Source organism: Pelophylax lessonae (assembly GCF_965119305.1).
Source record: "Pelophylax lessonae genome assembly, chromosome: 12".
Classification (NCBI taxonomy): domain Eukaryota; kingdom Metazoa; phylum Chordata; class Amphibia; order Anura; family Ranidae; genus Pelophylax; species Pelophylax lessonae.
Window position 1 is genome coordinate 132972006 of NC_138779.1, and position 72089 is coordinate 133044094.

At 45.9% G+C, this 72089-nt stretch overlaps 1 protein-coding gene across 1 annotated transcript; it reads left to right on the forward strand.

Annotated features, from left to right (window-relative positions):
• Positions 1-13278: 13278 nt before the first annotated feature.
• On the forward strand, positions 13279-57338 carry LOC309568128 (myelin protein zero-like protein 2). The gene is made up of 6 exons (XM_082273731.1): positions 13279-13423; positions 38227-38381; positions 51800-52010; positions 52110-52251; positions 52390-52465; positions 56752-57338. Exons 1-5 carry the CDS (start codon positions 13369-13371, stop codon positions 52439-52441), a joined length of 615 nt encoding a protein of 204 aa, XP_082129857.1. The 5' UTR covers positions 13279-13368; the 3' UTR covers positions 52442-52465; positions 56752-57338.
• The last annotated feature ends 14751 nt before the right edge of the window (positions 57339-72089 follow it).

Genomic DNA, 72089 nt, shown 5'->3' on the forward strand with positions numbered 1-72089 from the left:
CCCCATTAATTTAGAGCCCCCCTACATCAGAGAGCCCCCCTCACATCAGCGACCCACCTCACATCAGAGACCCCCACACAGAGCCCCCCTCACATCAGAGACCCCCCACACAAAGCCCCCCTCACATCAGAGACCCCCCTCACATCAGAGACCCCCTCACATCAGAGACCCACCTCACATCAGAGACCCCCACACAAAGCCCCCCTGACATCAGAGACCCCCACACAGAGCCCCCCTCACAGAGACCCCCCACATCAGTGACCCCACACACAGAGCCCCCTTACATCAGAGACCCCCCACACAAATCCCCCCTCACATCAGAGACCCCCCACACATCAGAGACCCCCCCACACAAAGCCCCCCTCACATCAGAGACCCCCCCACACAAAACCCCCCTCACATCAGAGACCCCCCACACAGAGCCCCCTTTCATCAGAGACCCCCCACACAAAGCCCCCCTTACATCAGAGACCCCCCCCCACACACATCAGAGACCCCCCACACAAAGCCCCCCTAACATCAGAGATCCCCCCACACATCAGAGACCCCCCACACAAAGCTCCCCTAACATCAGAGACCCCCTACACACACACAAAGCCCCCCTCATAACCGAGTCCCCCCCACACAGAGTCCCCCTCACATCAGAGACCACCCCACACAAATCCCCCCTCACATCAGAGACCCCCACACAAAGCCCCCTTACATCAGAGAACCCCCACATAGAGCCCCCCTTACATCAGCGACCCCCCACACCAAGCCCCCCTGACATCAGAAACCCCCACACAAAGCCCCCCTCACATCAGAGACCCCACACATCAGAGACCCCCCACACAAAGCCCCCCTTACATCAGAGACTGCCCACACAAAGCCCCCCTAACATTAGAGAACCCCCACACAAAGCTCCCCTTACATCAGAGACCCCCCCACACAGAGCCCCCCTTACATCATAGACCCCCCACACAAAGCCCCCCTAACATCAGAGACCCCCTACACACACACACACAAAGCCTCCCTTACATCAGAGACCCCCCACACAAAGCCCCCCTTACATCAGAGAGCCCCCTTACATCACAGAACCCCACACAAAGCCCCCTTACATCAGAGCCCCCCACAACAGAGAGCCCCCCTTACATCACAGAACCCCCACACAAAGCCCCCTTACATCAGAGCCCCCCCCCCACACAGAGCCCCCCACATCAGAGAGCCCCCCTTACATCACAGACCCCCACAAAAAGCCCCCTTACATCACAGACCCCCCACATCACAGACCCCCCCACAAAAAGCCCCCTTACATCAGAGCCCCCCCCCCACACAGAGCCCCCACATCAGAGACAGCCCCCCACATCAGAGACCTCACTTACCTCAGGCTGTCTGCACTCTGCAGCTTTTTTTTTTTCTTTAAACTTCCCGCCCACACATCCCCGGGGAGTGTGGGCGGGGTAGGAGGAGAAGGAAAAGGGTGGGGCGAGGAGGAGCTGACGATCCCTGCAGGGAGGAGGGAATCTGTCACCGTGGTGGATCGGAGGCTGAGCTGTGTGTAATACACAGCTCGCCTCAGGCTCAGACTGTCAGCAGCAGTAGGTGAGGTGACCGAGGCACAGCGGGAGGTAAGCGGCGGCCGTGGCCTGTGTTAACCCTGTCCAGGCCGCGGTCGCCGCTTACCTCCCGCTGTGCCTGATCTTCTGCGTGCTGTGATGGCCGCACGGCGCCCTTGTTGCCCATGGCGCCCTGTGCGGCCACACGGCTCGCACACCCCTAAGGCCGGCCCTGCATCAAATGCAGCCTACCAGTGCCCACCAAATGCAGCCTACCAGTGCCCACCAAATGCAGCCTACCAGTGCCCACCAAATGCAGCCTACCAGTGCCCACCAAATGGAGCCTTATCAGTGACCACCAAATGCAGCCTACCAATGCCCACCAAATGCAGCTTTATCAGTGCCCACCAAATGCAGCCTACCAGTGCCCACCAAATGCAGCCTACCAGTGCCCACCAAATGCAGCCTTATCAGTGCCCATCAAATGCAGCCTACCAGTGCCCACCAAATGAAGCCTACCAGTGCCCACCAAATGCAGCTTACCAGAGCCCACCAAATGCAGCCACCCAATGCCCACCAAATGCAGCCTACCAATGCCTACCAATGCCCACCAAATGCAGCTTACTAGAGCCCACCAAATGCAGCCTACCAGTGCCCACCAAATGCAGCCTTATCAGTGCCCACCAAATGCAGCCTTATCAGTGCCCACCAAATGCAGCCTCATCAGTGCCCACCAAATGCAGCCTATCAGTGCCCACCAAATGCAGCCTTATTAGTGACCATCAAATGCAGCCTTATCAGTGCCCACCAAATGCAGCCTAATCAGTGCCCACCAAATGCAGCCTACCAGTGCCCACCAAATGCAGTCTTTTCAGTTTTTAGCCTTCTATAGGGTCACCCTCAGCTATATCTTCCACATCCTTGGCCCAATCCTGAACGGATTCAGGGGGGCGGCTCAGGAGAGGGGGATCTACCCGCTTCTTTCCTCCATGTGGTGCTGCAATCATGTCAGCAATCCTACACTCTAGGCTGGCTAATGCAGATGCCAAATCATCCTTGGTAACATAGGCTGTGGCAGTAGTACACGGAGTAGCTACTATGCTTGACAACCGTTATGGCTCAGATCCAGCAGAAGTGAACATGCAGACGCTTATGCGCTAGGGTGAACACACCAAACAAATGGGGGGGGGGGGGGAGAGCAGTTTAGCCTGAATCTTGTTTGTCACAGCTGAAACCTTTCAGGCAATCAGCTCAGGGTAAGAAACAGTGTAACAATATGCTTTAAACATACTGTAAACATACTTTGCATAAACCTGCTACAATTTAATTACAAGCAGAAATACACTTGGCATAAGTCTCTATAATCTTATTAAAGGGAACAGTGCATAAAATATTTACAATTTTGCCATTTTTAACCATTTAAGGTTTTAGTTTGCTGTGTAAATATTTAAAATGGACTCACCAGTCCTGCCGCAGGACACTGCTATAAGCAAGAATCCAATCTTCACCCTTCACGGTGAGCATGGTCTTAAAGACCTTCAAGCACTGGGTCCCCAATATAAAAGAGGGGCCATGGCCTTGGACCTGTAGAGCACCCTGCACGGAGCGCCTTTGGGGTTTGGTATTCCAAGGGTCCGGATCCCAGGGTCCAGTGCTTAAAAAGGACATCGTAATGGGTAAAACCTTGTATTTGCTTCCCGAGGCTTGGGTACCATCTTTTTAGTCCATTGACTGTTTTAGATGGATCCGATAGCTAACCCCTTAGATCCAGTGATCTTTGTTTGGGGTATGATAGCATAATCTTCTTTCTTCTTCTTTGAAACATAACAAAACATGTGGAGCACCTCTCCACAGCGACCTTCACCTTTTAGAGACTGGTGAAAAAACGGAGGTACTTCCTGTGTGGGAGGGGTTATATAGGGGGTCATCAATTCTGATTGGTTGCCAGTGTCCTTCACCTATAGGTGGCTATATAACCCATACCGTATGTTATGATTTATGGCTCTTTGTCCTGTGATGTACGAAAAGAAAGCTTTTTTCTGTACGTATTAGTGATTATCTGTGACAATGCTCTTTTCCCCCCTGCTTCCCCCACTCTCCCTTTCCCATGCCCTCATACTGACACCCCCCCCCCCTTTTTTTTTGCCTTCCTCCCCTTTTCTAATTTTCCTCTGTTAAATGCTAGGTGAAAACCTGAGTCTTCAATGGAGCTTATGTGTGACAAATCTGGGGATTCTAGTTGGAAATTGTGCATCTATGGACTCTCCTTCTCTAGTAATCTTATATGTTGTGGGATATTATTGCAATACATGTCTCTTTGAGACTGATTTGTATATGTTTTACAAGTTTCCTTCTTTGATAATTTGCTGTGCAATACCTTTTTTTACTGATTGTACTGTTTATTGCTTTTCTTTACAATAAAATCTCTCTGTTAATAAAAAAATGACCCATGCCGCCCAACATTCGACCCGTGTGTACCATTCTTTATCCCAAAAGGAACAAGACTATTTGCTGTAACTTCACACCCCATCCCCCCCCCCGCCTGACAATGCTACTGTCTGCCATACCCCCTATGCTCCTTCATCCAGAGTGGGGCTACTCTATTACAGGAGGTTTGTTACTGGCCAGATCACCAGGTGAAAAAGCTTAAAGTTTAAATAAAGGCAAAACTTTTTGTTTTGTTTTGGATAGAGTAGAGAAGGATTAGAGCACCTGTCAGGGTTTATTGCTGTCTGTGCCTCCATTAGGGAGATTCATGCCTCGTACACACGTGCAGATCGTCGGCCGAACGATCGGCCATCTTTTGTCCCCGGGCTGTCGTGTCTGTTGAAAAGTGCAAAAGACTGCACAAGAATTTTGTCGGCCAACAACAGCCGACTGCAGAAGTGATGTCATGTGATGGTTAACTTTCCTTGTGTTTTTTCTTTTCTGAGCATGCCCAGTCTTGCAAATCTGCTGTCTGTCAGCCGAATTCTGTATTGACTGGCGAACAATCGGCCGCTCTGGTTGGTATACAAAAATTTTAATGCTTGCACGACAGATTCTTTTCGGCCGAAAGTGCGCTGTCGGCTGTCGGAAGCATCATACTAACAAGCCGAAAATCGGGCCGATTGGTCGTCGGCCGAATCTTTTCGGCCGACAATCTGCACATGTCTACGAGGCATTACTCTCTATATTTGTCCTGTTTACCATTATCATTAAAAGTGAAAGTAAAGAAAACCCCACATTTTAGGTTGTCCCCAGCAAAGTAATAGATGGGAAATCTTCCAATGAGAACACTAGTTCTAGGGGGCCTCATGAAATACCTTAATTTGCAGGGATTTCTTCTCACTTCCTGTTTGGTTATGAGACAGGAAGTGAGGAGAAATCTCCACAATGGGACACAGATGGTGAAAAAAATCTGACAGTGTTATAATAGGGTTGCCACCTCATCCCTTTAAACCAGGACACACATTAATTACACCGGTTCTGTGGCTGATTAAGGTGGTAATTAAACCCACTTAGTGCCTTATGGGTGTAGCAAGTTTTCCAGGCATTGAGCCTGATGTGGGTCTGCCATTGTCACCGGTTACCTCTATAGCCCATGTGAGCTGTGGCCCTGGGATGTGGTTTTAGCTGCGGATTCGCTGCAGGATCACTTTTATGGGCAGCGGGAGAGGTGCACCCCCCTCCTGCCGCTTCCCGGAGCCGTTGGTAGAGGGGAAAATTATCCGGTCCTTTCCCCTGCTAGGCAGGAAGTCGAATGAGGGCAAGCTGGTCCCCATTTAACTCTATGGCCTTGGCCGCGGCTTCTTCCCACCGGCCTCAAAGGGCCCATTTTTCATTTAAAAAAAAGGAAATTTTTTTTTTTGCTTTTTAGTGTAGATGTGAGATCTGAGGTCTTTTCGACCCCAGATCTCACGTTAAAGAGGACCTGACCTGCTTATTTCTATCACAAGGGATGTTTACATTCCTTGTAATAGGAATAAAAGTGATCAAAACATTTTTTTTAAAGAAACAGTGTAAAAATAAAGGTAAAGTAATAAAAAACATTTTTAAAGTGCCCCGTCCCTGAGCTCGCGCGCTGAAGTGAACGCATATGCAAGTTGCGCCCACATATGTACATGGTGTTCAAACCACACATGTGAGATATTTACGCAATCGTTAGAGAGAGAGCAATAATTCTAGCCCTAGACCTCTTCTGTAACTCTAAACTAGTAACCTGTAGCAATTTTTAAAATGTCACCAATGGAGGTTTTTAAGTATCAATGTTTGTCGCCATTCCACGAGCGTGCGCAATTTTGAAGCATGACATGTTGGGCATCTATTTACTCGGCATAACATTATCCTACACATTATAGAAAAAAATTGGGCTAACTTTACTGTTTACTTATTGTCTAATTCAAAAATGTGTATTTTTTTCCCAAAAAATTGCGTTTCTAAGACCACTGCGCAAATACAGTGTGACAAAGTATTGTAACGATCTCCATTTTATTCTCTAGGGTCTCTGCTAAAAAAAAAAATATATATATATATATATATATATATATATAAAAGTATTTTTCTAGCAAAAAATACAGATTTTAACTTGTGAACAACAAGTGTCAGAAAAAGGCCTGGTCCTTAAAGTGAAGTTCCACCCAAAAGAGGAACTTCCGATCATTTGTTTCCCTCCCCCACATTTGGCACCTTTCAGGGGGGAGGTGGGAACGGGTACCTGTTTTTAACAGGTACCCTTCCCCACTTCCGGGATATGGCGCTGTGGCACCGTCCCTCGGATGTTTGTCCCTTTCCTCCATCCCCCGTGCTGAGCCAATAGGAATGCGCAGCGCACTTCTCGTATGCGCAGTAGGGACCCGCCTGTGAAGCCGCAAGGCTTCACTGCCGGGTTCCCTTACCCGCAATGGCGGTAGGCAGCACCCGACAGTATGTGTAGCTGCTGACTTTTATCCACTTGCCGTCTGCCCACTGTATATTTACTGCGGCAGTCAGCACCTCCTGGGCAAAGCGACGTAGTACTACCAGGCACCCCCGCTCAATTACGGGCATCCCCGCGCAAGTGACCGGCGGCTCCGATGTCCGCCGGCCACTAGCAATCTCCTGCTGGAGAGGGAGAAAGGCAGGCGGCTGATGTAAACAAAGCCGCCTGTCATTCTCCCTGGTGTAACTGCAGAGACTATACGATCCTGCTATGTAGGATCATATGTCTCTGTGGTTACATCACAAGCCATGCCCCTTTAGTTAGAATCACGCCCCTAGGGACACACTTAACCCCTTGAGCACTAATAAAGTTAACCCCTTCCCTGCCAGTGTCATTTTTACAGTAACAGTGCATATTTATAGCACTGATTACTGTAGTAATGTCACTGGTCCCCCCAAAAGTGTCAAAAATGTTAGTCAGGGGTCCGATCTGTCCGCCTCAGTGTCGCAGTCCCGCAAAAAAAAAAAAACGCAGATCGCCGCCATTACTAGTTAAAAAAAAAAATAAAAAATTACATAAATCTTACCCTTAGTTAGTAAACGCAATAACTTTTGCGCAAACCAATCAAAATACGCTTATTGCTATTTATTTTACCAAAAATATGTAGCAGAAAGCAAACTGGCCTAAAATGTTAAAAAATTTAGATTTTTACATTTTTTGGGGGGGATTTCATATAAAAAATGTGAAAAATATTGCTATTTTTTTTAAAATTGACGCTCTTTTTTTGTTTATAGCGCAAAAAATAAAAATCATCGCACAGGTGATCAAATACCACCAAAAGAAAGCCCTGTTTGTGGGGAAAAAAAGGACGTCAATCTCATTTGGGTACAGCGTCGCACGACCGCGCAATTGTCAGTTAAAGCCACGCAGTGCCGCTCCGCAAAATAGGCCCTGGTCTTTGAGCAGCCAAATCCTCTGGGGCTTAAGTGGTTAATTTTTGGAGGGGGGGGTGGAACTCCGCGGAACTCCGCTTTAAGTGGTTTAGCCCCGGTTCATACTTCTGCGTGTGCGGGGTTCGCATGTAATGTCGGAGCGCACTGCTGTTTGTATGGCTAAATTCGCATCGCACCCGCAGCAAACACGCACAGGAGGCATTTTTGCTGCCGCATCAGGATCGGATCGCACAGCGGTTCAAACTTGTGCGATCCGATCCTGTGCGAACTGCACGATCGCACTGCGATATGCGATCAAACTGGGGGTGTCATTAAGATTACATTGACACCCCCAGCGTATCGCATATGGCAGTGTGAACTGCCGGGGGTGCGTGTGCGATGCGGGAACAGGCTGCAGAATTCGCAGCCTTCCCGCATCGCATAAATGTGAACCGAGCCTAAGAAAAGAAATCTGATGCAGCCATCACATCTAATGATTGGTAAGCGTCAAATATATTACATTTTTGTTTTCAGCTTTAATACCGCTTTACATTTAGGCATTATAATAAGGGTTAAATATGGGATATGGATAGGGTTAAATGGTTAGATCAGGTTCCAGTTTTACAGGATCAGTGTTACAGGTTAGTTTTCAGATCTAAGTTAGATAATAGGAGGTTCATGGTGAGGGTTCTATGTTTGAAGAAGTGTTAAAAACACATTCAGATTTCGGTAAAGGAAGTCATTAGTATTGTTGGATCAGCATTGTTTTTATAACTGTTTTACAAATATGTAAGCTTTAGAGCTCCACCTACTGGCTGGAAAAATAAATGTAAATATATTGATCTTCAATATTACAAAAAGGCAAACATACCAAACATAATAAAGAAAATATATACAAAATCGCTACAGATTTTGTTGTCCAGTTTCTCCTTTGGAGGGTAGGTTAGAGAGATCCTGTTTCCAGAGCAAGCATTAGGGCTCAATTTCACAAGCACTTGCTCTCTGAAAAATGATATGTGGTGAGTTGCTCTTCAGAGGGCATTTGACAGGCAAAGAAGAGCCATTGGGGTTGATTTACTAAAACTGTAGAGTGTAAAATCTGGTGAAACTGTGCATGGCAGCCAATCAACTTCTAACTTCAGTTTGTTTGGTTAAGCTTTGACAATAAAACCTGAAAGTTCATTGGTTTCTATGCAGAGTTACACCAGATTTTGAACTCACCAGTTTTAGTAAATCAACCCGCATTGTATTGCCTTTTCACCACCTGTTTTATCCCCTAAAAACCTGCACCACCCTGGTTGTGGTGAAGCCCTATTCAGCAAAGCACAACAATGGAGATCATTTTTGCCACTCCACATTGCAAATCATTGCAGCATTTGTGAACACTTCCATCAGCTGCCTTTGCATCTAAAGGGGAGCAGTAAAAACACAGCGCAACAAGGCCTTATATTTTTATTTGTAAATTTAACAGTGTTCTGTTTGTTCATGATTGCCTCCTTTGGGCAATTTTTTTTATTAACCCACTGCAGAATTAAAGTGGTTGAAAACTGCAGCGGTTGTAAAGGAAACACCTGCAAGGCAATGACATAATGTGCTGGCATGCATCGGATACTAGCACATTATGAAATACTCACCTTGGAACAAAGCCCTCTAGCACTGTACTGTCAGCTGAGAGGGCTGACATGTTCCCCTGGTCTTTCTTCCGCGTTCGTGCGCTTCGGCTATGTGATTGGCCGGATCCGCAATGACGTCACACCCATGCATGCGTGCGGGAGCCCCTGGTTCTGACATGAAGCTCTAAAGATATGACGAACCTTCAGAGCGCATGCGCCGGTGACATAACTGGATCCATCCAAGGTAAATATCTCCTGCACGTTTATGAGATATTAATTTTACCTACAGGTAAGCATTTATTATAGGCTTACCTGTAGCTAAAAATGACCAAGCGGGGTTTACAACCGCTTTAAGCTGGCCATATACTAATAGATTTTGTCCATTCATCCTGCAGCCTGAATAAAACAAATCGATCAGATTCCACCATCCTCACTATACAGTGTGGATGGACAAATCTCTCCTACTAGCTATTGTATTCTACCAGATGCTTCAGCGGCTGTCAGAATACCCAAACAGTGACTACATCTGATTGGATCCAGATGCTGTTTGACAGACAATTTTCCATCAGGCTCCTTTGACAAAAGTCAATAGTTCTACTTTTACTGAGTTGAGTGATGCCAATATGGACCAATTACTGCAGACATTCGAGCCATGTATGGTAGCCTTTCTAAGCAGGGGAACATATACACTATATTGTCCATATAATTGGGACGCCTGCCTTTACATGCACAGGAACATTATTGGCATCCCAGTCCGTAGGGTTCAATATTGAGTTGGCCCACCCTTTGCAGCTATAACAGCTTTAACTCTTCTGGGAAGGCTGTCCACAAGGTTTAGGAGTGTGTCTATGGGAATGTTTGACCATTCTTCCAGAAGTGGATGAAAAGGCCTGGCTCTCAGTCTCTACTCTAATTCACCCCAAAGGTGTGCTATGGGGTTGAGGTCAGGACTCTGTGCATGCCAGTCAAGTTCCTCCACCCCAAACTCCCTCATCCATGTCTTTATGGACCTTGCTTTGTGCACTGGTGTGCAGTCATGTTGGAACAGGAAGGGGCCATCCCCAAACTGTTCCACAAATTTGGGAGCATGAAATTGTCCAAAATATCTTGGTATGCTGATGCCTTAAGAATTCCCTTCACTGGAACTAAGGGGCCAAGCGCAACCCCTGATAAACAACCCAACATCATAATCCCCTCTTCACCAAATGATTTGGAGGGGTGGCCCAATAATGTGGATGAGCGAGTTTGGGGTGGAGGAACTTGACCGAGTCCTGACCGCTACCCATAAGAACATCTTTTGGATGAATTAGAGCTCAGACTGCGAGCCAGGCCTTCTCACCTACATCAGTGCCTGGCCTCACAAAATGCGCTTCTGGAAGAATGGTCAAACATTCCTATAGACACTCCTAAACCTTGTGGACAGCCTTCCCAGAAGAGTTGAAGCTGTTATAGCTGCAAAGGGTGAGCCAACTCAATATTGAAGCCTAGGGACGATGATTGGGATGTCAATAAAGATCATGTGCATGTAAAGGCAGGCGTCCCTATACTTATGACAATATAGTGCATATGTACAGTAAATATATATACATATACACACTTTTAATAGCCATATTCCGCACATTTGTGTCCATATGTGGTAGAGGTTTCTATGCTGAGAGAACGCTAACTGCACGCTCCCAGAACAGAGGCTGAGCTATCAAAGACAGCTCCCAGTCTCTAGTAATGTTTGAGAGATGGTGGAACTGGCTTATGTTCATGAGACCACTGTAATAGCCAAACACAGTGGTCCCATAATTAGACAGACCCTCCCAATTACCCCCACCCGAGCGCAATAGCCCAGTTATAAGGATCCTGAGGCTTGAAGGGAAGTAAATAATCCAAACTAGGACCCAAGAAGGGAATTTTTACAAAAATGGCAACAAAGCCATATAACAACGACCATATATACAAAAACACACAAACAGTAAATAATACAGGTCTGTATCATCGAGGGAGGGGCAAGGATTACACATGACAATCACTGCAGAAGGCTGCCTAAACTAGTGGCAGGATGCTATAGCTTGCTATCTACAGCTACCGTAAAAGATAATTCTGACTTCTGCCCATAGATGCCAGCAAACAAAAAATGAGCAGATTCCCACAATCCACACAAGAGAGGTGAATGGAGGAATCCTCCCCAATGTGTTATTATATTCTGACAGCAGGACTCCTCCACTGTCAGAATACAATGATCAGTGGCTGCAGTCGCTGATAGTCATACGTTTTCCAGCATGTAGGTGGGTGCAGCCTGGTGCCATGGCAATAGCACACACAGTCCAGGTGCATCGTAAAGAACTTGTATTGAAGTAGAGCCATTAACATCTGGTGATTTGGGATTGCGAGCACAATTGCCAGGATTCTGCTAGCAGTTCCAATCGGCGTATGGGTATGTCGGTTTGCGGGAGTGGTCCTGGGGGGTGAGCGCTTGCCGCCAGCGGCATGCTCCCACCCCCACTAAGCAGCTGGGATGGCGATCCACAGGGCAGGCGGCTGCAATTGCCGCCGGGCACCTGCAGTCGCTGCCTGCTGAGAGAGAGGAATGGTCAGCTGTTGTAAACACAGCCAACCATTGTTCTCTCTGAAATTATCACAGAGCGCCAGTGATTCTTCTATAAAGATTTATAGGTCTCTATGGTCATTTCACAAGCCCAACTCCCATACAGTTAGAAAACACTCCCCTAGGCTCACATCTAACGCTTTGATCACCACTGTGTTAACCCCTTCCCTGCCAATGTCATTATTACAGTAACAGTGCATATTTTTAGCACTGATTACTGTAGTAATGTCACTGGTCCCCCCAAAAGTGTCAAAAATGTCAGTCAGGGGTCCAATCTGTCCGCCGCAAAGTCTCAATCTTGCTAAAAATCGCAGATCGCCGCCATTACTAGTAAAAAAAATAAATAAAAATGACATAAATCTTTCCCCTAGTTTGTAGATGCAATAACGTTTGCGAAAAACCAATCAAAATATGCTTACTGCAATTTTTTTTTACCAAAAATATGTAGCAGAATACAAATTGGTCTAAAAGGATGAGAAATTTCGATTTTTATTTTTTATTTTGGGGGGGGGGGGGAATGTTATATAGCAGAATGTAAAAATTATTGTTTTTATATTTTTCAGAATTGTCTCTCTTTTTTTTTTTTTTTAGCACAAAAAAATAAAAATTGCACAGGTGATCAAATACCACCAAAATAAAGCTCTATTTGTGGGGAAAAAATGACATTGATTTTATTTGGGTACAGCATCGCACGACCACGCAATTGTCCATTAAAATAACGCAGTACTGAATCACAAAAAACGGCCTGCTCATTAATGGGGCAAATCCTTCCGGTTCAGAAGTGGTTCAAGTTATAAGAGAAGTATGGGATTTCTTTTTCTTTTTTTTTTACAATCATACTTACCTAGGTGGATGCGGCATTGGTTCGGTTCTGAATCTGTCTAACCCTGAGAACGGTGAGGCTGTGGAGGGGATGGGAGCTGCTGGCTTTCAGTGGCTTGCTAAGAGGCTGAGCTGGGTGCCGGTCCAGGTATGTGGGTCCATTGTCGCGATCTTGCCCTAGCCTGGACTGGCTCTGTGACATCAGGCGACAGCGTATTTCAGCCCCCTGTCTGCTGAAAAAAGGGTCACAGGAGTGAATAATGAACTGCACTCCTGTGATTCACATGAGAAGTACAGCCAAACCAGCATTGGATGTACTTCTCCTTTAAGTCCTCATGGATGTGTTCAAGAAAGGGGAAAAACAAATTCTGGTGACAGTCACTATAAAGATTTCATGGGTGACCAGATGAAGAGTCTGATAAAAAATACATGCATGCATACATGACAGCAAACATCTTATAAATGGCAACTAACAGCATAGCATTGGTGATATGATATTTAGGAATGCCATCTCAGCAAGCAGGCATTTACATGGTGAAAAACAAAGTTGAAAAGCAATGTTTCCCAGCAATCCTGTACAAGGTCCAGAGTCAGATTATTCCAGAAGTACCTGAGAATTAGAATAATTCTTCCCCACCTTACATTTAGTAAACCTGGAGCAGCTGCGCATAATCAATGCACCAATCAGCTTCTAGCTTCAGCTTGTTCAGGTAGGCTTTGGAAATGAAAGATAGAAGCTGATTGGTTGTCATGTACAGCTGATCCAGATTCTGGAAAACGTCTATTTTCGGGGGTTTTGCTGTGGATGTGATCCAGTGAAGTATGGTGACAGGCTCAGCTCACATTGTTTTGGAGAGTAAAGGTTTACCTGGCGGTGACTCCTCCCAGGAATAGGAGCTGGCAGTGCAGGTGGGGACACCACTCCCTCCTAGACCTGTACAGTCATTTCTCCAGATCCAGGCTGGAAGTCATGAGATCCCCCGGATCCCTCTGCCTGATCCTCCTGCTGGCCCTGGCAGTCTCAGGTAGGTCCATACTGCTGTCATCGGATGACCTGGTGGAGGGTGATCGCAGGCAGAGGTGAGTGCTGAGCCTGGATGGGTCGGAGACTCGCTGTGATTCAATGCTGCTTGTTTACAGCTTACCTAACTGACAGGTTCCGACTCGTCCAGCTCACCTACACCAACTGCTGCACTAAGAGGCATTGATTGTCAGGGTTCCCACATTGCTGGGCACAGTACCTACCTACTGATCGCTCACACAGGTACCTGGCTGGGGGGCCAGCAGTAGAAGGGTTAATCCATCCTGTGACTCAGTCCTGGGGAAATGTATAAGGTATTGTGCAGTAATCACTTCTGTCTGCAGTCACTTTTCTTGTTTTCTTTAAAGCCCTGACTTACCACATTGTGTTCACTTTATAAGAATTCTCTGCTTAGTGTGCTTGCACATCATGCTGCTCTAAATGCAGCCCATTGCTTTCAATGTGCCTGTACACATGTCAGTCAACCAGCGGCAGGAATATTAAATCTGTGATACTGGTCAGTATTTTATGTATGTAAATCGCACCCCTTCAATTCTAGAGCTAGAAGGACCATTCTGGAATTTTTACACTCCTATATTTGTACGGAAGTTTCTGTGTCCGTTTAACCACTTTAAGACCGGAAGGATTTGCCCCCTTAATGACCAGGCCATTTTTTTCAACTTGGCACTGAGTGACATTAACTGACAACTGCGCGGTCGTGCAACGCTGTACCCAAACTAAATATATGTCCTTTTTTTTCCCCACAAATAGAGCTTTCTTTTGGTGGTATTTAACCACTTAAGCCCCGGAGGATTTGGCTGCTAAACGACCAGGGGGTATTTTGCGATTCGGCACTGCGTGACTTTAACGGACAATTGCGCGGTCCTGCGACGCTGTACCTAAACGAATTTGGCGTCCTTTTTTTCCCACAAACAGAGCTTTCTTTTGGTGGTATTTGATCACCTGTGCGATTTTTTTTTGATCACGCGCTATAAACAAAAGAGCGTAAATTTTGCAAAAATAGCAATATTTCTCCCTTTTTTTTATATGAAATTCCCCCCCAAAAAAATGTAAAAATCAAAATTTTTTAACATTTTCGGCCAATTTGTTTTATGCTACCTATGTTTGGTAAAAAAAATCGCAAAAAGCGTATTTTGATTGGTTTGCGCAAAAGTTATTGCGTTTACTAACTAAGGGAAAGATTTTTGTTGTTTTTTTTTTTAACGCGTAACGGCAGCGATCTGCGATTTTTTTTTTTTGCGGTACTGCGACATTGCGGCGGACAGATCGGACCCTTGACTGACATTTTTGACACTTTTGGGGTTACCAGTGACATTTCTACAGTAATCAGTGCTATATATATGCACTGTTACTGTAAAAATACACTGGTAGTGAAGGGGTTAACTTTATTTGCGAGGGAGGGGCTGTGTGTGTCCCTAGGGGCGTGATTCTAACTGTGATTGGCTGTGGCTTCAGCTGTATGCAGAGTGATCAACGGATCTACATAGTAGATCCATATGATCATCTCTCATACAGAGGGGAGAATGACAGGCAGCTTGTTTACACAAGCTGCCTGACTTTCTCCCTCTCCCCCGCCGATCGCAGAGTGGCCGGCGGACATCGGGTCCGCCGGTCACACGCGCGGGGGGGTCCGTGACCACGCTGGAGCGCGCCTCCGACGGCGCGCACTCGCTCCCTAGACCCTCACAAGCTAGTGACGTAGCCCTACGTCACTTTGCCTGTGAGGGGCTGACCGCCGCCGTAGATAGTCGTGCGGCGGTCGGCAAGTGGTTAATCACCTGTGCGTTTATTGATTTTTTTTTTTTCAGAATTGTCGCTCTTTTTTTTGTGTATAGCGCAAAAAAATCTAAATTTTTCACATTCTGCTATATAACCTTCCCGAAAAAAAAAAATATAAAAATCAAAATTCTTTAAAGCGGTAATATCCCACTTTTTTTTTTTTTTACTTTTACCTACAGGTAAGCCAATAATAAGGCTTACCTGTAGGTACAATTAATATCTCCTAAACCGGCATGGTTTAGGAGATATTTGCAGTGCATGCAGCCGCTCATGAGAGTCAGGGCTTCGTTCTAAGGTAAGTAATACATAATGAGCTAGTATGCGATGCATACTAGCTCATTATGCCTTTGTCTTGCAGGTTTTTTTTTGTTTTTTTTGTGTGTTTTTGGGTGTACAACCGCTTTAACATTTTAGGCCAATTTGTTTTCTGCTACATATTTTTGGTAAAAAAAATCCCAATAAGCGTATTTTGATTGGTTTGCGCAAACGTTTTTGTGTCTACTAACTACAGGAAAGATTTATGTAATTTTTTTTATTGTTTTTTTTTTATTTTACTAGTAATGGCGGCGGCGATCTGCGATTTTTTTTTTTTTTTTTTTTTTGCGAGACTGTGACATTGCGGTGGACAGATCGGACCCCTGACTGACATTTTTGACACTTTTGGGGGTACCAGTGACATTACTACAGTAATCAGTGCTAAAAATATGCACTGTTACTGTAATAATGACACTGGCAGGGAAGGGGTTAACACTATGGCTGATTAAGGGGTTAAATGTGTACCTAGGGGAGTGATTCTAACTGTGGGGGGGGGTGGCTTGTGGAATGACCATAGAGACCTCTAATCCTATATAGAAGGATCACAGGGGCTCTATGATCATTCCAAGGAGAAGAACGGTCAGCTGTGTTTACAGCAGCTGACCGTTCTTCTCTTAGCGGGGAACGATCGTGGGTGTCAGGCGGCACGCGCTCGCCCCCTAGCCTTCTGCTCGCTGCCGCCGTACAGTTACGGCGATTCGCGCAGGAGCGGCTGCCTGCCGCAGTACATCTGCGGCGGGCAGTCGTGAAGAGGTTAAATAAGTGCACTATACAGACTATACTCACACTTTTTAATGCAAAAAAGGCATCTGGCATTAATAGACCTGTACCGTGTGCAAGGTCCATAAAATAAATATTTTGGGGCAAATTTGTAAGTTTTTTTTTAAACTGGTATTTTAAATGTGTTGTGTATGTATGTATGTAATGTGTGTGTGGATATATATATATATATATATATATATATATATATATATATATATATATTCTTTACATATCTCACAAAAGTGAGTACACCGCTCACATTTTTGTAAATATTTCATTATATCTTTTCATGTGACAACACTGAAGAAATAATACTTTGCTACAATGTAAAGTAGTGAGTGTACAGCTTGTATAACAGTGTAAATTTGCTGCATTAAATTAGAGATAAATGGGGTTAAATAAATGGGGGTAAATTAAAGATGCATGGGGCATCTGTTCAGATCCGCCTGAAAAACGGATCTGAATGGACTCCCTGTGTGAAAGGGGCTAAATTTAAAATGTTCAAATTGGGACCAATTATCCATTTTCCCTCCCCAGTGTCATGTGACTCGTTAGTGGTACAAGGTCTCAGGTGTGAATGGGGAGCAGGTGTGTTGAATTTGGTGTTATCGCTCTCACTCTCTCATACTGGTCACTGGAAGTTCAAGATGGCCTAGGCAATAAGATGATTGCCAAGAACCTGAAACTGAGCTGCAGCACGGTGGCCAAGACTATACAAAGGTTTTTTTTTTTTTTTTTTGAAAATTCTTTTTATTTGTTTCAAAAAGAACAACATACAAAAACATAGCCATTGGGCATTCCCTGGCTCAACAACAAAACAAAAAGGAATAAAATAAAATACACAGCAACAAAAAGCAAAAACAACCCCAGACATGGCTGCACCCAACTGCTACTTCATAAGGGTGTTCAACGCACAAGGATCCCGGTGACAGGAGCAATCCGTTCACTGCGTGAAGAACCAACAGTCCAATGGAGAAGAAAATCTGAACAGAGTCCACTGCATGTAGGGGAAATAATTAGCAATAGCAATTACAATTAGGGGTCCTAAGTCGACACAGCAGGGCCCCCCGCATCATTGGTAGTATCATCAGACTCTAACCAAATGTCCCACACCCTTGAGAATTTTTGCGGGCAAACCCTGTTAGCATAGGTTGCTTTGTAAAGTGGAATTACTGAGTTCACAAGAGATTTCCACGAGGAAACGGTGGGTGCAGCAGGCTTCCGCCAGTGGAGAACCACCATTTTCCTAGCGTAGACGCTACAGAGTGGGCCAGATCATTCACAAGCCCCAGGATACAATACTCCAGCTTTAGAGGCACGCGGATGGTGGTCACTCGAGCAACAAAGTCCAGAATCCGGGTCCAGTACTCCACCAGGGGCGGGCAATGCCAAACCATGTGTGTATACGCGGCGTCCGGCGCTCCGCGGCGTCCGGCGCTCCGCAGCGCCAGCAGACCGCAGGCGTATCAGGGAAGGCCCTGTGCAGTCGAGTCGGGGTTAGATGAAACCGATGAAGGATTTTAAACTGCACAAGGCGGTCCCTGGCGGCCACCAGGTGACGGAATGGGTAATCCCAGACGTCCTCCCAGTCCTCCGCATCAAGGCCGGGAGCCTCTGCCACCCAGAAGGCCTGCAGAACCTCCAGCCCCGAGTGCACACTGGGGAGCAGGGTACTATAGATAGTGGAGAGCGGTTTTTTTAAAGTCTCGTTTCGGAGAATGGCCTCTAAGTCAGCTAGCGTGAAGTCGCAAGAAAAATTACCGAACTGTTTGTGGAAGGCATGGCGGAGCTGTAGGTACCTGAAAAAGTGGGAATTGGGTAGGGAAAAATCGGCCTTCAGTTGGTCGAACGACGCAAGCTCCTCCCCCCGACAGATGTGAGAGAGAGACAGAATGCCCTTGGAGGCCCACACGGAGGGATCCGGGATGGAGAAAAACTCCGGTAACTCCGGATTCATCCATAGGGGGGAATTCGGGGAACGCCGACCAGGTCCCAACCGAATGTAGGGCAATTGCAACTTCCATGCCCTAATCACTGCCAACATCGAGACAGTGACAGGGTACGGGGCCCTCGGTCCACGCAGCAACAAGTTACGTAAAGCCTCATAGGAGCCCAGCAGGCCCGCCTCCAGGGCCACCGCAGCTTTGGAGGCATCAGAGATCAGCCAGTTGTGTGCATGCGTCAAAAGTCCCGCCACGAAGTAACGGAAAAAATCCGGACACGCCAGTCCCCCCCGAATTCCAGGGTCGCTGTAGGATCGTCAGTCAAAGCCTAGGAGGGCGAGAACTCCAGATAAAAGTAAGGATGCGAGAGTGGAGCCGACGAAAAACGGCCTTCGGTATCCAGACTGGGGAGTGACGAAGCACATATAGGAGAGGGGGCAACAGCTTCATTTTGACCAGGTTAATGCGGCCAATCAGGGTCAAGGGGAGATTAGCCCAGGAGCGCAGCTTGGTCCCGAATTTCAACAGCAAGGGAGATAAATTAAGGTCACAAAAGTCTCGAATGTCAGGGGATATCACTATGCCCAGATATTTGAGCCTGTCAGTCCAACACAGGGGCAAGGACGGGTCCGCGAGGGCACGGGCCCCCGCGTCCACCGGAAGGATAAGCGACTTGTCCCAGTTCACTCGCAGACCAGACAAGGTGGTGAAGACTGCCAACAGATCCAGGGCCGAACGGAGCGACCGGCCGGGGTCCCGGAGGAAAAGGATAATATCGTCCGCATAAAGCGCCAACTTTTCCTCCAAGGACCCCACCCGGATCCCCCCGACCGCCCCGGAACCACGAACAGCCGCCGCCAGAGGCTCAACAGCCAAGGAAAACAAGGCAGGCGAGAGAGGGCACCCCTGGCGAGTGCCCCGCGCGATCGAAAAGGGACAAGATAGCCTCCCCCCCAACTTAATCTGAGCACTGGGGTGGGCATAAAGCATGGCAACCCACTTACAAAAAACAGGGCCAAAACCAAACCTTTCCAGAACTAACATCATATAGGACCAGTCCACTGAATCAAATGCCTTTTCTAAATCAAGCGCCACCATCACACGTGTACTCTGAGCCTCCGCTGGGACCTGCAAATGAGTGAACACTCTGCGTATGTTAATATCAGTGGATTTGCCTGGCATGAAGCCAGTCTGGTCCATGTTGACCAAGTAGGGAAGGACCTTCATCAATCTGGTAGCAAGCAGTTTGGTAAGTATCTTCAGGTCATAATTCAAAAGGGAAATGGGCCTGTAGGCCGAGCACAGAGTAGGATCCTTCCCCGGTTTATGAATTAAGACTATGTGCGCCAAAGACATGGACTCCGGGAGAGCTCCCAAGTCAAGGCAAGATGCATAGGTCTTCAAGAGCCTAGGAGCTAGTTCAGAGATATACATCTTGTACCAATCCCCCGGCAGGCCATCGGGACCAGGGGTCTTCCCAGGGGGGAGGGAGCGAATAGCCAGCTCGACCTCCTCCAATGTAAAGTCCGCCTCCAGGAGAGCCACGTCCTCCGGGGCCAGAGTGGGCAGCGCCAACTCCCCGAGAGACCCCAAGTCCCGACCCCCCGGCGGGGGGGGGGGGGTCCGCCCGGTACACATGTTCATAGAAATTACGAAATTCCAGGAGAATATCAGCAGGATCCTGAAGGACACTGCCATCTGTAGATTGTATGACTGGAACCACCGTCTGGAACCTAGAGTCCGCGGACAAGTTAGCCAAAAGCCTGCCATTCTTGTCCCCGGACTCGAATATCCTGGCCCGCAGCGACCCCACCTCCGCCTCAGCGGCCGATGACACATGTAGGTGTAACGCCCTCCGAGCCTGGGCCAGGGAGGAGTACGCCTCAGGGGAGGGATCCAAGGCAAACGTAGCCTCGGACTCCGTAACCACTGCCTCCAAATCCGTCCTCGCCGAGGCGCACTCCACCCGCGCAGCTTTAATAGCGGAGATATAGTCGCCACGAATAGTGGCCTTGAAAGCATCCCAACACACCAAGGCGGATGTGGTGAGGTCATTAACCTCCCAGTACTGGGCAATTTTACCAGACACCCCCTCCACCACCCATTGATTCTGAAGCCACCCACAGCCCAGCCTCCAGCCGCCCCGCTCCCCCGGATCACCCAGCCGCAGCTGAATCTCGAGCGGGGAGTGATCCGAGAGACCGGCGGGCAGGTAGCCGGCCGACAGCACAAATGGCAGGACTGAGGGAGAGCAGAATGCAAGATCTATACGGGAGCCGGAGTGGTGTGACGAGGACACGTGAGAATAGAACCGATCCTGCGGGTGTTTCCACCTCCACAGTTCTGTGAGCTGCAAGGTCGAGGCCCAGGTGCACAGCTCAGAGCAGGATTGGCGATTCGCATTCGAGGTGTCCAAGTCACCATCCAGGATGTTGTTAAAATCCCCAGCCACAAAGATGCGCTGGGTCGAGAATTTGGCCAAACGATCATAAATGTGGTACAACACAGCACTAGAAAAAGGTGGGGGGACATACACGTTGACAAAAATAAACAATTTACCCGCAATCTCAAGAGCTAGGATAACATATTGACCCTTGGGATCCGTTATAACCCTCTCAACACGACAGGGCAGGGCCCTATGCACCAAAACGGAGGTCCCCCTGGCGTAAGTGGAGTAGGTGGCGTGGAAGGTATGACTCACCCAGCGCCTGCGTAGTGCCAATACAGCACTCCCCGTCAGGTGAGTCTCCTGGAGGAAGACCACATGTGGTTTAGAGGATTGGAGATATTTGAATAGCAAAGCACGCTTGAACTTGCTATTAAGGCCCCGCACGTTCCAAGATAGCACCTTAATGCGGTCAGCCATAGCATTGGGAGAGAAAATGGGGCAGGAGAAATGGGAACAGCGGCGGGGGAGCCAGGGGCCAGATGAGAGACCAACCACGCCACCCCTCAGTATCTAGTGCAGGGAAGCAAGCAGCTCGGACTGCGACCCACAAGGAGTCAGCGACACACAGTGAAATAGCACATTGCACAATGAATAGTAAAACACAGCACGGGTATGCAGCCAAAAACCAAAAAAGAAAAAAAAGAAATGACAATAAACAAGAACACATATAAACCCCTGTCAGCCAGAGAGCAACAGTGCTACAGGCCAACTTCATCCCAAAAACCTAGAAGAAAAAACAACACACTATCGACTAGGAAAATGCCCAGCCAATAGTCATCTGGCACTAGGCCAGGAGGGGAGTAGCCGGAGGGCTAACCAGAGGCAAGGCCGGCCGACGGCCCCAACAGTCCCAAGGACCAGGAACAGCAATCCTGTGGGAAAAGTCTAATAGAGGCTGTCACCAGCCCCAGCTCCAGGGACACATATGTAGAAAAGGGGGAAAATAGCAAAAAAATAAGGGCAGAAAAATAAAACTACTCAGGGGCATTGATGTGGAGAGTCAGAGATCATCCGGGGAGAGGGGGTCCCCTCCAGTTACAGTCCAACAAGACAACTCAAAAAGGGGGGACGGAGGGGGGAACAGGGAGTCCAGCCAGCAAGGCCAACAGAGTAGGGACAAGGAAGCTCACCGCAAGCTGAGCAACCAAGCGTCCGCGTCATCAGGAGAATCAAAAAACTTGACAGAGCCAGCATGTTGCACACGGAGTCGGCTGGGATAGAGCATGGAATACTTGATTTCTTTTTCACGGAGCCTCCGCCGCACATCATTAAAGGTCTTCCTCTTTTTCTGAAGCTCTGCAGAGAAATCAGGGTAGAGATGAACTGCAGCATTTTCGTAAGGCAAAGTGTCATGCTTGCGGGCCTCACTCAGTATACGGTCCCTGTCACGATAGTTCAGGAAGCGGACCAAGAAGGGGCGAGGGGGGGCCCCAGGGATCACACGGCCCGTAGGGACTCTATGTGCCCTCTCAACGACGTAGGTGGGAGCCAGGTCAGTAAGGTGCAGGAGGTCCTTGAAAAAAACGTTCGGCAAAATCAGCAGGCCTATCCCCCTCAGCCCCTTCAGGCAGTCCCAGCACCCGCACATTATTCCGCCGCTGGCGGTTTTCGGCATCATCTGCCTTGGCTAATAGCATCTGAACTGTGTGCTGAAGGGAGGAAAGGGAGGCAGAATGCTGGGTAGTGAGGTCCTCAGCCGAGGAGATACGCTGTTCAGTGTCCGTAAGCCTCCCCCTAATCTTGTCCAAGTCAGCCCGGATAAGATTGCACTCCTCCGCCAAATAATCGATCCTGGCCAATAAGGAAGTCTTACTCTGCTCAATGGCAGATAAAATCATGACAGTGTCACTTGCCTGGACCGGGATGGATGCAGATGGAGCAGCAACAGATTCCGCCGGGAGCTCCATGTTGGTAAGTAGAGTACGCAGGCCTTCCAAGATGGCGTCCGGAGGCACCGCCGGCGGGGAGGCCGGCTTCTGTTTCGCAGCGGCGGCCGCGGATTTTCCCTTCCCGGGCATGTCGGACGTAGCCCACGGGTGTCCCGACCCTCCACAGGTCCGGTAACGGCAGGCAGAAGCGGGGCGAAGGATGTGTGAAACGAAGGATTAGTCAGGGTCCCCGGAGCTCCAGGCAGGCACGTCTGGTCCGCTCTACATCCGGTCACGCCCCTCGACTATACAGAGGTTTAACAGGACAGATTATACTCCGAACAGGCCTCGCATTGGTCGACCAGAGAAGTTGAGTGCATGTGCTCAGCATCCTATCCAGAGGTTGTCTTTGGGAAATAGACGTATGAGTGCTGCCAGCATTGCTGCAGAAGTTGAAGGGGTGGAGGGTCAGCCTGTCAGTGCTCAGACCATATGCCACACACTGCATAAAATTGGTCTGCATGGCTGTTGTCCCAGAAAGAAGCCTCTTCTGAAGATGATGCACAAGAAAGTCCGCAAACAGTTTGCTGAAGACAAGCAGACTAAGGACATGGATTACTAGAAACATGTCCTGTGGTTTGATGAGACCAAGATAAACTTATATGGTTCAGATGGTGTGAAGCATGTGTGGCGGCAACCAGGTGAGGAGTACAAAGACAAGTGTGGCTTTCCTACAGTCAAGCATGGTGGTGGGAGTGTCATGGTCTGGGGCTGCATGAGTGCTGCCGGCACTGGGGAGCTACAGTTCATTGAGAAAACCATGAATGCCAACATATACTGTGACATACTGAAGCAGAGCATGATCCCCTTCCTTAGGAGACTGGGCCGTAGGGCAGTATTCCAACATAACAACCCCAAACGCACCTCCAAGATGACCACTGCCTTGCTAAAGAAGCTGAGGATAAAGGTGATGAGCTGGCCAAGCATGTCTCCAGACCTAAACCCTATTGAGCATCTGTGGGGCATCCTCAAATGGAAGGCGGAGGAGCGCAGGGTCTCTAACATCCACCAGCTTCATGGTGTTGTCAAGTGGAAGAGGACTCCAGTGGCAACCTGTGAAGCTCTGGTGAACTCCATGCCCAAGAGGGTTAAGGCAGTGCTGGAAAATAATGGTGGCCACACGAAATATTGACACTTTGGGCCCAATTTGGACATTGTCGTTTAGGGGTGTACTCACTTTTGTTGCCAGCAGTTTAGACATTATTACCTGTGTGTTAAGTTATTTTGAGGGGACAGCAAATGTACACTGTAAGAGCCGGTTCACATTGGGACGACTCAAAGTCGCCCCGACTTTGAAGCCGCCCCGACTTTGAAGCCGCCCCGTGCAGCGGGACTTCATCGTGGCTTGCAAACGACTTCTCTAATAGAAGTCAACGCAAGCCGTTCTGATGTCGCCCCCCAAGTAGTGCAGGAACCTTTTTCTAAGAAGGAACGACTTGAGTCGCTCCAATCAGAACGGTTCCATTGCACAGAATGGAGCGCGACTTGTCAGGCAACCAAGTCGTGGCAGTGTAAACCGGGACTATACAAGCTGTAAACTCACTACTTTAGTAGCAAAGATATAATAAAATATTTACAAACATGAGGGGTGAGTCATAGAGATGCCACATTGTTTGTTGGAAATGAAAACTATCAACCTACAGAGGGCTGAATTCAAGACACTCTGAAAATCAAATTGAGAAAATGATGCAGCAGGAAAGTCCATTTTGCTGAAATTTCATTGTAGCAACTCAAAATGGTACTCAGTAATTTAGCCCCACATGCTTGTATGCATGCCTGACAATGTTGAAGCATGCTCCTAATGAGGCGAAGGATGGTGTGCTGGGGTATTTCCTCCCAGATCTGGACCAGGGCATCACTGAGCTCCTGAACAGACTGAGGTGCAACCTGGCGGCGTCAGATGGACGGAAACATAATGTCCCAGAGGTGTTTTATTGGATTTAGGTCAGGCGAGTATGGGGGCCAATCAATGGTATCAATTCCTTCATCCTCCAGGAACTGGCTGCATACTGTCGCCACATGAGACCGGGCATTGTTGTGCACCAGGAGGAACCCAGGACCCACTGTACCGGCATAGGGTCTGACAATGGTTCCAAGGATTTCATCCCGATATCTAATGGCAGTCAGGGTGCCATTGTCTGACTTGTAGAGGTCTGTGTGTCCCTCCATGGATGTGCCTCCCCAGACCATCACTGACCCACCACCAAACTGGTCATGCTGAATGATGTTACAGACAGCATAATGTTCTACACGGCTTCTCCAGACCCTTTAACATCACAGGGTGAACCTTCTCTCATCTGGGAAAAGCACAGGGCACCGGTGGTGGACCTGCAAATTCTGGTGTTCAATGGAAAATGCCAATAGAGTTCCATGGTGCTGGGCAGTGAGCACAGGGCCCAATAGAGGACGTCGGGCCTTCAGACCACCCTCATAAAGTCTGTTTCTGATTGTTTGGTGAGAGACATTCACACTAGTGGCCTGCTGGAGGTCATTTTGTAGGGCTCTGGCAGTGCTCATCCTGTTCCTTCATTCACAAAGGAGCAGATACCGGTCCTGCTGATGGGTTAAGGACCTTCTACGGCCCTGTCCACCTCTCCTAGAGTTACTGCCTGTCTCCTGGAATCTCCTCCATGGTTGAGACTGTGCTGGGAGACACAGCAAACCTTCTGGCAATGGCACGTATTGATGTGTCATCCTGGAGGAGTTGGACTGCCCGTGCAACCTCTATAGGGTCCAGGTATCGCCTCATGCTACCAGTAGTGACACTGACCCTAGCCAAATGCAAAACTAATGAAACAGTCAGAAAAGATGAAAATAAAAAAAAAAATGTCAGTGGCCTCTATCTGTAAAACCATTCCTGTTTTAGAGGTTGTCTCATTGTTGCCCATCTAGTGCACCTGTTGTTAATTTCATGAACACCAAATAAGCTGAAACTGATTAACAACCCCCTCTGCTACTTAACTGACTAGATCAATATCCCAGGAGTTTAATTGACTTGATGCTATACTCTGATTAAAAAGTGTTCCTTTAATTTTTTTGAGCAGTGTATGTATGTATAAACACACACACACACACACACACACACACACACACACACACACACAATATTACCAAAAGTATTGGGACACCTGCCTTTACACGCATGAACTTTAAAGGCATCCCAGTCTTAGTCCGTTGGGTTTAGTATTACGTTGGCCCACCCTTTGCAGGTATAACAGCTTTAACTCTTCTGGTAAGGCTGTCCACAAGGTTTAGGAGTGTGTCTATGGGAATGTTTGACCATTCTTCCAGAAGCGCATTTGTGAGGTCAGGCCTCTGTGCAGGCCAGTCAAGTTCCTCCACCCCAAACTTGCTCATCTATGTCTTTATGGACCTTGCTCGCTCCCTAGAAGCCTCACAGGCTAGCGACGTAGTACTACGTCGCTTTGCCTGTGAGGGGCTGACCGGCGCAGTAAATAGTCGTGCGGCGGTCGGCAAATGGTTAATCAGCCATAACTTTTATGACCACAACCTAATATTGAGTAGGTCCCCCTTTTGCCACCAAAACAGCTGTGACCCATCAAGGCATGGACACCACTAGACCTCTTGAAGGTACGCTGTGATATCTGGCACCAAGCCATCAGAAGTAGAACCTTTTAGTCCTGAAAGTTGCGAGGTGTGGCCTCCATGGATCGGACTTCCTTTTCCAGCGCATCCTACAGTTTGCTTGATTGGATTGAGACCTGGAGAATTAAGAGGCCAATTCAACACCTCAAACACATTGTTTTGTTCTTCGAACCATTTTTGCAGTGTGGCAGGACACATTATCTTGCTGAAAGAGGCCACTGCCATCAGGGAATACTGTTTCCTTGAAGGGGTATACTTGGTAAGCAACAATATTTAGGTAGGTGGTACAGTACGTGCCACTGCCAAATTACCATCCACATGAATGGCAGGACCCAAGGTTTCCCAGCAGAACATTGCCCAAAGCATCATACTGTCTCTGACAGCTTGTCTTCTTCCCATACTACACCCTGGAGTCATCTCTTCCCAAGGTGAGCAATGCACATGCTTCCTGTTATGCACGTGATATAAAAAGAAACATGAATCATCAAACAAGGCTGATGCTCATGTGCCCATTGTCTTTTGGCTGTAGACACAGGTCAGCATGGGCACCCTAACCAGTCTGCAGCTACGCTGTGCCGAACACCACAAACTGCAAGGCCCATTTTTTTCTACTTTCAACATAACTTCAGGGACAACATGTTTACTTCCTAATATATCCCACCAACTTTCAGATGCCATTGTAATGAGATAATCCATGGTATTCACTTAACCTGTCAGTGGTCATAAGGTAATGGCTGGTGTGTGTATATGTGTGTAATATATATGTGTGTGTTTGAGTTATGCCCCGTACACACGTGCAGATTATCTGCAGACTTCTGTCTGCAGACTTACCTTTTCTATGTAGTGCAAGGGCCTGCCGGATTGCATACAAATTGAAAGTGTTTAGATTTGACCTCATATTATATGGTTTTGGTAAGTCTGCAGATAATCTGCACTTGTGTATGGGGCATTAGTATGAAGGCCTCTGAGGAGCTACAAGTCCAAGCAAATCCACTGGCTGAATGGATAATATTTTCTTACATTTGGGTTACTAAACTGTATGTTTGGGATGGAGCAGCCTTTAGTAAATAGGTAACAATTTTTTTTATATGAAATACGTTACGGCTAAAGGTTCATAAAGCAGCATATTTTATTCTTTATTTCTTGGTATTTTGTATGTAAGTTTAGTTTACAGGCAGGGGCTTTGTGTGTTACCAGTCCTCCTCTCCTTTGTTCCAGCAGTTTGAGACCCACTGACATCATCAGGTACAATGCAGGTCCTATACCAGGGGTGTCAAATTGAATTTCTTTGTGGGCCGCATCAGCATTATAGTTGCCCTTGCCAGTTGCATCTGTAATGCCCCGTACACACGTACCGATTGTCGGCCGTAAATATTCGGCTGACGACTGATCGGCCGATTGTAGGCTTGTTAGTATGATGCTTCCAACAGCCGACAGCGCATTTTCGGCCGAACAGAATCTGTCGTGCATGCTTTAAAATTTTTGTTGGCCAACACCCAGAACGGCCGATTGTTCGCCAGTCAGTACAGATTTCGGCCGACAGACAGCAGATTTGCAAGACTGGGCATGCTCAAAAAAGAAAAAAGACAAGGAAAGTTAACCATCACATGACATCACTTCTGCAGTCGGCTGTTGTTGGCCGACAAAATTCGTGTGCATTCTTTTGCAGTTTTCAACAGACACGACAGCCCTGGACAAAAGACGGCCGATCGTTGGGCCGACGATCGGTACGTGTGTACGAGGCATTAGACTAGATGTCCAGAATAAGCTCCCCATGGTCAGAAGTCAAGAGACCCCCCCCCCCCATTACCATATGCTGCTGCCAGGAAGAAGCTGGGGGTGGAGCTGGGAAGCATAGAGTGCTGGGTCTGGAGGAGGACCAGAGCTGGAGTCAGCTGCCACAGTCTGATTCACTGTAGGATTTATCTATGAGCACTGTGTGGTGTCTGTCGACAAAAGAACTGATAATGCTTTATGAAAAAATACAGTTTCAAGTGAAATAAAAGCCTTCAGTGGTGAGCCGTTTAATATTTTCACACCTATGTATTATTTCCTATGTATTATTTATAGTATGTGAATTTGAATGTTTTCATGGGAAAATGGGTGTGTTAAAAAACAAAAATAATTCATGCACGTTGACCCTGATGAAATGAATTGTCTCCATTGTAGAACTTTCAGAGACAGAACACAGCCTAGTGTTATATGATCTAGCTGCAAATTCTTGTGACATTCAAAACCATCCTGATACCTCCTGACTCCTAGTTCTGCTGCTAGATTTACCCAAAGGCGGCCCGAGCGAGGAAAAAAAACAGAGGAAAAAATAGAATGTAAATGTTCCACTTGAGGCCTTGGCACAGGACATGGGTGGCAGATGGTAAACATGGCCCCAATTGTGAAAGGTGCTTTTAGCTTTGATATACAGATAAGATTTTGTTTTAGGATTGCAGTCTCATGATCATGCATGAAAGGTTTTCATAAAGTGCATGATCAGATAAACCTGGAATACTAAACATATGAGAATTTTAAATCTGACATTAAACATGAGATAAACAGCTGCCAAATTTTCTATTTTGCAGTCACATTGGGTTGCAGTCTCATGTCTTTGGTAGGAGACATGAGACACACACTATTTTATTATCTCCTATAGCTTCTGCCTGTGCGTGCTGTCAATTTACATGGAGCAAATGCTTTGGCTGAATGGAGCATTTGTCCTTTGGCAATACTGCCTGTTGCAGGTGCTAGAACACAAGTGTCAAACACAAGGCCCATTACCAAAATCAGCCCGCCAGGCCATATCATATGGCCCTTGCACCCAGGGCTTTTTTTTCCCAGCCAAATGTGGTGGAACTCCACCTCCAGCTCTCATTGTGTTCACAAGGACAGCTTTCCTCTAAATGGCAATCACAGATCTCTGCCTTGCCTGCACTTACGGTGGGGATAAGGAAGATGCAGGTGCAGTGTGGGATGAGGCATCACATGGTTAGCTACCAATGATCTCCCTGCCAGTTGTGAGAGAGCCACCTACACTGCTGGGAGGTACTAGAGCCAGGCTGGGGAGGTGATGTGCGAGGAAGCTTTTTCTTTTTTTGGGGGGGGGGGGGGAGAGAGTAAGGGACTGTGGGGGATGGCGGAGGGTGGTGGAGAGGTCAGAGCCGAGGAGGGGTGGAAGTGACAGCCTGTGAAAGAGAGCTGAACCCTGCAAACTGTGCATAGCACACTCCTAAACCTTGCAGTCTGTATGTACTGCACTCCTCAATTCTGCACTACGTACAAAGTGCACCCTTGAACTTTGTACTCTGTACACAGGGCATCCCTAAACTTTGCACTCTGTACATGGCACACTATAAACAGAAAACTATCAGCGCAAAACCTAATACGTGATGATGTACATACAGTGCAAGTGAAATTAAATCACTGTGCGTGAAAATAAATGTGCTTAAAATTGTGCATAGAAATGTACATAACCTTTAAACAATAAATGTGCATGAAAAAATGACCGGTAGCATACACCAATCTTGTCCACACTTCACAATCAAAAATCACATAAATAGAAAACGTGATGCGCCAGATGTGTACAAAATTATTCCTAGGGTGACTATATAAATAAATGGATAAAAGTCCACATATACAATCCAATAATCATCGTCCTCAAATCCAATTGTAAATGTGTAGAAGTGTCCAAGTGTCCAAATTGAAGCCTCAATCCCGTGAGAGATAAATAAAACACCAGTGTGTTAAGTCCCTCCACCTGAAAGATTGGCCTCTCACCTCAATATGGGACCCAAACGGGCCAGCATTAGCCTATATGAGGATAATGGACTCCTGGGATGACTCTCCAGCCTTTCACCTCCGGAGGTCGCGGGACATATAGTAAAAGAGAAAGGCAAAAATCTAGTGCTTTCTTCTTATAAATGTATAAGCTTTATTGAGTAAACGAAAGCAACTCACATTGTACGGGCACTCAGCCGTGCCTGCTGTTATGGCAATCGGTAGCAAGTTCCACCCGAGAGACGATCGGCGTCAGCCACGCAAGCTCCGCCCCCCTATACGCGTTACGTCAGAGCGTATGGCTCCGTTGACTTCCTCGGTAGGGGTGGGATTTGCGTGTCAAGCCTCGCCTAATATCAGCATTCCTAGAGGTGGATTGGCCAGCGGACATTCGCCCCTCCTCCTACTACTAGCGATACACAGGACACCGGAACCAACGATACAGGCATGTAATCTTCGGTGTCACTGGCTAGTGTATTCTTATGGGGCGATACAATTCAGTTTGTGTATGTCTACACCTATAGACCGCGGAGATCGCGTGCCTGCGCCGCCATCACTTGGGTGCCACTATAAAAACATATTAATCTATATAAACATATTGTTACACCTAAAATTATAATTAAATCAAGCATTGCCATACAATGTAAAAGGTTAAAACCAGATAAAATAGATAATCTATTTTTTTTTTTTTTGGACCCTCCCTGTAAGGGGCGTGGTTGTGGACATGGCGCCGTGAGACAGCGTGCAGCGGGGCTCCGGGACCGTTGGTGAATCACCGCTCTGAACAAGCTGGCGTTCCCTGCCAGATTCCGAGGATGATTGCTCGGATGGAGTGAAGGGAGAGAACCGGAGCCTGGCAGCTTGGCGGAAGCAAAAAGGCAGACCCAGAGGCAAAAACTGCTCTTACCTGGCGCACGGTGGTGCACTGCGAGCCGACCCTTGGAGGCGTTCAGCTGGCCTGTGAGTGGTGGAGGGGAACGTGCTGCTGCTGCGGTGCTGAGTGGAGGCAGCGTGTGTTGGGGCTCTGGGACCGTGGGTGATTTACCCCTTAGAGCAAAACAGCGTCCCGGTGAGCGCTGGGAGTCGACCCCCGAGGCGATAAGACGAAGCAATATATCGACTGAAAAAGGACAAAAGCTTTATCTGGTCTATGAGTGGTGAAGGGGAGAGAGCGGCTTCTACAACGTCGGTAAGACATTCAAACATTTCAGCGTATTTTATTCGAAGTCTCCCCACACAAGAAAAAAGTGTTTTTTATCCTAAAATGGCACAGACACGCTCAGGGTCGGCTAATGCAAATACCTCTAAAAAAGCTGGTAGCAATCAGCGAGAAGCTATTGAAACCTCCCTAGTGAGTCAATATCAGCAAGGGGCAGACAGAACTGTACAGGGAACAGACTCTTTCACTCCCCAGGGTCCCCGAATACAGGACAAACAAAACCTGGATTGGCAAGAGTTGCTGGCGATAATCCCTACAAAACAGGATATGTCAGAAATGGCATCCTCAATTGTCAATGCACTGACACAAGAAATTAATTCCCTTAAAGGTCAAATGGATGTAATGTCCAAAAAAATAGAAATGGTGGAGGTGGGGACTAGTACCCTGAGCGTCAGAGTTGAACACATAGACACCCACAAGATGTTCGTCAGGCAATTAGTAACATTAAAACTCCAACAAAATGATGGGGAGAACCGGAGCAGAAGGAACAATATACGCTTACGGGGGTTAACAGATAAAATTCAAGGCCCAGATTTGAAACCGAAAGTGGTGGCTATTTTAAATATGCTCTTGGAAACTACCCAAAATGAAGCAATAGATCGAGTACATCGGGTAAGGGCCCCTAGGAGTATGGGATCAGATTTCCCCCAGGATGTCCTAATAAGGATTCATTTTTTTTCAATCAAGGAAAAAATAATGAAAAACGCATGGAAAAAGGGTCCATTTGACTTTGAAGGTTCAACCATACGGTTATTGCCAGACCTTTCAAGACAGACACTCAGGATGAGAGCGACCTTAAAACCGGTATTAGAAATTATGCAGAATGCCGGGGCCAACTATCATTGGGGTCACCCTTTTCATTTAATTGTATCTAAAAAGGACGGTTCATATACCCTGAGGTGGCCGGATCAGCTATCAGGACTCTTTGCATTTTTAAAGGTCCCCCCTGTGGTGGTCCCAGACTGGCTGGGGATACAGGGGTATAAAGACTCCCTGGGGTCCCTGGGAGCTGGGAAGTGACCATGAAAAGGGGTTAGCCCCCAGAGTGGGAGAGTGTTTACCTCAGGCTGTGGAAGTGGTATACACGCCTGGGGGGTGCAGTCTCCCATTCTGGGGGTTATGAATGGTGTTGTTTTCTCCTTTAAGATAGATCAAAGGGATTTTTCATTAAGAGTTTATTTACAGGGAATATTCAGTAAAGGTGTGGAGGAGTTAGGACTGCACGAAGAGGCCATAGGGTAAAGAGGTTGTATTGAATAAATAAGGGAAGAATGGAATTGTGAATGTTTATAGTAAAACCTAAATTGGACACATAAGCAGAATGCCTCTGCTGAGGTTTAAATATACGTAAGGGTTAAAAACTATTCCCTTAAACAAAGGTGCCTATCGTGCGGCCCCGCTCCTCACAATATAATGTCAGAGCGGTCTCGCCAGGTCCTATGGAGCCGCGCTCGCAGATTAAGCGAGAAAGTGAGTGTTTTTTCTGTTTGTTTGTGTTTTTTTCTTTTTTTTCCTTTCTTTCTCTATATAATGTAACATATGTCTCATGGAGCGACCCTCCCACACGCCCCTGGAATAGATAAGCGCGTAGCTGCGCTTAGGTCAAGGTTTGACAAGTAGGGAAGTAGAGGGGAATACACAGAGAGGATCGGGCGCTGATATATCCCCTCCAAGGGAGTGATATTGGAAAAGGGGAAATTTATCCCCCTTTTTTTTTTTTTCTTCTTCCTTTTCTTCCTCTCCTCCTCCTCTCCGCCTCCCCCTCCCCGCCCTATTGAGTGTGTGGGGACAGTGCCTATAGTAATATGGGCAGAGGAGGGGTGGGTGAGATGGCCAGGGCTGTCAGAGCGGGCTTAAAGCTGACCTCTTTAAATGTGAGGGGGTTGTCTACCCCAGAAAAACGTATGCGGGTATTGAACGATATGAGAAGAGGACATACACAGGTTGCTTTTTTCCAGGAAACATATTTTAAATGTGAAAGTGTACCTAAATTTTTCAATAGAAATTATCCATGGGCGTACCACGCCGCCTCTCCAATCCCGAAGTCAAAAGGGGTCAGTGTTGTCATAGCAAAAGAAGTAGATTGGACGCATCGAGAATCAAGGGTAGATCCACAAGGAAGATACCTTATGATAAAGGGTACAATAGGACAAAGGGTACTAACATTGGTCAATGTATATTTTCCAAACATGAACCATTTGACATTTCTACAGAAGTTGTTGCCATTGATCTTGGACTTTCGGGAAGGCCTGTTGATAATGGGTGGAGACTGGAATTACGTGGCAGAACCCTTACTGGATACGTCACAAGGTTCCTCCCATTTATCATATGCAAAACTTAATGGGCTTAGGAAGGAACTTTCCCTCCTCGATTTAACTGACCCGTGGAGGATCATGCATGCCGGGGAGAAGGATTTTTCATACTTCTCTGCATCTCATAACACATACTCAAGGTTAGACAGATTCATGATTCCTCAGGGCGAATTGGGAAGGGTTAAAGCTACCACTATTGGAACGCCCATTATGTCAGATCATGCTCCAGTACATATTGTGATTGACCTGGACTCTGTACCACCAAAACCTCCCACATGGAGATTAAATGAAGCTCTACTGCAATCTCCGGAGACGAGATTAGAAATAGAATTAGCCCTGGTAAATTATTTTAAAGAAAACACTGAATTGCAGGCATCCCCGTCTATGGTTTGGGAAGCACACAAATGTGTTATCAGGGGGACATTAATGATGCTGGGATCTCGTCGTAAAAAGGAATATGAAAAGAGCGTATTGGAATTGACGACACGGATGGGAGAGCTGAGTGCCATACACAAGAAATCGTTGGCGCAGGAACATTTACAATCTCTCATTAAGATTAGGGAAGAGTTGAATACTCTTCTATATCAAAGAACAGTAAAAAGTCTATCGTTCATGAGGAGACAAATATATGAATTCTCCAACAAACCGGGGGCCATGACCCCAGAAAAAGACAGCAATTGCACAGATACAAACAAATAAGGATGGGAAAGTTACAGAGACAGCGAAGATTGTGGAGGAATTTGGTAATTTTTATCAATCCCTCTATAATATAAATACAGGGGGAGAAGTAGACAAGGAGTCCAGAGCTCTGTTCTCAAAAGCGCGGGAGTATGTTGAAACATCTGGGATTCCTCCATTAAAGAAGGAACAGGCGGAGGCTCTGGAAGGAGACATCCTAGAGGAGGAACTAGAATATGCTCTAAATCAAAATAAACCACACAAGGCTCCAGGCCCTGATGGACTAACTCTGCCGTATTACAAACAATTCTGGCCACAGTTAAAAGCTCCTCTATTATCCCATTTTAATTGCATTGGTAAAGGAGGTTCAGTACCCAAAGACAGCTTACGGGCATTTCACTTATACATAAGGAGGGTAAGGACCCCTCTTTATGTGGTAATTACCGCCCTATAGCCTTATTGAATCTGGACTCGAAACTATTTGCTAAGATCATTGCGAATAGAATCATAGCATATATCCCGCAACTGATACAATTTGATCAGGTGGGATTTGTGCCCTCGAGAGAAGCAAGGGACAACACAACCAGAGTAATTGACCTTATATCTCATGCCCAGCGTTTACAAAAGCCAATGATGCTCCTCTCTGTTGATGCCGAAAAGGCTTTTGACAGGGTGGCCTGGGACTTTATCGAGGCCACCCTGTCATATATTGGACTGGGGGAATGGATGAGAACGAGCATCATGGCTTTATATTCGGGACCTACAGCTGCAGTAAATATAAACGGCTGGAGGTCAAACTTTTTTGAAATCAAAAATGGCACACGCCAAGGATGCCCGCTGTCTCCATTAATTTTTATTTTGACATTAGAGCCTTTTTATGTACAATTCGGAAAGATCTAGAAATTAAGGGGATATACGTGGGGGGAGTGCATCATAAATTAGCAGCCTATGGCGATGATTTAATTTTCTTTATAACAAACCCGGTGCAAATGCTACCTTTAATCCTAGGGGCAATTCAGGAATATGGGAAACTTTCTTACTTTAAAGTAAATTTAGCAAAATCAGTTGCGATGAACATTACAATCCCGGATGAGGAATGGAGGGAATTACAACCATCTTTTACTTTTCAACGGACAGGAGATTCATTTGTATATCTAGGAGTGCATATCACACCTCGAGTAGAAGATTTGTTTGAGGCCAACTTCCCCCCTTTATTAAGGACCCTTAAGAGAGACACTTTGAGATGGCAGACCCTGGCTTTGACGTGGTTTGGAAGAAGTAGTGCCTGGAAGATGAACGTACTCCCACGAGTGCTATATCTCTTACAGGCACTACCAATAGAAATACCAGAATGTTTTTTTATGCAAATGAAAACTTTGCTGAGAACATTTGTGTGGGCTAATAAATCTCCAAGAATAGGAATAAACATCCTTACCCGCCCTAAATGCCAAGGGGGGGGGGATAGGACTACCAGACCTAAAGCGCTATCATAGGGCAATACACCTTACACGGGTGTTAGATTGGCACTGCAATGTGAAAACGAAACAATGGGTGAACTTAGAAAATGAGCTGACAGAACGACCAGTCCCCCTGGCCCCTTGGGTGCCGATCTCATTGGATGATCTTATACACTCCCACCCGACGATAGGAACTACAATTAAGGTATGTAGGAACATACAAAAAAAAGCACAGATTGCACCCCCAATTTCTCCAATGCTACCGTTAGTGGGAAATACGGACTTCCCTCCAGGATACTCTAAGGGGAAGATAAGAAATCTTGCTCGGAGTGGTAAAATTCGCTTAGTAGACATATGGAGCCAGGAGAACCCCCCCACTCTGAGGGAGATCGTATCCTGGTCGGAAGAGACCTTAGATGTGTTCTCTGCGTTTCAAATTAGACATTATCTAGTCGACTTACAGAAACGGGGATATTCCCCCCGATCTCTGACACCTTTTGAATCTCTATGCAGAGGAGGAAGTGCAATCCCACATGCCCTATCGTTCTTTTATTCCCTTTTATCTAAAGGGCAGGAAGAACAATCATTGACTTTTATTGGAAAATGGGAACGGGAGATGGGAATTAATTTCAACCCACAACAAATAAAAAAAATATTAGCACTTACACATAAGGCTTCAATAGCTAATAAATACCAGGAGATTAGTTATAAAATTCTGGTAAGGTGGTACAGAGTTCCAGTAATTTTACATAAGATAGATAAAAAAACCCCTGACAAATGTTGGAGATGCGGAGAAGAAGGTGGATCAATGTTTCACATCTTCTGGTCTTGCCCCCGGATTAAGGGCTATTGGTCAGAGATAGCGAAAGTGATTAAAAACCTTACTGCAATCGAGGTGGGAGGGGATCCGGCTTTATGCCTCCTACATTTGACAAAGCTATCAATTAGGAAATACAGGAACTCCCTTTTGATTCATTTACTTAATGCTGCTAAAGCGTGCATTCCTGTGGTATGGAGACAAACCACTTCCCCAACTTTACAAACAGGGCTCTCTAAGGTGAATGAAATTCACCGGATGGAGACACTGATAGCAGCACGTAATGGCAGGGAAGAGAAAGCCCGCAATTGCTGGCAGCCCTGGACCGCCTATGTTTCCTCGGAAGAATATCTGAGGATGCGGCGAGATGGAGAGTAGGGGGAACAGGGGGGTTATGAGCGGGGTTTTTTTTTTTCTTATTTTATCGCATGCTTTGGAGGGGACATATCAGGCTTGGTAGTAAATTTGGAGGTAAGGAGATTCATGGGGTCCAGGGGGATACAAAACCCTCTTCTTTCTTTCTCTTTTTTTTTTTTTTTTTTTTACTAGATGAAGGAGGTTGGATATTGAAGTATGTTCTCCTCATCCCAATGGGGATTTGGGGGTTTGGATGTAAGTGGAGGGAAGGGAGGGTTTTGAATTTGATTATGTTTTTGTCACAATTATATAGTTTTATAAGATTGCATATTCCTCCAAGGGAGGGTAAGGGGAAGAATTCTAATCCTTTTTATTTATTTTTTTTTGCGTGTAAAATGATATTTCGAGTGCACTGTTGGTTTTTTTGGAATTAACACATAGGTGAATACTAACGTTAGATTCTCTGGAGTGGTGTGTTTTTTTTTTTTTTTTTTTCTTCACTAGATGAGGGGGGTTGGATACTGAAGTATGTTCTCCTCATCCCAAAAGGGACTTGGTGGTTTGGATGTAGGTGGAGGGAAGGGAGGGTTTTGATTTGGAATGATATACTCTTAGTATGCTCTCGTTAGAATTATATAATCGATAAGATTGTAGATGTCTCTAAAAGGGAGGGTAAGGGGTTATATATATATATTTTTTTTTTTCTTGCGTAAAATGATCTTTTGGGTGCACTGTTGGCTTCTTTGGAATTAACACACACAGATGGATTGTTAACGCCAGATTACTGGAGTGGTGTGGGTTTTTTTTTTTTCGGGGGGATTTGTAGATACCTCGGAGAATCTCCGGTAGGGAACTGGTTATGTTAAATGTATACTTATGCAATAAGATTTGTTAATTTTACAAATGGATGGTATTGTATGTCTATAACCTGTATTGTGGTGAAAAAAACAATAAAAATGTTGGAATTATAAAAAAAAATTCCTTCAGGCTTCCTGCTTCCTAGTTTCTTGTCACATACCATGATTGCCTCCAGGACTTCTCCAGAACCTCTCCCTACTTCTGGAACTTCCTACCCCTACCTGTATGGCTATCTATGACTCTTCCCTGCCTTAGGCAATCCCTGAAAACTCATCTCTTCAGGGAAGCCTACCCTGCCTCAACCTAATACCTATACTTCGACCTTTTTCATCAGCTCATGCCCCAAAGCTATTCCCTTGTGTACCACTTGCCTCTTTTAGATTGTAAACTCAACAAGCAGGGCCCTCCTAATCCCTTTTGTATCAAATTATATTGTAAGTGTTCTGTTTCCCTTTTATTCTGTAAAGTACTGTGCAAACTGTTGGCATTATATAAACTCTGTATATTATTGAACTCTAGACATCTTTTTATCCTCTAGTGTCATCAATGGAAGTGTATACTTCGAAGGAGGTCCAGGCAGTCAATGGAACAGATGTCCGCCTGAAATGTACATTTAGTTCCTCGACATCTCTAGGCGATGATGTTACGGTGTCCTGGACATTCCGACCTTTAGCAGGAGGCAGTGAAGAGTCCGTAAGTATCAGGACACCTCTCCTTCAATAATGGTATGAAGGCCATGTAGGTGTGCGCAGCCCATTGCATTAGGGTGTGCACAAAAAAACTCAAACACACATGCGTGTGAATATATGTTGTATGCATTAATATATATATATACTTAAAACATGGTTGGGGTCTGTGGATGTGTCAGTAGGACAATGAATAGTTTCAGTCCGTAAATAAGAGGATGGTGTTTTTTAATATATTTTTTAAAATGTATTTTTTAAAATAGTTTTTACAATAAATATTTTTTATTTATTTATTTTTAGGAACCTAGTTGGGGGATTTTATTAAATATCAGGGGTCTAAACAGACCCCTTATGTCTCATTTAAGGAAAGGAACTGAAAACGGAGATTCCCCAGTCCTCCATCTGCACTGGACAGTGAATGAATTGAAAGTGTTCTGTGCTGAGCGGCCTCCTGTTCATTCACAAACGGAAGCATAGTAAACACAGTTTACTATGCTTCAGTTATGGATGAACATAGTGAGTGATCGGTACCAATCACGCACTGTGTTCATTCAGAAAAAGAAGGGGCATTGGTGCTTGGGCAGCAGAGGAAATTTGGGCCACATGGGTGATTAGGGTGTGCCCATGCACACCGGATTAACGCTGTGCGCATGCCTATGGAAGGCCAGAAGGCCTTGTTGATTGTTTCAGCTTCTGTTGGAACAGCTTCCATACACACGGGCCAAATGTCGGCCAGTTTTTATTGAACTGGCCGGTGTCCCCTGACATTTGACCCACGTGTACTAGGCTTAAGTTTTAACACATGGGCTCCTGCAAAGAAATGTATATAGCAAATTTTATTTATAAATAGTATTAAACCTTAAACTAAACATTTAATATATTGCAGCTTTCCAATCATTGGATGTGGTGCCTTTATTAGTTTTCTTTGTTTAGGCTTTTTCCTCCCTCTGTTTTCATCTGGTAATCTGGAAAATAACACATCTATTTTAGAGTGCCCCCACTCTGGAAGAAGAAGCAACAGATAGACCTCTGTACCAGCCTTTTTCAACCAGGGTGCCTTGAGGTTTCTTCAGGGGTGCCTTGGCAAAATGCCCAAAAATTGTATACAAGCTGGTGTGTGGATGAAGGCTGCATTTTAGGTACACAAAGCCGCAGGTTTTCATTGTGCACCATTACAACCTTCTAGAAGTCAGCGTCCTAACGACCAATGGCATCATTAGTTGATATGAAGGATGTCAGTCGCCTGCATAGCATCCCTTTTTGACACTCCCCTGCCCCTCTCTATCTGTGTTGGGGTCACATTAGCGGAGCAATAGAGTAAAACGGAGGGAGAAGAGAAACATTGGGATACTAGTCGGTATCAGTTTGCAAAAGTGTATTTGCTGTGAAAGAATAAATCACCTCTAACGTTGGGTGTCCTACTTGTGTGCATCATGCTGCATTAAATAATACTCTTAGAATCATTTTTACAATTTAGAAAAGGGCGCCCCGAGACTGTCCATCATTTTTAAAGGGTGCATTGAATGAAAAAAAGGTTGAGAAACATTGCTCTGGACAACAGTATTTCCAGTCTCTGGAGGTTAATGGAGGTTAGTGTTAGATGCACAAATTTAGATATATTAAACAAATTAAGGCCAAACTCCAGCTAACACTTTTTACGCAGTTATTGCAACATTTATGCTCTATTTTGAAAAAAGGTTTTACATAAATAAAAGGTGTGCCTTGTAAGCACCCCTGTTGGTGTTAAATGGCTTGTCTCAACCCTTAACTGCTACATCTGCAGAACAATTTATTCTGTTCAAATACAACACGACCAGATCACCAGATGAAAATAAAAGAAAACCTAAAAAAGAAAACAAATGCAGCCACCATTTTATAAGAATTGGTAAACTGTAATATAATAAATGTTTGCTTTTGGATTTAATATCTCTTTAGCTCTCAACCCTATAATGACAGGGTCACTTTATGGCTAAAGACATGTATAGTAAAAAGAATGGGGGAATTTACAAAAAGTGGAGTGAACAGGATCTGGAGCTTTTGTAAATTTCCCACAATGTATGATAACTCATAGTAGCCAGTCAGATGTCAGAACCAGTGGCGGATGATGCATATGGGGCGCAGGGGCGCCGCCCCCCCCCCTATCCATGCGTCCGGCCCCCTAATCTACATGCAGGGCATCGGACGCATGGAGTTCAATGGGGGTTTTTTTTTTTTTTCTTTAACCATGTGACTAGAGCCAGAGGCTCTCACAGGCTAAAAATAAGGGTGGGCTCGGGGCGTAGAGCACTGTGCCCCGAGCCCACCCAGTTGTGTAACAATAGCGAATGAAAATTCGCTATTGTCACACGGATCCTCCTCCTGGCCAATCAGGAAGTGGGTCTTAAAACCGATTGGCCAAAAAATGGAAGCCATTGCCATTGGGCATGGAGGAGGAGGGAGGAGACGCAGAAGACAGGGGGAAGAAGCCAAAGCCGCCAACGCCGCCTGCTGCTGCAGATATCCAGGCAGGGGGAGTGAGCAGGGGGTCCTGTGTCCTGTCTCGCTGTGGTCCGGGGGGGGGGGGTATGGTGTGCAGCCTAGTGTGGTCCAGGGGGAATATGGTGCATCTGCCGCCCCCCCGGCCCATGGAGCACCAGCCGCCACTGGTCAGAACAATTTAAATATGCTATTTGCTACTATTCTTTTGTATTTTGATATTTGCTTTATAAAATAAGTATATTTGTTTTCAAATCAATTTTTTTAAGCAGAAAGAAGTGGATAGGTTTTGGCAGTGTCAGGAAGTGCAGAAACCTTTCCTGTCAGAATAGTTGGGCATTCAGCTGGAAAAGCACAACTGGAGACTGCTGCAGGTACAGTATGTACAGGCAGCGAGTAACAACTGGAGACTGCTGCAGGTACAGTATGTACAGGCAGCGGGTAACAACTGGAGACTGCTGCGGGTACAGTATGTACAAGCAGCAGGTAACAACTGGAGACTGCTGCGGGTACAATATGTACAGGCAGCGGGTAACAACCGGAGACTGCTGCGGGTACAGTATGTACAGGCAGCGGGTAACAACTGGAGACTGCTGCGGGTACAGTATGTACAGGCAGCGGGTAACAACTGGAGACTGCTGCGGGTACAGTATGTACAGGCAGCGGGTAACAACTGGAGACTGCTGCGGGTACAGTATGTACAGGCAGTGGGTAACAACTGGAGACTGCTGCGGGTACAGTATGTACAGGCAGCGGGTAACAACTGGAGACTGCTATGGGTACAGTATGTACAGGCAGCGGGTAACAACTGGAGACTGCTGCGGGTACAGTATGTACAGGCAGCGGGTAACGACCGGAGACTGCTGCGGGTACAGTATGTACAGGCAGCGGGTAACAACCGGAGACTGCTGCGGGTACAGTATGTACAGGCAGCGGGTAACAACCGGAGACTGCTGCGGGTACAGTATGTACAGGCAGCGGGTAACAACTGGAGACTGCTACGGGTACAGTATGTACAGGCAGCGGGTAACAACTGGGGACTGCTGCGGGTACAGTATGTACAGGCAGCGGGTAACAACTGGAGACTGCTGCGGGTACAGTATGTACAGGCAGCGGGTAACAACTGGAGACTGCTGCGGGTACAGTATGTACAGGCAGCGGGTAACAACTGGAGACTGCTGCGGGTACAGTATGTACAGGCAGCGGGTAACAACTGGAGACTGCTGCGGGTACAGTATGTACAGGCAGCGGGTAACAACTGGAGACTGCTGCGGGTACAGTATGTACAGGCAGCGGGTAACAACTGGAGACTGCTGCGGGTACAGTATGTACAGGCAGTGGGTAACAACTGGAGACTGCTGCGGGTACAGTATGTACAGGCAGCGGGTAACAACTGGAGACTGCTATGGGTACAGTATGTACAGGCAGCGGGTAACAACTGGAGACTGCTGCGGGTACAGTATGTACAGGCAGCGGGTAACGACCGGAGACTGCTGCGGGTACAGTATGTACAGGCAGCGGGTAACAACCGGAGACTGCTGCGGGTACAGTATGTACAGGCAGCGGGTAACAACAGGAGGCTGCTGCGAGTACAGTATGTACAGGCAGCGGGTAACAACCGGAGACTGCTGCGGGTACAGTATGTACAGGCAGCGGGTAACAACTGGAGACTGCTGCGGGTACAGTATGTACAGGCAGCGGGTAACAACTGGAGACTGCTGCGGGTACAGTATGTACAGGCAGCGGGTAACAACTGGAGGCTGCTGTGAGTACAGTATGTACAGGCAGCGGGTAACAACTGGAGACTGCTGCGGGTACAGTATGTACAGGCAGCGGGTAACAACCGGAGACTGCTGCGGGTACAGTATGTACAGGCAGCGGGTAACAACCGGAGACTGCTGCGGGTACAGTATGTACAGGCAGCGGGTAACAACCGGAGACTGCTGCGGGTACAGTATGTACAGTCAGCGGGTAACAACTGGAGACTGCTGCGGGTACAGTATGTTCAGGCAGCGGGTAACAACTGGAGACTGCTGCGGGTACAGTATGTACAGGCAGCGGGTAACAACCGGAGACTGCTGTGGGTACAGTATGTACAGGCAGCGGGTAACAACTGGAGACTGCTGCGGGTACAGTATGTACAGGCAGCGCGTAACAACTGGAGGCTGCTGCGAGTACAGTATGTACAGTATGTACAGGCAGCGGGTAACAACCGGAGACTGCTGCGGGTACAGTATGTACAGGCAGCGGGTAACAACTGGAGACTGCTGCGGGTACAGTATGTACAGGCAGCGGGTAACAACTGGAGACTGCTGCGGGTACAGTATGTACAGGCAGCGGGTAACAACTGGAGGCTGCTGCGAGTACAGTATGTACAGGCAGTGGGTAACAACTGGAGGCTGCTGCGAGTACAGTATGTACAGGCAGCGGGTAACAACCGGAGACTGCTGCGGGTACAGTATGTACAGGCAGCGGGTAACAACCGGAGACTGCTGCGGGTACAGTATGTACAGGCAGCGGGTAACAACCGGAGACTGCTGCGGGTACAGTATGTACAGGCAGCGGGTAACAACTGGAGACTGCTGCGGGTACAGTATGTACAGGCAGCGGGTAACAACTGGAGACTGCTGCGGGTACAGTATGTACAGGCAGCGGGTAACAACTGGAGGCTGCTGCGAGTACAGTATGTACAGGCAGCGGGTAACAACTGGAGACTGCTGCGGGTACAGTATGTACAGGCAGCGGGTAACAACTGGAGGCTGCTGTGAGTACAGTATGTACAGGCAGCGGGTAACAACTGGAGACTGCTGCGGGTACAGTATGTACAGGCAGCGGGTAACAACCGGAGACTGCTGCGGGTACAGTATGTACAGGCAGCGGGTAACAACCGGAGACTGCTGCGGGTACAGTATGTACAGGCAGCGGGTAACAACTGGAGACTGCTGCGGGTACAGTATGTACAGGCAGTGGGTAACAACTGGAGACTGCTGCGGGTACAGTATGTACAGGCAGCGGGTAACAACTGGAGGCTGCTGCGAGTACAGTATGTACAGGCAGCGGGTAACAACTGGAGACTGCTGCGGGTACAGTATGTACAGGCAGCGGGTAACAACTGGAGGCGGCTGCGAGTACAGTATGTACAGGCAGCTCTAGGTGCTGAACGCTGCAGCAGGTTTTTCTTTAATGAAATTTTTTTTTAAAAAGCACTCTAACTAATGATGACGGATATATAAGGACACATTTAGGGACATTAATCCGTAAAGGATAATTTTAATAATACATTTTGTTAGCTTCCCGTATTGTGCAAGTGAGTACATGTGCCACCAGGCTCTGCTGTGACATGTACTCACCAAGGAGGAGTCGCTATTGCAGAAAGTAACATATGTAATATTTTGTAACCTTTTCTACTCAGGATGAAAGCTATATGAATGCTTCTCTAACCATGGGAACTATACAGAAAAGTAACATTTGTGGCCCTTTTTGATACGGCTCTGCAGAGCAGTGCTGATGTGCAGTAAACTGAATAGGCCATTAAACTAACCCCACTTTAGAATCCAAATGTTGCTTCTATTTTTTTCAGTTCCTATATCCTGGCACACATATTGGCGGTCCTATTTGTTCCATATTGTGATAAATAAAACAAGCTTGTTACTCACATTTGTATGGCTGTGAGATGTATAGCTAATAACCAAACAAGGGTAGCTTGACAAACCTATACATAAAATAAAGAGAAGTAGCCAATTATTTAAAATCCAATCTGGAATTTTTTAGAACTAGAAATGCCACCTATGTAACCGCTCTAGCTCTTTATATGTTGTTCAGTATCTTTCCCAATCCAAATATATCTCCGACCATTTTCAAATCACTGTATTTTTAGACATATAGGACAGAATATTCGTTCCCTGCTTTGTGCTGATTTCCTCTATTCTTGTAGCTTTTGATATAAGGCTCCTTTTCACATTAGCACATCTCCAAAGTCACATGATTTCCAGTGAGACTTTGGAGCTCGGCTTTGATGTGACTTTTGGTGAGATTTTTGATTGAACTTTACATTCTATTGGTTGAAGACTCATCAAAAGTCGCACCAAAGTAGTGCAGGCACCTTTTCAAAGTCGCTGCCACTTTAAGTTGCAGTGATTTGCATGGGTGCCATTGAAAAGAATAGTGTGCGATTTGTCATGCGACTTATGGCCAAAGTCGCATGAGAAATGGCACAAGTGTGAATGCAGCTTTCTTGTCTTCAACGAAAAGGTAGATTAAAGGGCATCTTGTTAGTGCTTGTTCAATCTATGTAGAATATTAAATGAACAAACTCATCAACGCCATACTGGCACAGTGTCTAAATGTAATTGCCCTCTAGTTTGAGTCATTTAAAGGATTAATTAGAGTTATCTAAACAAATCCAGGCTTGATTAAAGTCTGCCACACTCACTATATACCTCACTTTGCCAACACAAACATCCAGCATTATAAGGAAGTTCCTGAATCAATAAGAAAGTTGATTTCATCTGTCTGTAAATGGCTACAATGCAATTTCTAAGGCCATGTTCACAGGGTGAATACCAAAGCATACATTTACTGAGGGATGCACATGCGCATCCCCATGCAGGCAATCCCGTTGCAGAGGCTGCACAGGCACAGATTTTTCTCCCAATCTGACATCTGTGCCGGTGCACAGCCCTAGATGCATCCATTTGTGCGTTCGGGGTGATGAACCTGTACAGATGGCAGATTGGGAACAGCGTCTATTTCCGTGCAGCTGCTCCATTACAATTGACATTAATGGGACTGCCTGAATGGGAATGCATGGAACACCTGTGCATCCCCATGCGGGTAAACATGAGTATATTTCAGTACACCTTGTGTGAACAAGGCTTTGGACTTTAACCACTTAAGCCCCGGAAGATTTTACCCCCTTCCTGACCAGGGGGTTTTTTGCGATTTTTTTTTATTTATTTATTTATTTTTTTTACTGCGTGACTTTAACGGACAATTGCGCGGTCGTGCGATGCTGTACCTAAACGAATTTGAGGTCCTTTTTTTCCCACAAACAGAGCTTTCTTCTGGTGGTATTTGATCACCTGTGCAATGTTTTGATAATGCGCTATAAACATAAAAAGAGCGTAAATTTTGCAAAAATAACAATGTTTTTTCACATTTTTTTTTATATGAAATTCCCAAAAAAAATGTAAAAATCAAAATTTTTTAACATTTTCGGCCAATTTGTTTTATGCTACATATGTTTGGTAAAAAAAAAATCGCAAAAAGCGTATTTTAAATGGTTTGCGCAAAATTTATCGCGTTTACTAACAAAGGGAAAGATTTTTGTCATTTCTGGTGTTTTTTTTTTTTTTAACGAGTAAGGGCGGCGATCTGCGATTTTTTTTTTTTTTTTTTTTTTTTTTTGCGGGACTGCGACATTGCGACGGACAGATCGGACCCTTGACTGACATTTTTGCCACTTTTGGGGTTACCAGTGACATTACTGCAGTAATCAGTGCTATACATATGCACTGTTACTGTAAAAATGACACTGGCAGGGAAGGGGTTAACTGTATTGGAGAGGGAGGGGTTAAGTGTGTCCTAGGGGCGTGTTTCTAACTGTGATGGGACATGGCTACTAGTGTAAGAACAGAGATCAACGGTCCTACATAGTAGAACCGTCTGATCTCCATTTTTACACAGGGGAGAATGACAGGCGGCTTGTGGCTTGTTTACATTAGCCGCCTGCCTTTCTCCCTCTCTACCGACGATTACCGAGTGACTCCTTAGTGAACGAGCCGGGGCGGGCGCGTGCCTCAGCGGGTGACAGGCTAGTGGCGTATATATACGTCACTTTGCCTGGCCGGGGCTGACCGCCGCAGTATATGTACTTGCGGCGGTCGGCAAGTGGTTAAAGCTCAAATTTTTTTTATTTTTACCCACTGCTCCAACTTACATAACCTAACTTACCTGTAATAAAGCCCCATGTCCTGCAGGGCTCTCAAATTCTGTAACTCTGAGTGTTCATAGCTTCAGTCTTCCGGGCTTACATTGCGATGCATTTCAAAGCTCCCTATTGGGCCCACCATTGGCACCTTCTTCAATGGTATGGTTGGACCAGAAGCTATATACCTCCGAAGCTCCGGAAGGTCAGAGCTGAGTGGAGGACTGGGCATCACAGTACAGAAGTGTGAAGGAGAATAACACTGCTCAGGTGGGTCTATGTCCACGATCCATGGTGGGTGCTGAGCCCCGGCTCCCCACCACAAAGAGAGTGAATAAAGGAATTGGTCGCACACCACCAGCAATTTGATAGAGAAGAAGTTCTTTATTTGTGCATATGCAGGTACAAGATACAGCAGAATAGATATCCATTCTGCTATACCTTGTACCTGCATATGCACAAATAAAGAACGTCTTCTCTATCAAATTCCTGGTGGTGTGCGACCAATTCCATTATTCACATCACAGTACAGAAGATTTCTTCAGGAACCATCAGCCCACAGGACGTGGGTCATACTCCATTACAGGTAAGTTATGTGACTGCAGCAGTACTTAAAATAATAATTAAGTAAACTTCAGCTTTAATGCTCCTCCAAACCACGGTTTTGGAAAAAAATTGTAAAAGTAGTATTATTTACAAAAAACTACTGCCTTTACATTTTTTCCCCAAGTGTGGGCAAAAAAACATCTAGGAAGCCAAAGATAAATTTTAAGGACTTGTATGAGCATGACCTAATTTTACCCCCCAAACCTCATTCTGTCCCTCTAGAGCAGTGATGGCAAACCTTGGCACCCCAGATGTTTTGGAACTATATTTCCTATGATGCTCATGCACTCTGCAATGTAGTTGAGCATCATGGGAAATGTAGTTCTGAAACATCTGGAGTGCCAAGGTTCGTCATCACTGCTCTAGAGGCTTTTCCATCATAAATCACCAAAGCCTCCTAACGGGGCTTCTAAAAATGAAAATAAAAAAAAACCAAAATAATAAAAATAAAAGCTACTGACACCAACCACTGTCATACTGACACCAATCTCTGCCCTATTGATACAGTACACTGCCCTACTGACACCAATCTCTGCCCTGTTGACACAGTCCACTGCCCTACTGACACCAATCTCTGCCCTATTGATACAGTACACTGCCCTACTGACACCAATCTCTGCCCTATTGATACAGTCCACTGCCCTACTGACACCAATCTCTGCCCTATTGATACAGTACACTGCCCTACTGACACCAACCTCTGCCTTATTAATACAGTCCACTGCCCTACTGACACCAATCTCTGCCCTATTGACACAGTCCACTGCCCTACTGACACCAATCTCTGCCCTATTGACACAGTCCACTGCCCTACTGACACCAATCTCTGCCCTATTGACACAGTCCACTGCCCTACTGACACCAATCTCTGCCCTATTGACACAGTCCACTGCCCTACTGACACCGGACCCCTGCTTTACCGACACCCAGGGCCGGACTGACCATAGGGCAGACCGGGCACATGCCCGGTGGGCCGAGGCCTCCGCTCTCAGTCAGTCAGACAGTGTCTGTGTCCCAATGCCGGCGGTTGCCGGCCGCTGCTGGCCTCTCCACGGCCGATTCTGCAGAGACTGACGGCCGCCCGCCGCTGTCCCCGACTCCCCGCCAGTGGCCGCCACTCACTCCGAGTCCTAGCACTGCCTGGGCTCAGCTGGCAGCCGGCTGATGCTGAGCTGAGCCCAGCATCAGCTGGCAGCCGGCTGATGCTGAGCTGAGCCCAGCGCCGCTCACTGCGGCCGCCGGCCGGTGTCATGTCGGATTGCAGCGGCATGATCGGCATCCAGCGTAGGCACTCAGGAGGGGTACCGGCATCAGATGACTGAAGGCGAAGGGGTGGAGCTAGAGGCTGGGGACCATCACCCCCTGCTTGATTTAGGAAGAAGCGTCGGGAATGAAGTCGCCGGCGCCGCACCGCACCGCAGACAGCTTCAGCCAGAGTGAGAGACAGAGAACAGAAGTTGAACACCAGGACGACGAGCCAAGGCCTGGCTGCTGCAACAAGGTAAGGAAAGGGCAGCCGCAGGCAGCACAAAAACAGACACAACAGCTGGGATTTGTGGTTCTTGGCTAGCCTCCACCGGCAGAGCATTGTTCTGGTCAGACTGGTCTGGAGCTGTCACTGCTAGAAAACATGTGCCATCATGCCAGTTTGCTTGTTACATGTGATGTGACAGCCAGGTGCACATTTTCAACATGAAAATGTGCACCTGGCTGTCACATCACATGTAACAAGCAAACTGGCATGATGGCACATGTTTTCTAGCAGTGACAGTGTGTAGCTGACTGTTATCTGTTTTTTATGCCTGCGGCCTGCCTGCTGCTAAGCCAGAAGTGAACAATGCTCTGCCGGAGGCCAGAACCACAAATCCCAGCAGTGTTGTGTTTGTTTTTGTGCCCTTTCCTTACATGGCACATGTTTGCTGGCAGTGACAGTGTGTAGCTGTTTTGAAAACAGCTACACACACACTGTCACTGCTAGAAAACATGTGCCATGCAGCATGCCAGTTTGTTTGTTACATGTGATGTGACAGCCAGGTGCAGATTTTCAAGTTGATAGTGCAGGAATTGGGGTGATCTGAGGTGTGAAGGTGCAGGAATTGGGGTGATCTGAGGTGTGAAGGTGCAGGAATTGGGGTGATCTGAGGTGTGAAGGTGCAAGAATTGTAGTGATCTGAGGTGTGAAGGTGCAGGAATTGGGGTGATCTGAGGTGTGAAGGTGCAGGAATTGTGGTGATCTGAGGTGTGAAGGTGCAGGAATTGGTGTAATCTGATTTGTGAAGGTGCAGGAATTGGGGTGGTCTGAGGTGTGAAGGTGCAGGAATTGGGGTAATCTGATGTGGGAAGGTGCAGGAATTGGGGTAATCTGATTTGTGAAGGTGCAGGAATTGGGGTGATCTGAGGTGTGAAGGTGCAGGAATTGGGGTGGTCTGAGGTGTGAAGGTGCAGGAATTGGGGTGATCTGAGGTGTGAAGGTGCAGGAATTGGGGTAATCTGATGTGTGAAGGTGCAGGAATTGGGGTGATCTGAGGTGTGAAGGTGCAGGAATTGGATTAATCTGAGGTGGGAAGGTGCAGGAATTGGGGTGATCTGATGTGTGAAGGTGCAGGAATTGGGGTGATCTGAGGTGTGATAGTGCAGGAATTGGGGTGATCTGAGATGTGAAGGTGCAGGAATTGGTGTAATCTGAGGTGGGAAGGTGCAGGAATTGGGGTAATCTGATTTGTGAATGTGCAGGAATTGGGGTGATCTGAGATGTGAAGGTGCAGGAATTGGGGTGATCTGATGTGTGAAGGTGCAGGAATTGGGGTGATCTGAGGTGTGAAGGTGCAGGAATTGGGGTGATCTGATGTGTGAAGGTGCAGGAATTGGGGTGATCTGAGATGTGAAGGTGCAGGAATTGGGGTAATCTGATTTGTGAAGGTGCAGGAATTGGGGTGATCTGAGATGTGAAGGTGCAGGAATTGGGGTGATCTGATGTGTGAAGGTGCAGGAATTGGGGTGATCTGAGGTGTGAAGGTGCAGGAATTGGGGTGATCTGAGGTGTGAAGGTGCAGGAATTGGGGTGATCTGATTTGTGAAGGTGCAGGAATTGGGGTGATCTGAGATGTGAAGGTGCAGGAATTGGGGTAATCTGATTTGTGAAGGTGCAGGAATTGGGGTGATCTGAGGTGTGAAGGTGCAGGAATTGGGGTGATCTGAGATGTGAAGGTGCAGGAATTGGGGTAATCTGATTTGTGAAGGTGCAGGAATTGGGGTGATCTGAGGTGTGAAGGTGCAGGAATTGGGGTGATCTGAGATGTGAAGGTGCAGGAATTGGGGCTGATCTGAGGTGTGAAGGTGCAGGAATTGGGGTAATCTGATTTGTGAAGGTGCAGGAATTGGGGTGATCTGAGGTGTGAAGGTGCAGGAATTGGGGTGATCTGAGATGTGAAGGTGCAGGAATTGGGGTAATCTGATTTGTGAAGGTGCAGGAATTGGGGTGATCTGAGATGTGAAGGTGCAGGAATTGGGGTGATCTGATGTTTGAAGGTGCAGGAATTAGGGTGATCTGAGGTGTGAAGGTGCAGGAATTGGGGTGATCTGAGGTGTGAAGGTGCAGGAATTGGGGTGATCTGATTTGTGAAGGTGCAAAGCTCACTTGATTTCTTACTATTATTCAAGTGGTTTACAGCAGTTACTTTATATGAAGTTGACAGTTGTTTTTTTATGTATCTGGCACTCCCAATTTCTTTGAAAACATTTTTCGGCACACTGTGCCCAAAAAGGTTGTCTACCCCTTGATTAGAGTAACCCTCATCTTGTGCTGCTTCATAATATTTTTAGGACTCAACCATCAAAACAGGATTTAAATTAAGACAAAAAAAAACAGCATCATATGGCAGCTCTGATCTAAACTGGACCCAGTCTGTCAGATTAAACTAAAAAAAGGTACTGTAATCGAATCCAAACATCCTGGAACATTAAATCCTGTCATCAACCATCCCGACGAACGTCACGCCCCCCCCCCCCCCCCTCCTGGGCTGCTCAGTCCAAAATCCCGGCCTATTTTTTGTCCCAGTCCGGGCCTGCTGACACTGTCAGCATATATACACATGCACACACACACGCATGTGTTTGAGCTTTGGAGTGCACACTCTAATACAATAGGCTTTGCACACCCATGGAGATGTGGATGACTTGCTGCATTTGCCATCATTAGTGGATACAAACCAACCATGTTTGTCTCTCCCTCTCTTTTATTCATGTTTACTCCCCCCCCCCCCATTCCCTTTATCCTTATCCCGTGTTCCACCTCTTTCCCTTGATATTATAACTCTTTTTTATAAAATTATTTTTTTAGTTTAGAAATATTTTTTTCTTTATTTTGCACAGATCTACAGTTTAACTGGTCACTCTGTCTTTTCTTTCCTTTCCATTAGGTGTTCTATTACCACAGGGAACCATTTCCACCACCAGAAGGACGTTTTGTGGGACGTGCAGTCTGGGATGGAAATCTTAAGCGCAGCGATGGATCTATAATAATTAGGAATATCCAGCAATCCTATAATGGAACTTACCTCTGCCAAGTCAAGAACCCTCCTGACGTGCATGGAGAAATGGGAGAAATTATTCTCAAAGTGGTTGACAAAGGCAAGTTTGAAGATTTACTGTTTATAGGCATCTCAAACTGTGTTTGATTCTTTATTATCTGTACTGGAAATAATCAAAGTGTTCTTGTTGTCCTCACAGTGAAGTTTTCTGAAATCATACTGCTGCTGTTGGTGATTGGGGTTGGCAGTATTGTGATTATCATTGTAGTCCTGGCAGTGGTCATGTTTCGACATTATCGCAAGCAGAAGACTCACAGCACAGCAATGTCAGTCATGGAATGGTAAGTGTCTACTTACTAAATGTTGTGGGGAATAAAGTATTCTAATTAATAGGCATGGGTGGTATATGTTAGGATAAATCATCAGCTGACAAGTATTCTGCTTATAACTCTCTCTTTTTTTTTTTTTTTTTTTATTAGTAGGGAAAAGTTAACCGAGAAGCCACTCAATCACACAGATGTCAATGCATAACTCCAAGAAGTTCCATCCAAGAGGTCAGTAAATGCTAATCAAATAAAGTTTCAGATTATTAAAGTAGATGTAAGCCCTGGCTTTAAATGGTTGAAAACCCTCACATATACCCAGTAAAGTGACTAGCATCAGGTGATACACAGAGAGGAAACAAATCCTCCTACATAAGCTGTACCTGTTCATCTGCAGCCATCTGTCCTATAAAGTCCTCCAAAATACACATTTTACACAGGATCAGGATGAGGCAGTGGAGAGAAATAAAAGTCAGTGCTGTGGCTAGAGGCATGTACTTTGTATAGAAATATATGCTTTGTTCATATTTCATGTCTGAGGTTTACAACCACTTTAATAACCTTAAATGTAAATATAAAAGAATAGATAGTCCAAAACAGAGTATGTTGATGTGCAAGGAAACAGAAATCCTCCACCACAGTTAGGTGATTCTTCCTCCACGGTGTCAAAAGTGCCAAAGTCACGCTAATGCGCTTACCAGATGGAATATCTAATCAGGCCCTTCAAAATAGACCATGGGGGTTATGAACCCAATCCGCTCCAATGGATCCCTCTCGAATCTCCACTGCAAGCCAAGCCAGATGGTATGCACCACGGTATACAGAAGCAGCACGGGTAATCAACTCTCCCGCAATTCACCATAAAAAGATAAGGGCCACCATAGTGAAGTATGTAGCAAAAATATTTATTTAAACAAGGTATAAAACTCACATGTGTAAGAGAAAAACAGCGCTGTAAACGGCAGAATCCACAGGACGCAGCCGCCCGACTTCCGGGTATCACGTGGTGACGTCAGCACGCCTTTCCGACGTGTTTCGTCATAGATGACGTCTTCCTGGGTCCTGTTTCAGAAAGATTACACAAGTCTACCAATTGCTACATCCTAGTTCAGTGATGGCGAACCTTGGCACCCCAGATGTTTTGTAACTAAATTTCCCATGATGATCAACTACACTGCAGAGTGCATGAGCATCATGGGAAATGTAGTTCAAAAACATCTGGGGTGCCAAGGTTCACCATCACTGTCCTAGTCAAACAAACCCAAAAAGAGTAAACCCCCGTTGGGCAGAGTGAAAACATATTAAGTTGTGCCCAAAAGGTATACACATATTTACAAGGGGTTCTCTTCCAAGAGCTTGAGTAATACTGAAACAGATGGTCCACCCACTGGGCTCCCCTTTTTGATGTTAAGATGTAGCCCTGAGGCACCCCCTGAATGAAGGTATTCATTGCGAAAACCAAAACTCAATAGAAAAATAGTTAAAGCCAAGAAAAGGTGTGGAAGGAAAAGATAAGGAAATGGGGAAAAATTGGGTCTGGGGATTAAAGTTTATTTTTGCTGGTTTATTAGGTTTACATTTAAACCCAAGTTAAGAATTTATTTTTTAATTGGGGAAATCTCTAAGAAAAGTGGACTTATATTTACAAATTACCTTATCATCATCCTCACACACACACTATAAAAATGTTATGGCTGCACACTGCATTGCTTGGCTTATGAAAATAAATTGGGAGGGAAGTTTGACTTCATAGTGGTATGTGCATGCCCAATTTCAGGGTAGTGTGAGCATGGGTACCTTTTTTCTCTGCATTGTTATGGTGTTGGAATTATATATTTCATGTATCTCTGATTAAGGACCCATTTGGGTGTGTGTTTTCTTTTTTATTTTATTTTTTTATTTTTATTGCTAGGCAAGTGCATTGTCATTTCCCTTGTGCACTGGCGTATGTATTAGCACACGTACGTTGACACACCTTTTCAATGCATTTTTTTTTTATTTAGAATTTGGAGTACATAGTGTTAACACCCACTTACCAAGGATTGTTAATACCTGTTGGCAATGCATCAAAACATATGTTGTATGTGTTTTGATGCGCTGCCATTGACTTCTGTGGGCATCCTAATGCGCTAAAAGGCAGAAAAAATGGACATAGTTTTACTTTTCAAAGTGCACTGCAGTGCTAGGATGGGAATAGACACTATCTGTATTGTGGGAAACCTTGGCACATGCGTTTTTACTGAGTTACAACTCGTGCATTAAAATGCAATAGTGTAAACGAGCCCTAAAAGTTTGGGTTACTTGCTGTAATATCTTTCAAAAGATAATTAAATATATTTGAAAGAGATTCAGGGATTCTACTTTTTGCCCAGATGTAGTTGTAATGTCTTGCCATGCCTCTGTACGGATGACAATTTTCCACCCATGTCCTTTTGATTTTTTAAATTTGAAGGATGTCGAGAGGCAGGGTGCCAACACAAAGCATATTTCGGACCGCTCATCATTCGATCAGTGTATGGCCAGTGATTTTTCACAAAGTGAAGCTTTTCTTCCTAAAATTGCAGATCTTGTTATACAGTGTGGCGTTCTTCTGGATAACCCCTTCACACTTTTGCTAGTGCAGAGTCAATCTGTTTGTTGGGCAATCAATGGTATCACTTGGGTTTTCACCTGTCCAGGATACACCTGGACACTCCGGGTCTTTAATAATGTGTCTGGGTTTCAGACTGCTCGAAACTTGGACACATCAGTGGCAGCCCCGCAGCACAAAACCTCTGTGGCTCCCCTGCAGCTACTGATTTCTCTTCCTCTCCCCTCCTACTGGCTGTGAATGCTGCAAGGGAGTCATGGGAGATTTACCTCTTAAAATCGATCTACCCCCACCCCATACTGGGCCCCCCCCCCCATTACCAATCTCTTGCCCCCCCCCTCTTACATACACTCCTGGTAGCTGGCTTTTCCTCCCCCTACTGTTGGCTGCTGCTGGGGCAGGAGATCGATGCTGTGTTTAGTATAGAGAGCGTGGGGCTGGTAAACATTTCATGTTCATGAAACATTTAATTTAATGTTTACCAGCCCCTTCCAAAAGGAACACAGTGAGCTACTGATACAGATCACTCTGTGTTCATTCATCACTGAAGCATAGTAAACTTCTATGTCATTACTATGCTTCAACTTGTGAATGAATTGGAGTCTGTACAGAGACATTCATTGATCTACTGTGCAGTTGAGGCTGCAGAGAAAGGGAATGAGGATTCTGTCTCTATCTCCAAAAAATTGTTGACATCATGGGTTTCTTGATGCTTCATCAGAACCCCCCCCCCCCCCCAAAGAAAAAGGGTTAAAAATATTAAAAATATCTGGTTAAAAAAGCAAAACCTAGTATGGCCTTGTTCACGCGAGACATACCACAGCATACACACATGTGAGGGTGTGTTTATCTGCACAGGAATGCTCAGGTGCTCCAGTGCAGACAGTCCCATTGATGTCAATTGGAAAGCAGAGGCTGCATGGACACAGTCACTGCTCTCGATTTGACACTCATGTGGGTGCGGATGCATATCTCTGAATTTGCATTCGTGGCTGTGCACCCAGATGGATATTAGATTAGGAGCAGCAACTGTGTCCATGCAGCTGCTGTATTCCAATTCATATGAATAGAACTACCTGTGCATCCCCATGTGCGTAAACATGGCCCTCGCATGGGCATACACTTTAGAACGCCCCATATGAACAAGGTCTTACTAGGAATTTAACATTAATTTTGTAAGTCATGATGCTTTTTTGTTCATGCTGATAATGATTTTGTTATATTTTTAGTGAAAACAGTGATTTGATAAACATTTCAGCAACTTTTGTGGGGCCTAGAAATCAACTATTGTGGGGATTGTACTGCTGGTCAGTCTGTGCCCCAGTACAATCCCTCACTGATCTTGGGGGAGAATGTACTGGGGTACAAACTGACCAGGGGAGGATTAAACTGTAAGACAATCTGACCTGGGGGATCTTAATGGGGGGCAGATCTGGGAGACAGATTGACCTGGGGGGGGGGTTATACTTAGGGACAGACTGGCCTGGGGGGGGGGGGGCTTATACTGAGGGACAGACTGACCTGGGGGGGGGGGTTATACTGGGGGACAAAATGATGTGGGTGGGGGGGTGTACTGGTGGACAGACTGACCTTGTTTGATTTAACTATACCCCTTTGACTCCCACCATTAACACGATTTGGCCACTCTTTGCCACCACATTACTACTCTCCATGGGGCACCCAAAGGTGTCCTGGGTCTTTTACAATTCTATAGTGTATACTACCATACAAAATTTGCTGTGAACCACTAACGTGTTCGGGTTTGGATTGAGGTGGCAACCCTAGGTATCACCCTAAATCCAAACTTCCTTTAGAGCTGATCTGTGCAAGCATTGTGTTGTATCCACATATGTTCCATTGGGATATTGTAATACTCTATGAAGTTGATAAACATATATGCTATCTCTGTTCTTTTTTGTTGCAGGTTTTTTTTGTAGAAATGATTGAGTCTACCTCCAGTCCTGTGATTCTGTAGACAACATAACTTTCATCACTAGAAGACAAGAAGATGATCTCTACACTAGTGGATAGCAAAGGCACCTTCTCATATCTTAGTGCCTGTTGGACTTGCTACAGTCTTGTACCAGATCTACTGTATGAATTTGTATGCTATTAAGATTAGCAGAGATTTGTCACATGTATTTAGAGTTGTTCCTATCACAAACTTGGACAGTTCAAATTGAACATATGACGAAAAATCCATTAGCAGATTTTGGCCTTGCATCATCATGTGTATCTCATTGATCTCTGCATGCCCATCATATTTATGGACCTGTAGGAAGGCTAGGGAGGTAGGACCAAGCTCAACCTTTACAGGAAAAGTCAAAATTTGTATATAACTTTAGCTGCCTATAAATGCCAGTTTGTATCCTCTGCATATGTATTTTTTCCATCATAAGCAGATTTGTTACAAGCTTTTTTTATTGAAAACCTGAAGTTCAAAATACCTACCTAACCAAGTGCTGTCAGCCCATAGCTGGAATCTCTGGGTGTCTGCATGTTAGGTCCATTTTGAATTTAGGCACCCTTGGTGCTCTGATACACAGAAGTTTTGTAGTTCAATGTGTTGAATGCCTGGCCCCATTCCATTCCACTTCCTAGGCTTCACTATTTGCCAGGGGAGTTTTACATCACAGCAGTCTGCCAATAGTGAGGCTAAAGAGGCAGAAGTGTGCGGCCCCAGGTTCCTGCCCACTAACTAATGAGGTTTCAGCATTCGAGAGCACATATGGTGCATTAGCTAATAAGAAATTCTAGTTTAGTGCATCCAGAGGGACCTGCTATGTGCTGACTGCTCTGCTCTATATTGTTGTTTTGCTTTTCAGGAATACTTTATAAAAGGATTTACACATGTGTAAATAGAACCTTTTGGGTTTAAAATGTGGAAGTTCCTACTGCTGACATGTTTTTGAAGGTGCAAGTTATGGGGCTGTCGAGCATTATCTTTTCTTCATTGCATAGGTAATCACTGACATGAAACAAGCATTTGTATTTCCAGTGTTGCTAGCCGTTCACACACTTGTCCTGAGTCAGTGATTCATTAAGTAATAAAAGCGTATATAAACCTTAAAATAAATACTACTTAACTTTTCCATTCTTGCAGACCCTATCTAGGTTTCTTCTATTGGATTTTGCCTTCCTTTATTTTGACCTTGCGATCCTGCCAGTTTTAGTCTGCTCTGCCACTTCCTTTCCCAAGGTGACCACGCTCTCTGAGCAGCTCCGTAAGCAGGAGTTATGTTGTCACCATAAGGAATACAAGCTGACATCCTGACATGTACCAGGGAGTCGCCATTCCTTCCTGCATTGTCGAATCCCAGCCATTCCTTACTGTATTTTCCATTCCCAGTGACATTGGCCCCCTCATAGGTTCTACTGCTGGCATGTGCGGTAGCTTACAGTCCCATGCCAAATGCCTTTGGTTATTAGCCAGATTAAAGAGGCAGGTTTAGGTATGCCTAAGGCATAGATGAGAATGACAGCCCTGGAGTTTGCACCTGTTCTGTATTTTTAAAAGGATACTATAGTGATACTGTATTTGGTCAAATTAATTTTACTTTTTTTATGAAAGTTCCTAAACTGATATAAAATATCATTTTTAATATTTGTATGAAATGCCTATTTTACAAATAAACATTTAATGCTTCTTTGTGGGCAGTTATGTGCTGAGCTGTCAAATAAGGAATTCCCAGCACTAGATCTGCATGTGCACACTGATCACACGGTCTTAACTTTGTATTTTTGCACATTTAAAGATCTGTGGATTGTGTTGCCTTGATGGTATGATATATCCAGTAATAATTTTCATCCGAAAACTCTGTTAAGCCCTAACAATCAGTTTTTTTGGCTTTGAGTGGATGTTGGGGCAAGAGCAATGTAGGACATACTGGTAGGAGACTTTCACTGCTAGAGATCATAATTCTCTTTCCCTTTGAAACCATTAGCTAGGAGTAGTTCATCTTATTCAACTGAACCTGTTCTGTAATGTTGAAGGCATTTCATAGCTTATCTAGGCCACTTCTAATAGCGCTTTTCCACTGCATGGTACGGCTCGGTTTGGCGCTTTTCCACTGCATGGTACCGCAGGGTACGTGTTAGAACAGTTCGGTATGGTTTGGTACAGCAGAGCTTTTCACTTCATGGTATGGCTCGATTAAACAGTACCACCTCGGTTGGGGTTCCAAGCGGGCCGTACCTATACCATATCCCACAATCCTTTGCATGCAGCCTTGATTGTTTGTTTGTCACTACTTGCCACTGATTGGTCAGAGAATCGTTGTAATCCCACCCACTTACTACTTTAGTGGAAAAGCAAACCGAGCCGAGTAGAGCCTATACAGTGCTGAAACGTGCCAACTCGTACCATGCAGAGGAAAAGCAAATTGAGCCGAGCTGGGCCAAGCAGTGCCGAGTGGAACCGAGCCGGTACTTGCAGTGGAAAAGTGCCATAATATATATGAGGACCTCAGCGCATCAGCATTTATAATTGCACAGGCTTTCTAGATCAGCCACCATGGAATGTATCAAGTCAGATGTTGATTGTAGCTGGAGTGTCAGAAAAAGATCTTTACACCTTCATGATGGAACCAATCCTAATGTCTGAATGATTGGAAACTTTGACATGTGTTAGTAAAACTGTACATATCAGTGCAACTACTTAGTGTATCCAGGTGGACCACCATGCCTTGGTTTTTTTCAGAAAAAATTGTGCCTTTGTTTGGTGGTAAAGGGTTATGGATATCTAAAAAGAAGGGGGGGGGGTTACAGATCGACCGATTCGGTAGAACTGTACCGAGGGGGATTTAAGTGTGCCTCTAAAATAATTATATATGCGTATATACCAAAGGATATCTCTTGAATTTTTTTTATTATCAAAGGAAAACTTGGCACAAAATAGTAAATTATAAAAATATTATTATTATTTTTTTTTTAATCTGTATATTCCTTGCTTTTACCATAACCTACCAGCAAAAAAAAATCCCAAAATAAATGATCCTGTTCCCAACGATCACAGCGATACCACGTATATGTAAATTAATTGTTGTTTGTACCTGAAGCAGGGTCCAGAATCCATACAGTGCATTTTGGGGTTTTATCCAACGTAAAACAGACTGATACTAATTTAAAAAAATATATATTTTTTAAATACCATCTTAATTTACCCTGATGCTGACCTTTGACTCTGGCCATGACTTTAACCCTGTAAGGAAGAGAAGGTTGCCCAGCGGGACTTTGTATGAGGTGGACCCAGGAGTCATGATACTCAAGTTGAAATGTATCTGGTTTATTGTGTAGAACCAATATACAAAGTGAAACAACATGAAAATATGACATACCCAAAACAGAACAAGGTCATACAAATGTATTAAAATCATAACAGTAACAGTATGCACATCAATACATATATCTTGAAACTCGTTGTGCTTAAAACCAGTGCTTCCACACGTTGGCGGCCAAATAGTCATGACAAAACCAGTTCGAGGCTATCACAGTGATCATGTGATTGGGAATGGGGCCTTACAGTTTCCGATCAGTAGTACAGGACTTTGGGCTCTTGATGAGAGCCCAATCTCTGTGCTAGGAGCACATTCCCAGCACAAAGACAAGTACGCATATGTAGATAGAGGACCCCACAGATAAAGACAAACAAATAGCCAAACTTAAGAGGGCAATTTTTATAGGTTACCCAGCAGTTTTCCTACGCCTTAAGAAAAGGAACTTTTTGTTTTTTAAGGACAGTGCGGTGCACATTTTGAGAGCACAACTCTATCGCATGAGGCCTGGAAGAAACCATCTATGTCAAACTGGGATGTGGGTCTTCATCTTGCCAGTTTGACAATAATTCATACCTCTAGCACACATAGGTGTTAATCCTCCCATTCACATATGTAGACTTCCTGTTACCAAAGATGGAATACTGGAACTAGAAAACGGTGGTTCTACAACTCTTTCACCTCCCATGTTGTCCTTGGACAATCAAAATCTGCCTTGACACATTCCATGGCGATTGGATTAGGGTGTCTGCTACCTAGTGGATATAAAAGCTGAGGTATCTTCATGACACTCATCAAAATTAAAGAAGTGGCTTGGATAAGCTATGAAAGGTTTTTAGCATTATAGAAGTCTAACTGAATGTAACTTTTACTAGTGTTAGCATGACCTGGATAAATGAGAAGCTTCACCGAAAATTTTGAAACTATTATTTATTTCTTGGCTTCTGGTTTGTAAAAGTATTCTGTTTCGTATTTAATAGTATTATACCAGGAAACCTATTTAAAAAGCAACCAATGTGACTAAGTATCACCAAACATTCACTGTTGGGGAATCCATCACTCTCATTTAAAACACATGCACCTTGATGATTCACCTGCAGTGAATGTTTTCTAAATGTCAGTTTCACTGCTTTTAAATATAAATGACCCCTCTAAATGATGGGGGCTTTAAATAGCTTAACCTTTTATTATTACTTCTCTTGCTTTGCATTAATAAAAACTTGACCAAAGGTGAACCCACCCACTCCAAATTACTAAGTTCAGGTGTTTTGAAGAGTCTGGTGTGGAGGAACTCATGTAGTCTGCATAATTGGCCTCAGGGTAATTGAAGTTCTTTGGAAGAAATTAGAATGCTGATTGTGAGCCAAGTATTGTTAAGTACCTGACCTCACAAATGTTCTTTTGGCCGAATCGGAACAAATTCCCACAGGCACACTTCAAAATCTGTTGGAAAGTCTTCCCACAAGAATGGAGGTGGTATAGACACAAACTGGTGTATAGGTATGATGATCAAGTGTCTGCAAACATTGGCAATATAATGTATGCAATATAATGTATATTTAAAGTGATAAAGTATTTTCTTTTTGTTAAAAATGAAAAACATGTTCTACTTACCTGCTCTGTGCAGTGATTTTGCAAAGAGTAGCCCGAGTCCTCCTCTTCTTGGGTCCCTCGCCCGCGCTTCCTGGCCTCACAGCAAGCAGCATGCTATGGGGGCCCCTGAGCCGAGCCACTGCTCTGTGTGTCCATTCAGCCACGAAGCGGCCCATCCTCCTCTCTCTTCATTGGCTAACTGACTTTAACCACTTCAATACAGGGCACTTTCACCCCCTTCCTGCCCAGGCCAATTTTCCCCTTTTAGCACTGTTGCATTTTGAATGACAATTGCGCGGTCATGCAACACTGTACCCTAAACCAAATTTATGTCATTTTCCCCCCACAAATAGAGCTTTCTTTTGGTGGTATTTGATCACCGCAAGGTTTTTTTTTTTTTTTTGCTAAACAAATAAAAAAAAGACCGAAAAGTTTGGAAAAAAAAAAGTTTTTTTTGTTTGTTATACAATTTTGTAAATAAATACGTTTTTTCCTGCACTGATGACCACTGATGAGACTGCACTGACAGGCACTGATGAGGAGGCACTGATGGGGTAGCACTGATGGGGCAGCACTGATAGGTAGCACTGATATGCAGCATTGGTGGGCACTGATAGGCGGCACTGATGGGCACTGATAGGTGGCACTGATGGGCACTGATAGGCGGCACTGATAGGCGGCACTGGTGGGCAATAATGGGCACTGGTGGGCGACACTGATAGATTGCAATAATGGGCACTGGTGGGCAGCACTGATAGGGAGGGTACTGGCGGGCAGCACTGATGGGGAGGGCAATGGGGGGCTCCCTGAGCCCTGATTGCCATCCCTGGTGGCCATAGTGGGCATCCCTGGGGTCATGGGTGGGCATCCCTGGTGGTTCTAGTGACACCCCCCCTCCCGAGGGTCTGCACTGGTAATCAATGATCTGATTAACAGTGCCGACCCCCCCCCCCTGTCAGGGGAGCCGCCGATCGGCGCTCCTTTACTCGTGCCTGTCAGGCACGTACTGAGGAAAGCCGATCAACGGCTTTTCCTGTTTACTATGTGACCAGCCGTGATTGGACACGGCTGGTCACATGGTAAAGAGCCTACGTCAGTAGGCTGTTTACCGAGATCGGAGATGCAGGGAGTCAGACTGACACCTCGCATCACCGATCGCCGCTCTGCGCGCCCCCGAGGGGTTCGCAGAGCGTATTATCCTGCCGCCGTCATATGACGTCCGGTCAGGATAATACAACCACATTCCCGCCGTCATTCTGCTATAGGGCGGGCGAGATGTGGTTAATTGACAATAGCGGGAGCCAATGGCTCCCACTACTGTTTCTCAGCCAATCAAGAGCAAGTGACTCTAACATCACTGGATCGAGAGGGAGCTTAGTTACGTATTAGGGGGGGCCTAGGGGGGCTGCTGCACACAGAAGGTTTTTCATCCTAATATGTAGAATGCGTTAAGATAAAAAAAACCTTTAGAACCACTTTAATTACAACCAAATCCATCTCGTAATATAGCACTAAAACGTAGCTTTAGGTAACTTCCTTTTCTTATCTTACTTTCTCTATCGCTCATTGACAGACGTAGTCCTCGGTGATACAGCACCTTCGGGTTATGTTGCCTCCACAGGAGCAGGACTAGACAGGAAATTAAAATGCTCTGGCCACACCCTAGGGGCAGTCCCAGAGGGTATATCCTCTCTCTCTCTGCCTCAGCAAATCAGTTATTTTCTGTCTAGTTAGGAGTAAGGACCTAGATACCTTGCTGGGATCTTCGGTCCTGGCAAGATTTTTTTCTTAAAAGATTTTTTAGACAGCTTTTTTTCTCCAGTGTTCCTGTGAGATCTTCAAGCAAGAAAGCTGAACTGGGCGACGGGCTGGATGTTGAGATCCGGTGGTCACCCCAGTTCAGCCTACGAGCGCGTGCAGGCCATAGCTCCGCGCTGGGTCGGCCGCGACAAAGTCCCATTAAGGGACTGACCCCGCGAGTTAAACGTCTCGCTGAAACGCCAAAGACCATGAGTCACGGCGTCCATATCGGTCGACAGCCCTCCCGCCCCGGTGGAGAGGGGTACTGTCAGGAGTTGGTGCCCGCCTGGTTCCGGTATGGTGAGTAGTATGTTCCCCCTTTTCCCCTGACGGGTCTTGTGGTGAACGCGGGCCCCTCTCTTTATGGTAAGATAGAGTCCCCCTCTATCCTATAACATGACACAGATCCCCCTACTTTGAGTGTGATTTTATGTGCAAAGAGCCAGGAGGCTTGGTTTGGGAGCTAACAATCTAATTGTATACATGTTTAAAAGATTGTAATCAGTGGCATTCTGGGAATCTTACTGTGATAAGAATAAGGTACCTACCAGTCAGAAGCCACGGACATGTAGACTGCCTTCCTAAATCAGATCTCCAGCTATAAGCAGGCCTTTTTGCAACAAGGGGTTGAGCAGAAGCTAGCCTTGAGCACCATCAAGGGTCAAGTTTCAGCATTAGCAATCTTCTTTCAGAAACCTTTAGCTACCAAGTCCTTGGTGCGGAATTTCATCCAGGGGGTGCGGCACCTGGCTCCACCAGTCCGCGCGCCCTTACCGCCCTGGGATCTTAATTTAGTTTTGTCGGTTCTACAGAAACCTCCCTTTGAAAACATCAGGGAGATTCCCTTGCTTACTTTATCCCAGAAGGTGGCCTTCTTGGTGGCTATCACTTCTGCTCGCAGGGTGTCAGAACTGGCTGCATTATCATGCCAGTCCCCATACCTAGTGATTCATAGGGATAAGGTAGTACTTCATCCTAAGCCATCCTTTCTTCCTAAGGTGGTTTCAGATTTTCATCTGAATGAAGATATTGTACTACCTTCCTTGTGTCCTCAGCCCAAGCATCATCGGGAACATGCGTTGCATTCCTTAGATGTGGTTCGGGCAATCAGGGTATACCTGAAAGCTACGGAATCATTCCGTAAGACGGATTCACTTTTTGTGATCACGGATGGCCCCAGAAAGGGTTTGCCTGCATCTGCCGCGACCATTGCCAAATGGATTAGACAGACGGTGGTACAGGCTTATTCTATTAAGGGTCAGAGTCCTCCGTTCCCTGTTAGGGCGCACTCCACTCGAGCGCTCAGTACTTCCTGGGCCTTTCGCCATCAGGCGTCAGTGGTCCAGGTATGTAAGGCGGCCACCTGGTCGTCGGTACATACCTTTACAAAATTCTATAAAATTGATGTGACGGCATCGGCGGATGCCTCATTTGGCCGCAAGGTTTTGCAGGCCGCAATTTGAGGAGACCGGTGGTCTACCTCGAGGGTTTTTTTCTGTTTGAAAAAAAAAAAAAAAAATGTTTTCTCTTTTTTTGTTGAGTCTCATCATTAAGGATGAGCATTGTAAACTTCTAGTTGGCACCGGTTGGGCCTTCTAGATTGGGATTTGATTTCATTTTCCCACCCCTCAGTTGTGATACTGCTCTGGGACGTCCCGAAGGTGGTGTATCACCGAGGACTACGTCTGTCAATGAGCGATAGAGAAAAATGGATTTTTGTAAAATCTTACCATAAAATCCTTTTCTCTTAGCTCATTGACAGACGTAGTCCCCGCCCCTCTGTTTTTGAGTTGGGTTGGGTTAAAATCTCTAAAGACTGCTTTTTGACATAACTGATTTGCTGAGGCAGAGAGAGAGAGGATATACCCTCTGGGACTGCCCCTAGGGTGTGGCCAGAGCATTTTAATTTCCTGTCTAGTCCTGCTCCTGTGGAGGCAACATAACCCGAAGGTGCTGTATCACCGAGGACTACGTCTGTCAATGAGCTAAGAGAAAAGGATTTTACGGTAAGATTTTACAAAAATCCATTTTTCCTGAGGTCTTCACAAAGCTTGAGGTAAAATTTCATACCGCTGAGCTCTCCTACAGATTTACTACAGTAGACTTTTCATTTCCCTAATTTCTAGGAAAATGAGGGGATTCTTTTTTTGAGACACTGGTGCAAAAAGTGTTTTATGCATGTTATTTTCCTGTAAAACCTCCTTTGTGTAGACATCCAAAAGCCTTGAGGCTGCTGCTGGGTGCCACCATCTTGAATGTGATGTCATCAGCCCCAGCAGAGCCAGAACTGTCACTCTATAGTATTCCCCTTCACTCCTTCTCTGGCAGTAACATAAAAAGATCCTCACATCGATGCCTATGTTTTAAGATACATGTTAACATGCATTATATATGCAGTACAGACCAAAAGTTTGGACACATATTCTCATTTAAAGAGTTTTCTTTATTTTCATGACTGAAAATTGTAGAGTCACACTTCAAGAGGTAGTCACCTGAAATGGTTTTCACTTCACAGGTGTGCCCTGTCAGGTTTAATAAGTGTGATTTCTTGCCTTATAAATGGGGTTGGGACCATCAATTGTGTTGTGCAGAAGTCAGTTGGATACACAGCTGATAGTCCTACTGAATAGACTGTTAGCTGCTTTTTTCTTGCCATAATACAAATTCTAAGTACAGGAAAACGAGTGGCCATCATTACTTTAAGAAATGAAAGTCAGTCCGAAAAATTGGAAAAACTTTGAAAGTGTCCCCAAGTGCAGTCACAAAAACCATCAAGCGCTACAAAAGAAACTGGCTCACATGCGGACCGCCCCAGGAAAGGAAGACAAAGAGTCACCTCTGATGCGGAGGATAAGTTCATCCGAGTCACCAGCCTCAGAAATTGCAGGTTAACAGCAGCTCAGATTAGAGACCAGGTCAATGGCACACGGAGTTCTAGCAGCAGACACATCTCTAGAACAACTGTTAAGAGGAGACTGTGTGAATCAGGCCTTCATGGTAGAATATCTGCTAGGAAACCACTGCTAAAGAAAGGCAACAAGCAGAAGAGACTTGTTTGGGCTAAAGAACACAAGGAATGGACATTAAACCAGTGGAAATCTGTGCTTTGGTCTGATGAGTCCAAATTTGAGATCTTTGATTCCAACCACCATGTCTTTGTGCGACGCAGAAAAGGTGAACGGACGGACTCTACATGCCTGGTTCCCACCATGAAGCATGGAGGAGGAGGTGTGATGGTGTGGGGGTGCTTTGCTGGTGACACTGTTGGGGATTTATTCAAAATTGAAGACCTACTGAACCAGCATGGCTACCACAGCATCTTGCAGCGGCATGCTATTCCATCCGGTTTGCGTTTAGTTGGACCATCATTTATTTTTCAACAAGACAATGACCCCAAACACACCTCCAGGCTGTGTAAGGGCTTTTATGACCAAGAAGGAGAGTGATGGGGTGCTGCGCCAGATGACCTGGCCTCCACAGTCACTGGACCTGAACCCAATCAAGATGGTTTGGGGTGAGCTGGACCGCAGAGTGAAGGCAAAAGGGCCAACAAGTGCTAAGCATCTCTGGGAACTCCTTCAAGACTGTTGGAAGACCATTTCAGGTGACTACCTCTTGAAGTGTGACTCTACAATTTTCATAGTCATGAAGAAAATAAAGAAAACTCTTTGAATGAGAAGGTGTGTCCAAATTTTTGGTCTGTACTGTGTGTTGCCATTTATTCCGTGCCGAATAACCCACCTACTTTTTAATAGAATGCAAAAATGTGAATGGACTGTGCTTTTTGTTCTGCTGTGTTGCCCAAAGACAGTGCAGGCACATTTTTATTGTGCATTAAAGCAGACTTTTACCCCCCTTCACTAAAATACACATCAGCACGCATCTCTGCATACTGATGTGAAATCATCTAACACTTTTTTTTAAATATATTTTACTTTTTTGTGAACACTTCTTCTTTGTTTCCCTGAAGACAGTGGTGATGTAGCGCAGGCACAAGGACACTTTTTTTCAGCTGGAACTTTGTGGAACTCAGTTCCACCACCTCTGGCTCAGGCCCTCTGTTCTCTGCTCACCACTATCACTTGTAAATACAGAAATCCAGCTTTTGTTTTTACAAGTTGACAGCTTGTCTCCCAAATGGCTCCCATAGATCTGATCTCCTAAGTGGCTCCCACTAAGTGCAGGATGGGGACAAGGGAGATGCAGGTGCCTGTGCTGCAGTCAGTGCTGTATCTTGGCCTAGGCCAACAAGGCCCAGGCCTAGGGCAGCACTTTGCAGGGGGGCAACAATAAACTGCACCATGCACGAGTAAAAAACAGCCTCCTCCCGCCTCCCCCACTAAAAAGAGTTCCTGACGGCTTGCATTACACACTTTTAGTATAGTGCCAGTCTTATAGGGCGAATTGGGCTGGAGGGCAGGGTCCAGGAGGCAAATCAGTCTGGCACCCCCATAAAGCGGTCACACTGCTACCTCCTGGCAGAGGCGTAACTAGAACCTTCAGGGCCCTGGTGCAAGAAACCATGAAGGGCCCCCCCTGTCCCCCGGTCAGGCCCCTTCCCATTGATCCCGGGCGTGAGGGCAGCAGGAACTGGATAGGAGGGGTGGTGTAGGGGGATATATAGAGGAACAAATCCCCCTCCATTTTCCTCCTGCAGTCTCTGAATGCCTATGGGATGGAGAGGAGGAGAAGCTGGCTTTTAGCAGCTGCAGTAGAGAAATGGAGGGGATTTTTCCTCTATATTCTGCCCCCATCCAGGTGTACAGGGGCAACACATTGGCCATTGAAATTGTGACCCCTGTAGTTATGCCCCTGAGATGAGTGGCAGCAGTGGTGGATGGGGTTGGGTGGGGATGGATGGGGTTGGGTGGTGTGAGTCTTACTAAGATTATTTTCCCCGGTAATGAAATGTTCATGATGTGAGTTTTGTTTTTGCTGTAAAGCCATTCTTTGTTTGAGAGCAGAATTTGCTGTGTATTTTTTTCTCTTTTCATGTAAATATGTATATATTTATATATGTATATTTATTTTATGCGTGTTGATTGTAAGACTTTTAATAAACAAAAATTGGGTGGAGATGAAATCAGTGGCAGCGATGGTGGTGGTGTGGGGGGGGGGGTGGGGGGGGGATCAGTAGCAGCAGTGGGGGGGGTCAGTGGCAGCAGTGGGGGGTGGTGTGGGGGAATCAGTGGCAGTGCTAGTAGATGGATGGGATCAGTGTCACTTACTTGCAGGTCACTCGGTTCCCGCTCCTTCACTTCACTGGGCCGGCCCGGGTCAGCTGATTTTCTGTTGCCCTGAGTCTCCCGAGTCCCGACATTGCATCTCTCTTCTCCAGGGGACTCAATGGGCGGGGCCCGTGTGAATGTCAGTGCCCGTGAGTACGGGCGGAGAAAATGGGTGGGAAGAGGCAGGGCGGAGAGGATGGGCGGGAAGAGGCAGGGCGGAGAGGATGGGCGGGGCGGGGAGTGTGTGCCTGGGAGTGCAGACAGTGCACTCAGCGGGGCAGCGGCCAGCGGGGCGAGACGGGGCGGGGAGTGTGTGCCTGGGACTTGTACTGCAGACAGTGCACTCAGCGGGGCAGCGGTACGGGGCAGGGAGTGTGTGCAGACTAGAGAGTACAATGACCATCTCCCGGGAGGCGTCGGGCCCCCCTCTTTAGTGGTGGAACGCCAGGGCCCAGTCGCAACTGCGACTGCTGCGACCCTGGTAGTTCCACCACTGCCTCCTGGTATGATATGGTATGATATGATGGTATGATGATGGGCACTGCTGAGGCTGAACTTATGGGAACTGATGAGGCTACACTGATGGGCACTGATAGACAGACTGTGGCTGTGGTCTGTGGTTTAAAGATGACAGGGCGGGTCATAAACAGGAAGAGGTGTGGACTTTACAGGAAGGGGTGCGTCATATTTAAATTAGGGGGTGCACAAGTTTAGTCTGGCCTAGGGCAGCACAAAACCTAAATACACCACTGGCTGCAGTGTGGATGCCAACACCCCCACTGGATGATCTCCCTGCATGTGAGAGTGGTGAAGCCACCTACAGTGTGCAGGGAGGTACTAGAGTTGGCTGGGTGCTTCAGCTTAATGCAACAACAAAAGTAAGGTAGATAGTGGAGCTTTTAAGGAGGGGGTGGGGGAGAATATAGGGGCAGTGGAGGGGAGGGTTGCATGCAGAGGTCATAGCTGAAGAGGGATGAAAGTGAAACGTGGTTAGGGCATGCAGAGGTAAGCAGCTACGGAAGAAGGCTGAACTCTGCACTCTGTATGAAAAAAAAAGCTCTGGTCATACTGCAGATTTGCAAGATAAAGCACTTGACGTCATGCACTAATTTGTTAGTAAATAACCCTTCCTAAGATCCTGCAAGAAGGTGTAAGGTCTTGCAGCACTTGCATGAGACAAGGCGAGTGACATCATGTGCTCCATCATGCAAAAATGCATTATGCTGATCTCTGACCGCTGGTCTCTCCTTCAGATTTACTACAGTAGACTTTTCAATTCCCTAACTTCTAGGAAGATAGGGGGAATCTTTCAATATGACACAGGTGCACAAAAGTGTTTTCTTCATGTTATTTCCCTGTAAAACCTCTCTTGTGTAGACATCCAAAAGTCTTGAGGCTGCTGCTGGGTGCCGCCATCTTGAATGTGAAGTCATCAGTCCCAGCAGAGCCAGAACTGTCACTAAACTGTCACTCTATAGTATTCCCCTTGAGCACTTGACCTCATGCACTTTAAATGTCCATATCACATTACACTCATTTTATAGCAAAGAACCCTCCCCCCTTCCTAAGATCTTGCAAGAGTTTTTAAGGTCTTGCAGCGCAGTGAGACAAGGCGAGTGACATCATGTGCTCCATCATGCACATATGCATTATGACAATGTTGCAAGCATATGATCTGGTTTTCAAAATGGCAGCATGGGAGCAGAGACACAATCAGCGCAGAGGTGGCTTGAAAAGGGCTAAGAAGGAAAACAAGGAGCAGAGACACATATACATGTACTTGGTACTCCTTTTTTTTTTTTTTTTTTTTACATATTATTTTTTTATAGAGGGAGAGGGTCTTCTTTACTTCTCAATGATAACCTATTAAAAGTGTATAGACTGCCTTAACTTGAAGGCAGAAACAAACGTATGTGTGGCAGAAACATGAACAAACGCATGTGTGGAAGCTGGAGCTTTACAGGCCTTCTTATTTTTATCATTTTACTTTTTTTTACTCATTGAATAGTTTGAGTACTGTGACTTTATTAAAAACATTATTTTTTAGATAGGATGCTATGCTTTGATGGTTTCTTTTATTCTATTTAACACAAAGCAGACATTTTGTATTTGTAGGCTATATGTGCATTTAATAAGCACCACTTGTAAAATAGGCTTATTGTCTTGTGACTTTTTACCAAAACTGTAGCTGGTCTGTGTCAATCCCTGTGCCATATTTAATGGGTGACACAGTTTGGAAGAGGGTTGATATGATAGTAGGTAAAAAGGATTGTAATACTGTCTAAAGCTGGCCATATACAGTACTAGTATAATTTTGTTCAAAATTTCTCATTTTACAAACATTCATTACATTTTATAATCCTAATTGTGGTCAAATTGACGTTCCTTTTTTATCCGCACTGATGAGACAATTCAAAGGAACAGGATCGAAAATTTTTCTCAAACAAAATAATTTCTAACAGTAAAACGGAAAATTTATATCAAATACTTACCGTAATTTTCCTTTCCTGATGGACTCCATGGCAGCCTACGTGTGGGTTAGTCCCGCCTCCTCCTACCTCATAGGACCCCACTCCCATAAATTTCACTCTGCCCCAGAGACCATGTTCCATACAATAGCCTCCTCCGGCAGATGGGTGGGGACTCCGGCTGCCATGGAGTCCATCGGGAAAGGAAAATTACGGTAAGTATTTGATATAAATTTTCCGTTTTCCTGACAGACTCCATGGCAGCCTACGTGTGGGAAATAACTAGCCAAACACACCAGGGTGGGCAATCTGCTGTTCAAAAGAAATTTAATTTGCACCATCAACTGATAGTATCCGCAAACCAAAATCAACAGATGATAAAGAAGCTGGCTCGACACAATAATGAGCCATGAAAGTGTGAATTGAGGACCATGAGGCCGCTTTGCATACAACTTCAGGAGCCACATGACGAAACGCTGCCCAAGAAGTCGACATTCCTCTTGTAGAATGCGCTGTCACCGACTCCGGGGGAGCCAACCTTTAGCTCTATAGGCCCATTGAATGGACTGGACAATCCAAGATGCGATCGTTCTAGACGAAGCACGCAAGCCTTTATTCTTTCCATAGAACAGGACAAACAAATAATCCGAATGGCGGAAATGAGATGTGGCTTCCAGATATAGTTTCAGAATTTGCCCTACATCCAGTGGATGAGTCGCAGAGTCAGAGGATTTGAATGTTGGCAAGACAATTTCCTGATTTTCATGAAAAATAGAGGATACTTTTGGATGCAAATCCAACATGGGAATCAGAACCACCCAATCCGGGAAAAACGACAAAAAGGGTTCTTTGCATCCCAAAGCTCCTAGCTCATAGACCCTTTTTGCTGAGGCGACTGCCACCA

Bases quoted from the DNA above. Each gene is read 5' to 3' on its own strand.
- LOC309568128 (XM_082273731.1), top strand. From the start codon at position 13,369: ATGAGATCCCCCGGATCCCTCTGCCTGATCCTCCTGCTGGCCCTGGCA. The intron at 13,424-38,226 runs GTAGGTCCATAC...TTTATCCTCTAG, and splicing joins GCTGGCCCTGGCAGTCTCAG to TGTCATCAATGGAAGTGTAT. The intron at 52,252-52,389 runs GTAAGTGTCTAC...TTTTTTTATTAG, and splicing joins GCAATGTCAGTCATGGAATG to TAGGGAAAAGTTAACCGAGA.